Source organism: Coffea eugenioides, chromosome 7, assembly GCF_003713205.1.
Source record: "Coffea eugenioides isolate CCC68of chromosome 7, Ceug_1.0, whole genome shotgun sequence".
NCBI lineage: Eukaryota > Viridiplantae > Streptophyta > Magnoliopsida > Gentianales > Rubiaceae > Coffea > Coffea eugenioides.
This window is the reverse complement of record NC_040041.1, coordinates 11,922,853-11,994,941: the sequence shown is the minus strand read 5'-3', so window position 1 is coordinate 11,994,941 and position 72,089 is coordinate 11,922,853. Positions and strand designations below refer to the sequence as shown.

General features: G+C 36.0%; 5 protein-coding genes across 5 annotated transcripts; 3 read left to right on the top strand and 2 right to left on the bottom strand.

Moving 5' to 3' along the window:
• Nucleotides 1–17,960: 17,960 nt before the first annotated feature.
• On the bottom strand, nucleotides 17,961–33,219 carry LOC113776911 (protein TONSOKU-like). The gene is made up of 19 exons (XM_027321960.1): nucleotides 32,935–33,219; nucleotides 31,331–32,128; nucleotides 30,668–30,844; nucleotides 30,389–30,480; nucleotides 29,644–29,742; nucleotides 28,917–29,386; nucleotides 28,789–28,835; nucleotides 28,495–28,713; nucleotides 27,986–28,133; nucleotides 26,045–26,161; nucleotides 23,523–23,623; nucleotides 23,277–23,400; nucleotides 23,027–23,139; nucleotides 20,999–21,110; nucleotides 20,513–20,617; nucleotides 20,372–20,438; nucleotides 20,142–20,262; nucleotides 19,881–20,054; nucleotides 17,961–18,804 (listed from the first exon to the last, which is right to left on the bottom strand). Exons 1-19 carry the CDS (start codon nucleotides 33,217–33,219, stop codon nucleotides 18,148–18,150), a joined length of 4,026 nt encoding a protein of 1,341 aa, XP_027177761.1. The 3' UTR covers nucleotides 17,961–18,147.
• Nucleotides 33,220–41,487: 8,268 nt separating this feature from the next.
• Nucleotides 41,488–44,098, bottom strand: LOC113776910. The gene is made up of 6 exons (XM_027321959.1): nucleotides 43,444–44,098; nucleotides 43,272–43,393; nucleotides 42,127–43,177; nucleotides 41,987–42,055; nucleotides 41,661–41,902; nucleotides 41,488–41,538 (listed from the first exon to the last, which is right to left on the bottom strand). The coding sequence occupies exons 1-6, from the start codon at nucleotides 44,096–44,098 to the stop codon at nucleotides 41,488–41,490; spliced, it is 2,190 nt and encodes a 729-aa protein (XP_027177760.1).
• Nucleotides 44,099–58,197: 14,099 nt separating this feature from the next.
• On the top strand, nucleotides 58,198–59,091 carry LOC113776909 (probable E3 ubiquitin-protein ligase ZFP1). Its single transcript, XM_027321958.1, has one exon. The coding sequence runs from the start codon at nucleotides 58,198–58,200 to the stop codon at nucleotides 59,089–59,091; it is 894 nt and encodes a 297-aa protein (XP_027177759.1).
• Nucleotides 59,092–60,922: 1,831 nt separating this feature from the next.
• Nucleotides 60,923–63,367, top strand: LOC113778296 (G-type lectin S-receptor-like serine/threonine-protein kinase LECRK3). The gene has a single exon (XM_027323649.1). The coding sequence runs from the start codon at nucleotides 60,935–60,937 to the stop codon at nucleotides 63,275–63,277; it is 2,343 nt and encodes a 780-aa protein (XP_027179450.1). The 5' UTR covers nucleotides 60,923–60,934; the 3' UTR covers nucleotides 63,278–63,367.
• Nucleotides 63,368–69,814: 6,447 nt separating this feature from the next.
• Nucleotides 69,815–71,093, top strand: LOC113776908. Its single transcript, XM_027321957.1, has 2 exons — nucleotides 69,815–70,082; nucleotides 70,639–71,093. Exons 1-2 carry the CDS (start codon nucleotides 69,815–69,817, stop codon nucleotides 71,091–71,093), a joined length of 723 nt encoding a protein of 240 aa, XP_027177758.1.
• Nucleotides 71,094–72,089: the final 996 nt, after the last annotated feature.

Below are 72,089 nucleotides of genomic sequence, written 5' to 3'. Positions count from 1 at the left end.
ACAGTAAACTCAGGATAACCCAGTTTTTCTGCAACCCTATCAAGTGTACATATAGACCATCTGTCAGGATTGCAACAATCAACAATTTGTACACTACCCCCGCGGTATTCTTTGTTCGGAAACTCAGTGAATTCACCTCCATAGTGGACCCTAATGGAAAATCGATTCATACAATCTGCCAACCATTTAGGAGACAGTTAACAACAAAAAAATTGTTTTGGGACCGACAGCCCATCTATGTAAAGCGACAACACAGCACAATACAAGGGACCACATGTACTTACAACAATTTAATACATAAAATTGACCACCAGCAACCCTAATCAATATAATAATGCTTCTTAACTGCACAAATCATGCTTATTTCAACTGTATTTAAACTATTCACATAGTATCTGACATTATTCCATAAATTTTACAGTTTAGGGTTTAGAAAAACATACCGTAATTTGGGATCCATTGAATGTCTTCTTCGTCCATCACTCTGGTATGCCTGTTTCTTCTTCGCTTTAGTCACTAACGCTCCTTTCCATCAACATCAGTCCACTGCTGGGTAGTGGGTAGTGATAATTAAGTTTTTTTGTTTGGGTTGAGAGGAATCGGAGATGGAACGGTGAGTTAGTACCAAAATGGAGATTTTTTTTGGGCAGTATTCGTCCTTTACATTTTGGTTTTGGTCAACAGATAAGTGGTTTGGCATTTTTACCCTTGAAAAGTTGGCCACGTGGTGTGCACGTGAGATATTCCGGGCAAAAATCAGTCGGAAAAGTGAAAAGGAACTCAAATTGATCCTTTTTTATTTGATAAGGACTAAAATTGATCATTTTCGATCTGAGGGACGAAATTTTCACATTTGCAATATGTGAGGGACTATTTGTGCAGTTTACCCTTGATTTTACCGTTAAGCTTTTCTTTCTTCATCCTTTGAAATGATATATAAATTTTACTTGTGTGAATTGAGCACTTGGGTAGAACGTTAGGCCTAAATAATTAAAGATAGACAGCGATCTTGATATGCGTAGTTAGTCTAATTATTAGTCAATAGATGATATTAATGACCCAAGTTTTGTTTCATGATTGGGATTTAATTGGATTAAAGTGGCAGAAAATAGAACTTTAGGTTCTAAATTGTCAAAAATGAAAAAAATTAAATTGCAAATTAGCAACACTCTAAGAATTTATAAGCTGTGCAAAAGTTTTTCACCCTAGGGTGAAAAACTTTTTTCAAGTCAAAGCAATGTTCGTAAAAACAAATCCCTTTGTGGTATTATATTTTAAAACATTAAAATCTCACTAGGGGGAGAGGGGATGTAACTACTATAAAGTTAGGAGACTTTGTGACACTAACTTACGTTATGCAAATTAAATAATTCTCTGTTTTTGGAGATTTTTTTATGCACTTGTCTTGTGACCAAAACTTCAAATTCCTTCCACAAGTTGTGACAACTATTTGTGGCTTTGCGAGGATATAAATTTAAATAGTAAATATTACTAATTAGACATGAAATGCAAATTGTGAAGATAAATAAAAGAGAGGGAGAGGGAAAGAGAGATCATGACAGAGACTAGAAAAGAGAACTATGCAAAGGAGACAAGATTTCCTGTTATGGGGGTCTAAAACAACAGTGCCAAAACCTTAGTTGGCCATTAATATGGACTGGGACCAAGCACTCACCTAACCTTAAGATGACATAACCCTACCTCTCCTGCTTTCTTTCTTATCTTTCAATCCTTTCCTTTTCTTTCTTTTCTTGGCATTTGACAAAGAGATTTCAAGAGAAGAAAGAGAACTACAAATAGTACCTACTCTACTTTATTTTCCTGTCACCTTTTCTTTTGTTTTCTAATTCCCTACAGCCTCTACTTCCCAACTCCCCCTTGAGACCCATTCAAAAAAGCTTTTCTTTACTACCTTTTCAAATTCATCAACTTTCTGCTTCTGATATTACCACTAGCCACGAGACCAGTTGAATTAGAAGTATCCATCCTCCTGATTTCCTCAAAGCTATCTAGTCATACTCATCACATTCATCTCTCTCCACAACACAGTACAAAGAAACACAGACCCCAGAAACTGCTTAATTTTATTCTATTACTACACAGCATATTCAATATTCAGGCTTCAATTAATTTGTCCTTGTTTTCTGCTTTCTTGCTGATCATCCTCCTTTTTTCTCGTCAAAACCCTTCAATATAACTCACCAGAGCTGACTAAGTTGCACTGTATTTCTTCTTCCCTTTCTCTGAATACTGTCCTTCTGTCTGCGTTTGCATAATTTTCTGCAAACAGTCCCGCAAAATGAGCCACTGTAGAAGACCTTTAATTCAACTGCTTTGGCTGGTAGTGCTGATTTTCTTCTCCATTATTGGACATAGTCAGGGCTCCAGAAGCACTAATGCCTTCAAATTAAACCCAAAATCTCAGAATTCAGGCCACTTTTTCAACTCCTTGCCCAAAAGGTTCCCTATTCCAGCCTCAGGTCCTTCAAGAAAACACAACGAGATTGGCTTACAAAGTTGGAGATATCCCTGAGAATCAAGAAGAAGAGGAAGAAGAGAAGAAATTATAGTATATTTTTGTTTATTTGATCTCCTTTTATTTTAGAACAAAGAAGATGATGGTCAGCTGGTGGGTAATGCACAAATCATGGGATATTATTAGCTTTGACAACTTCAAGGTTTGTCTTAGGTTTTGTGAACGGGGTTGATTTTATTTTGCCAGATTCTCCTCCATAATCATGGAGGAAAAAAATATTCAAGGCCATTAATTTGGCTTACTTCCTAGACTTTTGGTTTGCATCAAATCTAGGAACTTAACTATTTATCTTTCTTGATGTTTATCCTTTTCTCTTTTTTCCTTTTGGATCCCTTTGTTCTTCATATGGTTTTGGAGAACTTCATGATGTAAATAAAACTATATACACTCCATAGTTGATATGATATATCCAAAAACTCACCTTAGTTCCAAAAATCTTTTATTTTTACGAGTTTATTTGGTTCTATTTTGCAATTCTTTTCTTATTAAGCAATGAATGTCATATTATGCTTGATCAAATAGATTAGATGATAGCTCAAATTTCCCTTGCTATTAATTTTGGATGAAATGATGAACATATATATCCAATGATTTCGTTATAGATATGGTGAATTATGGTGTTTTAGTATTGCATAGTATATCAATCAATGGTCTGTACCTCGCCATTTATTGGGGTTGATATGAACATATATCGTATATGATGTGATGCAGTTGTGCACGTAAAGTCCTAATTTTGTACTCATTGTAAGGTAGAAATTGACGTACACAACTGTTCATTTCATAGGGATGAAGATATGTACTTTCCTACAGTGTTTTTTTTTAAGTTTTTATTTATTTATTATTATTATTATTTTTTTTCGCAATTGTCTTCATAAGTTTTCCAGTATTTGAAATGCAATACAGTAATACACACAAATGAAGAAGAAGAAGAAAAAGTTGTTATATGATCATATCATGGCATCGACCAAGTCATAACAGTTGTTAGTCACAAGATGCTTGCTTAGTTTTGTGGTAAAATTTGTCCATTTGGTGGAATAACTAACAAACTTGTGGTGATGTTTTCTGATGTACAAATTTACTTTCTTTTGTGCTATTAATTATCTTTAAAAAAAAAAACCAAAACTGTTGATGAAACATGTTTAAGTTGACTAGACACTCATTCTTTTTGTTTCTGGAGATGTCATAGTTCTTTTTGAAATGAATCAACCAAACAAAAATAAAATACCTATATCATATTTTTCACAATTTTTTTTTTTGTTAATGATGGAACCAATTTTTATTTTTGGTCAAACTTAGTTGTATTTTGTGCTTTTCAAATTACAAAATGATTTTGGATCTTTTTTATTTTAATATATTTGTTCTATTGCAACAACAAATTGACTCTTAGCTACCCATAATTAACTGTCACTTTCATAGCAACCATAAAGTTTTCAAAGCACTTAAACCAGCCTATTATCCAGAAAAAAGATGATGTTTATCAGTGATTTCTTTAGTAAGAAAAATCATCTCTTCTTAATTCACATCCATTCAAAAGAAAATTAAAAAAAGTCACATTTATCTTTTACTAAAAGTCTAAAGCCCTATTCGCTAACAAAGCCCAAGAAAAGCACATCAATGAATTTCTACTGTATATCTTGTGTAATGATATCAGAGAAATTGGGTACCGTAATTATACTTCATGATTTTTCCTACACCAAGAATATCATGATGAGGTAAAAAAAACTGCTAGGAGCAATTATAATTCGCTGCCACCTATTACGTGCGGAAAAAGTACTTTTGCTGGCATCCAATGTTTAGCAAATAGAGATCAAAGTTTTGAAAAAGTTATATGAAATTGGTGCTCTCCATTAAAACAAAAACGATATAATGTGATTTAATTATTTCTAGGGCTAATTGCACGTTGCACCCTTCAATTACCTCCGAATTCTCACTTTGATTTCTAAACTTTAAAGTGGAATACTTTAGTTCCTTAAGTATAAAATCTGTTTCACTTTAGTTCTTAAAGTATAAAATTTATCCTACTTTAATCTACAAAATAAAAATATTCCTACTTTAATCTATCAAGTATAAAATTTTATCGCATTCAAGTCTAAAATTTGTCCCACTTCTATCAAATCATTGATAGAAGCGGGTCAAATTTTACATTTTCAGGATTAAAATGTCCTATTTTGATGTTTGATGACCAAGTGGAATAGGGGAATAGTTGAAGGGTGCAAAGTAGAATTAACTCTATACTCTATGTTTACATTCACATTTATTAGTAAAATTTTACTATCCCAATTCTTCAAGAAAAATGTTATTTGCACTCTATTTTTTGTTGTTTGCACTTCCACCATTTGTTTTATCATATAGTTTTATAAATGAAAACTATACGATAATGGGGGAGCAATTACCAAAAATGGGAATACAAATAACATTTCCCTTCTTCAAATTTCTATTTTCAAGATCACATTTAAGAATTGTACCAGGCTGAGAGTTTTTTGTAGTTTGAGATAATTTATTCTAACAATTCGATGAAATACTTCTAGAATAAAGTAATTATAAATTAAATAATTACAATATAAACCTCCAATTGATGTGCTGTATATGCTCCTCTCAGCATCACTTTAGTCTTCACTGAAAAATAAAATCAAGAGATACTGCACCAAATCTTGCGAAAATAAAACAAAACATACCAGCTCATCAATATCCATTCGTGTAACTTGAAGCCTAAAAAGAGGAGACGAGCTTGAAATACATGGAATTAAAAATTTGGGAATATAAGACAGCCTGCATGGGATTTATGGAGCAAACTTCCGAGTTTTTGTAACTTTTTCACGAAGGCTTTTCGCTTTCATCTTTTTAAAGAATTCGGCTATGGTGGCCAGCAAAGCAAGCATAAAGTTGCACTATCCAAAACTAATTTGTTGAACATCATAAATACATTGTAGTACCAAACAAATTTAATAGGGGTTGCAAATTGAAAATTAAAAAGGTACTATGAAATTTCTTTTTCTTTTTTTGGTTTGTGTTTTTGGATCTATTCAAATATGGTAGAGTAATATAAACTCTTTGAAAAGCATACCATGCTATTAATCTATGTTGGGTATTTGGCTTTTTTTTTTATTATTTCTTTAGTCAGTGAAGGATGAGATTTAAGAACTGGGGAGGAAAATGGAGATTTGAATCCAAAACAATTTTAATTTGGCTCACCTATTTGTGTTAAAGGTAATGAAATGATTTCATTATCTCTATATATATACCCTCAAAATATTAGGGATGACAGGATTGTAATCCTAAACTTTTAACCTCTACTTTTTACTTCTTAAGCATAAACATAAACTTTGTCTACTTAATTTAACGCTGTTGAATGACGAACGTCCATCCTTGAATAACATTAATGCATATTTTTAGGACAAGGTTACATTATGGTTGCACTAGTGTTCAACAATACACTACCAACCACATCTTAAGAGTTAATTAAGTATAGAATTATCAAATATAAAATTTTAGGGCCCTAAGTACTTGAAGAATTTATACACTTACTTTTAGGAAAAAGTAAAAAAAATATACTTTGAATAGTTATATGTATTGATGCAATTTTATGTTGCTCGGCTTCTTTTCCTATTTGAGCTTTACCTCATTGCATTGTCTCATAGTGTTTGATGTAATTAAGTTAGTTTATAAACAAAAATAACTTTTATTAAGAAAATACTCTATTAATTCAAACATCTTTTAATATTATTACAATATATTTGCATTCCACTGCAACATGTTTCATTTTCGTTAATTTGAATTTGGCAGACTAAATTTCTCGAATTCACCTGCTAGCCAATCTTATAATGTTTCACACTATTATGATATTTCAATAAAAATGAATGGGGAATAAAATAATGTTTCTTCAATAAAACCAATTTTAAATGAGTAATAGAGGTATTGTAAAAAATACATAAACCAAAGAAGAAAAAAATGATGTGAAATTGTGAACCAAATCTTTTTGTAGGTAACTGAGTGGAGTCTCCCTTTAATTATTTTGGACTCTCTACGTTGAACTTCAATGGATTTGCAGAGTTAAATGGTCGATTCAATGAAAACAACTTTGTACTCCCCATCTAGAGAAAAGTCTAAGTGTGTTTAATGTTACCTTTGCATGTTTCTTTTATTTGAATTCATTTTGGAATTTGAAAGGGCTCCTATTTGAGATATTACTAATTGTATTCAAAACCAATTGTCATTGACTAATGCTTCTGTTAAGTTCATGAGTAAAGGATTATGTCCCGCATTAGTTCGAGAGATGTCGAAAGAGCGATTAATATGTAAGTAAGGGTTCAAGACCTAATAACTTAAGTTTTTGGATCAGAGTTGGGTTCCTGACTTATATATTGGACTCTTTAGTGGACTCTGTTGAGATGTTTCTTCCTAATAAATTGGTATCAGAGATTCAGGTTGCAAGATTAGACTACTCATGGGCAAGTGAATCTTTCTCAGAGTTGAACCGGTGAAAATTCTCTTATTGATAGTGGACCAAAGTGCTAAGGAGTTTGGTTGGTGTTGGACTAAATGCGCCATGGGTTTGGCAAGGGTCCGGTTGGTGTTAGACCAAAGAGCCAAAGGTTGACAGGAGTCCAGAATACAGTTTGGATCTTAAAGAATAGTGGGTCCATGATTGGGAAAAGATGTGACCTTAAGTGGTAAAGTGGACTTGCGTTGAGTATTAAAGTGGGTTCGAAAAAGGACTTGTAAATTTGGATTTAATATGGGAACTACTCATGGAATGAGAGATTTGTTAGATTCATGAATAAAGAGTTATGTCCCACATTGGTCCGAGAGATGGAGAAAGAGCGATTAATATGTAAATAAGGATCCAAAATCTAATAGCTTAAGTTTTTGGGTCATAATTGGGTTCCTGACTTACATATTGGACTCTTTAATGGACTCTCTTGAGATGTTTCTCCCTAACAGCCTCCTTAAGTAAGATACCTTTATTTTTTCGTTTTAGACGATTTTAATACATTTATTTGCTCAATCGGTTCCCTAATCCAAGGCTCAAAGTAGCATAAACAACTTAATAGTGGCATCATTACAAGGGTGGGCTCCAAAACTTGCTGTTAGCCAATGAAATCATTCTTTTTGGTGGCTAGATCATTCTATTCATTATTCTAATAATTTTTCTTTTTGAATTTTCTCGAAAAAATAGTAATAATTGACTTCTACCACTAACAGATGTTTAGTGTTAAAAGCTGGATTATTTTTGTCTCTTTCTTGATTTTTGCAAATGATCGAATATTCAAAGCATCATGAATAGAAAAGGGCTTTTCGTTTTACTTAGGTCTTATAAAAGAGGGCCACATTGGAATAACAAATTATAGATAATGTGGTTTAACAAATTAAGCATCATGAGGTGGAATGTCGGTAAGGCCTTAGGACATTCTCACTCACTTAATTGCCTTTTAGTATTAGATCATTACTTGACTGTTAAAGTTAATAATTGTAAAAAATCATTTCTATCTTATGTATGTCTCTTAATGACCAATAAGCCCATCCCTGATTCAACCTGGGAGAAAAGGAGCTCTTGATGAAATTTGACAAGTAATCACTTCAGAAAGAAAAATAAATGCTATTAATATACTTAACTAAGTTTTTTTTTTTTTTTAAATAAGAAATCCCGTAGCATAGCTAAAACTTTTAACATAAATGTATAGATTGCTGAAGGAGATAGTGCTGGACACAAGATAGAAGGTTAATTTCACTTTGCACCCTTCAACTATAAATAGATTTCTACTTTGGTGTCCGAACTCTAAACTGGAACACTTTAATCCCTAAGTTATATCGTAGTTCCCACTTTGGTTGCTAAATATTAAATTGGAACACTTTAGTCTCTAAATTATATCTCAATGCCAGCTTTGGATCCTTAAAATCCTTTATTCCCTCTAATTTTAGAATTTTTTTTGTTATCATTTAATCTGATTTTCCTTCTATATATACCATTGCAACATGCAATCGTGCTGCTCAAATGGCTAGGGATTAAAGTGTCCTAATTTAGAGTTCAGGAATGAAAGTGAGAATCACAATATAATTGAAGAGTGTAAAGTGGAATTACCCCGTTTTGAATGGAATTTTTTTTTTTTAAATATGCATATCTTCCGATTATTAAATCAATCTTACGAGCAACATATTAAGATAGATATTTATATTTTTAACAAAAATTCTCTAATATTGTTAGGTGAAATAATGCAATATATAGAAGCAGCAGTGTATTGCTCTAATCTATGGCAAGAAAGTGAAAAAAAAAAAAAAAAAATCCTCAGAGCCCAGCCATTGCAAAAGATACTCGAAAAGAGACAATAGAGAATCATGTTACGTTATGCATGTGACTATCTGCTTCATTTACCTATTCAATCATCCAGCTAATCTTGATATGATGTCTCGAGTGCCCCCGGGACAATGGTAGCTATTTAAACCTTTCTTCTTAGGGGCATCATATCAAAAACGGTAGTGTTATTGTGTACAAGATTTATTGAAAAATAAAGAAGTAATAATTTCCTTCTTGTTCCATTAAGAGGGCGTTATTATTCTTTTATTTATTTTTATTTAGTTATTTTAGAAGATAGGTGGATGCTTGAAATAGTTCTTCACTAAAGGTAGCTCAAAAAAAAAAAAAAAAAACTTCACTAGCTTATGCGAAATAAAGTTACTATCTTTACAATGTTATTAAATGGGATGAAAGGGAGTAATTAATTTTCAAATTGTACCATATATTATAAGTACCTTCTATCATCTTTAGGTGATTTAAAGATACATAAACTATTTACTTCAAGTAATTTATGTAGCATAAATGTTAGAATTTATTTGTTAAAGGTTATAAAACCCTACCGTCACCTTACATGGCTTTTATTGCCCCCATCCAACAAAAACATTTGGAATGAAATTCATTGGTCAAAATATTTTCATCAATGTATATAATTTTTTAGAGGTGTAACTTGATTTTTGAAATGGGGAAATTTTGCACATATGAATAGATAAATTTTGGAGTTAACTACATTTACCTCTCCTGAGGTTTGAGTAAACTATCAAACAAACTCTGGTGTTTGACCAAATTATGATCATCCATCTATGAATGAGAGCGTCGAAAACCAATTAATTGAAGTAGAGAAATGACAAAGCTCCCTCTACAAAGAAACTATATTTACCTCTTTGAGGTTTGTTCAAATTATAATTGACCATAATGCAATTTAAACCCATTTGGTTGTCAACTATTTATAAGAAAATCCCTCCATGCGACCCAAGAAAATGTAAAACCCAAATAAAAGGAAAAATCAAATTCTAACTACTAAGAAAAAAAAATCTGAGTCTACTCAATTTGGCCACTAACACAGACTCCCAACCAAATTTTTCCATACAACAATCACCAATTGCATTTACATAAATAATGTGGTGTGGGAGAATAAAATTTAACTAGACTGCATGATCTTCTATTCATAATTCAATATTAAATTTTTACTCTTATTTCTATATAAGTGTCTTTCTTGGATTTTTACTTCTAATTTCTAAATGTGTGTCTTTGTACAAAAACTAAACCTTAATTTTTAATAGTTGAAGGTGGTTTTAGAATTAGTATTTTATTAAAACAAGGTTTGGTTCTTTTCAAATTGACATGGAAAAAAGTTTTTAATATCAAGTACATAACAGCAATGGTTTAAGAGACTGCATTGGTGACTGAAACAGCTATTTTAGTGATGCAATATGACTAGAGTTTTGATTAAACTAACTGTAACCTAAAGGGGAAAATTTTAGTAAGTAATGGGCATTTCAAAATTCTCAATCTTTTGTATCAATTAATTCCATTGACCAGTGGAAAATGGCACTTGATATATGTTTAGCTATTTAAAGCATTGAACTGATTTGGACAAAGTATAGGGTTTATTTTGTCATTTGGACAAACCTAAGGAATTGTCAACATAATTTGGACAAACCTCATGGGAGATCAATGTCATAAGCTCAATTTGCAAATAAAGATTTTGGTCTTTTGGCAGTTATTTTACTGATGCAAGCATCATCTAATGATAATTAACATAAGCAGTATTTGATAAATGTTTTGCCATTCAAAAGGTTTGGTTGTAATTTGATCAAAACACGAGATAGATTTTTGTAATTTAGTCAAAGCTTGAGAATATAAATATATTAGTATTTGTTTGGATGGTAGATTATTTATCAAATTTTATTCACTTGCATTATTAACATATTTTTCAACCATCTTTTATATATATCATATCAAAAAAATATTACATTATTTTTTTCAAAAAAATATTCCAAATAATCTACTATCAGTTAACCCTCAATTTTAAAGCCTTGTTGGGCGGTCACTCCCACCCTAAGGTGATATTTGTTTCCCCTTTCTATCTATTTTTCTTATTGGAAATAAAAATTCTTGGGTTTTCCCATGCTTACGTTTCTCGTTTCAAAAACTTCCCAGGTTCAAATTACAATGGTTTATCATTTAAAGTTCATATTGCATAATTGGATTTTTTGACTTTTAAGGAATTAGAAAAAGAATTTGCATCATGTTCACACAATGTTCAAGGCTTTTACCACATATAGATACTAGTATTTTTTTTTTAAGAAATAAATAATTTAGATTGAAAAAAAAAAAAGGTAGACAAGCACGGCCTTTTGTTTTGATTCTGATTCAACTAACGTGATCAAGAAGTAAAAGAAACCCAACTACTCCCTTGTACTTGTCAATGCCCTACAGCCACACCACCCCCCCCCCCCCCCCCCGGCTCCCTCCCAAACACAATAAAAATCCCCCCAATAAACCATTTTGATACATGTGTGTGTATGTAGAAAAAGTTCATATACAATTCTTTGTAGGGAGCAGCTAATTGATGTTGAATTCTGTCATACTTTTGGAAATGTATTTTAACTTTTCTAAACATACAGTAATTAACTTCAATATGAATATTACTAGGGAGTAATTTTACAATACTGATTATTTTATTGACTTAAAAACATAGTATCTCAATTGGCTTTACCAAAATTTCTATACACTAACGGTGTATACACTTTAACGGTTAGATACATGATACATAATTTGAATTTAAATTTGAAATCCAAATTCTGTATACGTATTATGCATTCAACCATGATAATGTATACACTATCAGTGTATATAAGATTAACTCAATTGAAATCTTATTTTTGTAGGTCTTTGCAAGCTTAAAAACATTGAATAGTTATCTTATCATTACTTTTACCACTTGAAGTGATGTGAAGATAAGAACCCATTTGGAATGTTATTGTTAGGGGTTCTTATAGAAAAATATACTATAAAGATTTGATATATATAAGGTAAAACGTTGATCGGAGCATATGTTCGCAAAAAGCATGAAAAATTTTCTATAGAGAATTGCAATCCAAAACTCTTTGGTAACTTGCCAAAATCATATAAAATTGCTTGCCCAAAAAAAAATATGAATTGCTAATGCACTTAACAAAAAATGACCATCCATAGTTTAGTTAAATAATTAAACTAAAAGGTGATTTTTGTATTGCACAGTACTTGTCTAATCTAGTAATCTTATCATCAAACAAATTTTAATCCCACCTTAATCCTGCTTTATGTGGTCGATCTCAACTGAATTGAGTATGGGCCACTTGAAATCAACGCACGAGCCAAATCCGGCCCTATAAATAATTTGAACAAAGGATTTGACAAGAGAGCCTCTGTGGCCCCATTCTGGGTCCATATCTTAGATTTCCGAGCCCAAAGCCTATGCCAAACCACGCGTGATGATTGTGTTTTTATATAGCATAATTAATCATTGTAATAGCAAAGCTAAAAATCCATACTTTAATAGCATATTCGATGATGGCAATGTCATGTAGAGCCAAAAAGATCAGATATAGTCCAACCATTAATAGTTTTATTTTTTTTATCTTAAAATGAAGTTTCCATTTTGTAATTGAAATATATTTTATATGACCAGATTTGGTGCTTCTTCTCAGTTTGATTATTTCACCAAGTTATAGATTCCAATTTTTTATAATCAATTTTTTTTATGTTCTTGTTTGTTTTTCATCTTGATTTTAGATTTTTTTAAAGAAAAAATCGCTCAAAACATCATTCACATTTCGTCAAATAAATTTTTTTCTTCCTTCACTTTTAAAATATTAATTTCATATCCCTTATAAATTCAAGTAAACAAAATTTAGTCCTAACTTACGTTTTTTACCGCTTTTTAGCCTAAGATCACCACGTGACTTAGATGTAGTCATTTTTTATGTACAAAAAAAAAAATCAGAACCCACATTTTTAGTGACAAAATAAATATGAACTAGGTTAAAACCCACTTTAGGAAAAAAAAGAATATGATTTGGGTCATATCCTACTATTTTTAGGGGCAAAAATAAATATGGATCGGGCCATTTAATTAATTACAAATGAAATCTAACCTTTTTGCCTAAAAAAATGACAATGTAGAATCACGTGATTAGATTCAAGATAAAAAGTGATCAAAAGCCTAGGTTAGGATTGAATTTTATCGACTTGATTTTTTGTAAGGGATTTAAAGTTACCAATTTAAAAGTGAAATACGAAAAAAATTCATTTAACAAAATGTGAGGAACGTTTTGAATGATTTTTCCTTTTTTTAAATAACCAAAAAAAGTCTAAAATCTAGAATCTAATCAAGTAGTAGTTTTAACTAATTTTGATTATTATGTATACTCACTTTCCACAGTTAGATTTTACAAAACCTAAATCAAATGACGGACAGGCCCTAGTACGTATGCTATTCACATTTGAAATCTTGATTTTGCCAACCTGATAGATATTTAGATCTACTTGTTTAAAGAATTTTTAATTTACAATATGATTAGGGAAATGCTATGCACTAGGCTATATTGTTTGCAAACCTTGAATTTTAGATTACAAAAATTTCCTTGTATTCTTGAAACATCAATACGAGTCTCATTTACTAGCAGACAGCAATTTTCATCAAATTTATATGCTTATTATGGGAAAATTTTATAGTCCCTTCAGGATGCCATTGCTTCAATATGTGCCTCTCAATGATGATAGTGGTTTGAATTTAAAAGTTTTGAAATTATTATAACCTAATGGTCAAAAATGCTTATTTTATCATCTAATGGTAAATTTAACTTGAGAATACCAAACCAAAACAGACTTTAGAATCTCTCCTTATTATATAGAGTAATATTACATTGATACCAAGAGCCAGAAAGTGAATGTAATCTTTATTCCGTAAGCCATGATTTTAACTGTAGCTGCTTTCACTGTTACAGAAATTATACGATGATGTTAAATGATGAGTATTATGCCATGTACATAATCATAGACCATTTTACATTTCAATCATGAAATCTGCGTATTGGATTAGACGGTGCAATCAACCCTATTCATGGATCAAGCATACCTGGAATTTGCTCATGAGTTTATATGATTGTGGTCTTTTTTCTTTCCCCTTTTGTTGATAGACATTTAGACAAGTCTAGAATATGACTTTATTCATTGTACTATGATTCTGCTTTTAATAATTTGATTTGTCTGACGGGTGTTCATAAGGCACTCGTTAATGTACATTTCAGGTGTCATATTATTAAAAATATAAAATTAATTAGAAAAAGTAAATAAATACAAGAAAGCGTAGGCAAGATTAAATAGAGAAAATATATAAATACAAGAAAAAGTAATTATTATTAGTATGTATATATATATGATAGGTTACATAAATACTAGACGTGTTAACGGGTGCCCTAAGGGCACCCATTAGAAAAATCCTTAATTATTTCCCATCTTTTAAGGTGCCAGTTTCTTGTGTAAAACGATTGCAACATTTTCTATTGATGGTAATTACAAAATTAGGAGATTAAATTGATAAAATTTTACATTAAAAAAAAAAACAGTAGAAATGCTCTCTTCTTTTGTGGATTTTAGTCACACCTCTTTCCCCTACTTAAGCCATAGGTTATTAATCTCTGTACATCAACACGCTATCCTCTTCCCTTATAACGAAAATTGTTCAAGAAGCACATGCAAATTTTACTAGTACTAAAAACTAACGTCATGTGTAACCAAAATGTCACCAAACTTTACTTTTTGTATTCGATAATTCACACAAACGAGAAAGAGAAAAATATTGAGATTGGCTCTATGCAAATGTTACAATTTTGTTTTTAGTTATTCTGCTCTGACTAATTTTTTTTTTGGAAAAAAATCTACTATTGTTTTTATTTCAAAAATATAGTTATAAGATAAAAAAAATAGTTTAAAACGTTTAAAACTCTTCTTTTTTCGACCTAAGATTTTCCTTACCTCAGTCAAAAAAATTTTGAATGACACACATACACTAATACACAATCTTAGCTTTTGTGGAAAATTTGGGCATTTGGACCCATAGCTTCATATATTGGAATTTGGAACCTAAAATTTAATAAATCTGCATTGATAAACTTGGGCTCCTTAGCCAACGATTGTCGCCCTTCAACATAACCTTAACTGATCAGGTCCTTGTGTTTTAATTTTGGCATGACACTTAATTTGTTCCCCTTCCTCTTCGTGTTTAATTACCCAAACCAAGGATGAGTCAAATGTTATATTTTTACCTACAAAAAGGTGAAATAGAAATATGTTAGCCTCTTAACTATTTTTAATGTCTAATTTATCAAATCTTCTTTACTATTCATTTTTGGGTGCATAAATATCATTTTACTATCTTCTTGATGACAAAATTAGAGGGGAACTAACTTAATTTGATTTAATGTTTAAGAAATATGAACTTCCATAGTTTGAGCCGAATTTAATTTTCTCAATTTCATCATCATTGACATCTCGCAATTTCTTCGCCTGCAAGTAACACATGGATGGCCATCACCCCTCCCCCCCTCCCACCCCACCTCCCAAAAAAAAAAAGAGGAAGAAGGCCATACATGCCAAAATAATAATAATAATAATAACAACAACAATAATAATAGGACTTCTTTTTGAACTAATTTAAATTCAAACTAGGTGATCAAATCACCCTCGGTGTAATATATGTTGTAAAAAATGGTTGACAGAGCTATTTTGAAGAGTTGAATTAAAATACAATTTACACATTTCAATATTAAGTTTTATGGGGTTAAGTGATACAACTCAATATTCTGGAGGGTCAAAAACCTAAATTTTTGTCAAAAATTTTCATTTCAAATTATGCAAATATGAAACTTTTGATGCATGGTAGCAAAGCATTGAGTTGCAAATTTTACACATTTTCCTTATCCACATGACACTTGAACCTCCATTTATTCACAACATAATAATAACTTAGACTGCACAACATAATCCATGTTTTCTGGTACCAAAAAAAAAAAGTTAATATAAGTACGATTCTTTAACAGCTAAAACCTTGATAAAGTTAAGTACAAATATTTCATAGTTATGTGGGGACGAAGGTTTCATCACTATCATCCATAAGAAGACTATTTTATCTTCAAAGATATCACCAATTAAATTTGACTAATAAATGTAGTTAGTATAAATTATAAAAATTCTTGGACCTTGACTAAGATATTCTGATGATTAACAAGCAGAAATGAGTGGCTCAAGAATTTCCTTTTTCCCAAAGTGGTATCAGAGCATCATTGGTTGAGAATTAAATTATGTCTCATTGGTCAATTAGATTGCTTTTTTGGCCTTAGAAACCATTTTTGATCCTCATCTTTGACAAGGGAAAGGAGGAGTGGATTCACGGGGAGTGTTGGAAAAAGCAAGAAGAAGTTTTTTTTTTTTTTTCTCTTTCCTTCTTAGCAATTTCACGAAATCCACTTTAAAGTCAATTTCTTAGATTTCATTTTCTTATTTTTGGAGCCTGAATAAAACTAACACTATCGAATTATATTTTGAATAGAAATATCAATATTCACGTAAATAACCTCGAGCTATATATGCATAGAAATCTGCAATTGTAAATAGAATAAAATGTAAATGAAAAGAATAATGGTACCTTCAACTTGTTAATTCAGTGTCTTGCAAAACAATTATTATTAACAAAACTTACGGTTTTTAGTATATCAGTTACAAAATTATTCTAGTATACGTAGAGTTTAAAAAAAAAAAAGAAAAGAAAGTATACCTAGGGTTTGAAAAAGACTGCATCCCTAAATTATTAATTTCAAGACATTTCATGCAAAATGGCCAATGACAGGATAGTTACCTTGTAGGTTAATCACCATCAAATGCTATGCATATCAACAAAGAAAAGAACCCAATGGCAGCTAATGGGCAAGCAACTAGTTCCCTAGGCTTCAATAAAGTTATATTCAGAATCTCTTGTGAGTTTAAATATCAATAAATTAATCTTCAATAGTTTTATGCATATACCCAAAAATCTAGTAGTTTCTGTTAGAAACCACGAGATACTAAAGACCAACCTTTCCCACTTTAGGTTTAGCAATTCACAAGATAATTGACAAGACAAAAGAAAATTTTTTTTCAAAGAATTAGAGGCCTTGAGTTCAGATCTCGCTTTTCTCATCCCATTTCTTAAATTCCAGCCATCATCTATTCGATTTTTTTTTTTTTTGAAAAAAAAAGGATGATTGACAAGACAAAACAATTCAATCCATTGTTCAAGTGGACCAAACTAATGAGGAAATAAAAATTTTCTAATTTTTAGTTAATTGGAGGCCAAAAGCCTATTAAGAAAATCAAATGGCTTGTTTGGATAGCAAAATTTTTCAAATAATATTTCACTTGTATCATAAACATAATTTTTAATCCATTTTTTTACATTTCCAACCACCTTTTTATCTTACACACATCATATCATAAAAAGTGCTATAGTAATTATTCCAAATAATATTTCAATTAATACTCTATCCAAATCTGTTCGAAAAAATTGACGTACAACAAAGCCATTCGCGTGAGTAAACATCCTGCAACATTTGGTGGTGTCTCTCACGCTCCAAATTGTTAGTCCTCCTCATTTTCTTTTGACTTAATAGTAAAAGTTATGGGGCCCACATTTGAGAAGGGTAAGATTTAAATTTGGATGAAAATTATTTTTCCATTATAGATGTGTGATAATTCATTTGGGATATACCACAAAAAAAAAATCGTAACAATGTCAATGGAATGGAAGGAGTAACTAATTTACTGCAGGATGCACCCATATAATTTACTGGTAAGAATCATGCACCAGAGCTGGGAGGGTCAAGAAGCACCACGAGACCCATCTTTAGACTAAAACTCCTTATAGCCAAGGTCCAAATAGCATGAAACGACATTTTAAAGCAGTGTACGAGCAACGTATGGATAAGAAGTTGTTTTACCAAATATAGCCCAAATAGGAGAATGTTACCAAAAAAAAAAAAAAGGTAACGAGAACAAACATGGGCCTCCCACAGATCCTTTTAACACAAGTACAGCTCATTGTTATCATAATTACACAGATAAATGAATTCAAAATTTGGTAATAATCACAAGTAGAAAAAGATTCTATGTACGTGGCTTTCTGATAGCCATTGTTGAGGCACCAAATAGTTGAATATGGTCAATGCCATGTTGATTGCGTCCACTTCAAATCTTCAGTGAAGCCGACTGATATAATCAGCAATTTCAGCAGTTATATAGCTCAAACCTTTTGACAGCAGGGCCTGATGCCACAGCATTTGTTTTCTTCCACTGACAGATGAATCACATTATCCTGAATATGACTCTGAGCTAAACCAGCTCTTGAACTTGACCATGCAGTAAACAAACTCTCCACAACATGCTGGGAGAAACCATTTTTACTGAGGTCTAAAATTTGCAACTGTTTTGCCATGGTAATAGCAGCCAGAACCCCCTGAATGTATTCAGATTCTGAATTCAGTAGGCTCTCCTGGGATGAGCTAATATGCTCGTTGCTCAATCCAGAAGCAGTAACATTCACCCCAAATGTATCATCATCACTATCTGCAACTTCGATCTGATTGAAATCTGTGTTAGCAGCACAGAACTCTTGTGTAGAAGTCTCAAACTCTTTATGTGCAGATGCTTTGTGTAAAGAGTTTGGAAGAATGAGCTTAGTCTGCGTGGAGTTTGGGCTTCCTTTCACTGATGGCAAACTATATCCTAATTCAGCTGGAAGGATGTTTTCGGCCAAGTTGAGCTCTTCGAGATAGCAATTGCTCGACAGTGCCTCAAGTATCCTAAGGATGCCAATTAGCCCAAGTTGGCATTTGGAGAGTACCAAAGTTTTTAAACAACATCGAGGATCTGCAAGTACAGAGGCCAGTGCAGTGCCACCCTGATATCATGGTTTCATTTAGATTCTAAAGAGAAAAATGATGCCAGAATCCTGTTAAAGAGCTCTTTTGACAAACCTTTTTATAACCTTACTAGTGCTAGATTATTACATCTAGAGGCCCATGACATTTAGAATACGATGATGGGCACCTCACTTTACCTTATATATATAAAGAAAAACAGTGCATATGGACACTCAAAATCAATATAAGCCTTGATTCATGCACATCAGATACCAGTAATTGTGATTGTAAAGTTAATATCAATAGTTTATAACCGATTCAACTTGCTGGAACTTGGTCACATTATCTGTATGAATCCATGAATGCACGTCAAAAATGTCAATAGCAGGTTACTGTGATTCTCAAGTATTAACTTCACCACCGTGGTAGTTGACAGACTAAGATAGATCAAGCACTGAATGCAAGGATGTTTTACAGAAAACAAATGGATTATGCCACTATGTGACTAAATATCTAATCACGAATCAACCTTGGGCAATCTTACCCAATAACACCACTTATGAGTTGGTTGTCTGAATATATATAGACAAACATGCGCGCGCGCGCACACACACACCCCACATGTGTGTGTGTAGGTCCTCTCCTCCTCATTCGGGTATCAGAGCCAGAGGGGGAAGTGGGGTGACAATTATGTATTCCAGCTTATTATAATGCTGCTAGTATAGATCTATAAGCTTAGATCTTTGATGTCGAACATGTTACTTGTGAAGTCCCAACAGTCGGCCCGGGCAGTGTAAGGCCACAGAACGCAGTGTAAGACCTCCAGGACTGTTGAGGCTCTTGGAGAAATCTAAAGCAGTATATTGTTCTATATTTTAGCTCTAACCCGTTAGATCTATGCTATCTTTATTATATGTGTGTGTGAGTGTATCCAGAGCATAAAACACAATTAAGAACAACATAAGCACAAACCCTTTCTTCTGCTCCCTTTTGCATAATAGCTCAAGAATACCATATATAAACAGATAGACGGGTACATATATATGCAGCACCGAAAATACATCCCAAGAATATAAGCAAAACCGTCTTTTGCTCCTTAGGGGGGAAAAAATACCTCTTGCATGATAGGATTTCCTCCAAGATTCAGCTCAAGAATACCATTGATTAAACAAATTCCGGTATTTCGCATACTGAAATACTCTGATGTTATTCCACAAGATGATAGATCCAGCTTCACCAGTTCCTGAGTCTCATTTGAGAGTGTCTTAGTCAACTGTAATGCCCCATCCTGCAAAAAGAATCTTAAGTAACTTTAAAATTGAGGATATTAAGTCAAAGAGAATCTGCTAGAAAACAGACACAACAATCAACTTACCATTCCAATACTGCAGCCTGCAAGCATCAAAGCTGACAATCTTAAGTTCACGGCAGATTGGCAAAGGCTACCTACTACAGGTTTGCTCAACTTAATACCAGATAAATTGAGCTCTTGAAATCTAGAAACATCAAGTTGTAAAATGTTACATTATTATCGATTCAAGATATCATTTAGAACAAATTATGCACATAAAAGAAAATTGATTTAGATGCAGAAACAGGGCAAACCTTTTCAAATCAGCAATTTTAAGCATAAGGTTCGTAATGGCATTCCCAGATACTGGGTTATTATATCCTGGTTAAAAGAGAGAGAGTCTTAAATAGTGTACATAGAAATCCTGAAAATAGATTTGCATTTATAAGAAGTACCTAAAGAGAGATTTGTTAATACAGATCCAGAATCCAGTGAGTCAGCAATCTTTTGAACTGTTCTAGACGTGATAGAACAGTGTTCGACATTCAAACTATAAAGAGCTGGAACAATGAAATGGTTTTATTAGAAGGAAAACAAGAACAAAGAGGAAGATCAATTAAATGAAAAAGAATAATGAAAAAAAGGAAAATTACTGCAATAGAAATACAGACACGCCATAAATTGTGAGAAAGAGCTTTATTTTCTTAGTTTACACTATTTGGCAGCAATCAAAGTAGTACACTATAAGTTACCAATTTCTTTAGTATGTTAGGCACTAAACTAAAAGCACCAACAAAAAAATAAAAAAGATGCCACAATTATGTTTCTAGCAGATCATGAAACTAAGCCAGGTTTGAAACTATTCTTAATAAAATGGATAATGATTATAGAAGAGCAAAGGGAAAATAAAAAAGATCGGGTGGAAGGGGAAAGAAGTTCACCTTGGCAGTTCTTCAAAATGCAAGAAAGGTAAGAAGCACATGCATCAGTCAAGCGGTTGCCAGAAATGTTTAATACTTCCAATCGTGAGTATAGCACCGGGCATTCACAAATCTGTAAATCAAGAGAACAAAAATTCTTACAGGAGCAAATCGTGGTGTTCCCTGCTGCAGCTAAAAAAATTTGCAATTCGAGCAACTTTCCATTCAGGATGTATAGATATCCATAAACAGATTATAGTTCAAGTAGTTCTCCAGCATAGCCAACTCTTATCGTGTACAAATAAAGCATCACTTAAATAGATGAAGGTATCAATTATTTTACTTAAATCGAATAGCCTGTGCAACTTCTCACATTGATATCATTGAAAATAGAATGAGTATTCCACCAAGAGAGATTCTTTATGGGATGTTACAATTTTCTAAGAGATTTTTGTACTTTGGGACACAGCAGCTTTTTGCATGGTCTAGCCACCTATATAGCCAAATTTGGAGGCAGGATACTCCGGATATACAACTTGAACATGCTTTAATAAAAAATGTGTCAACTAGTCAAAAAAGAGAAGGGAAAAAAAAACCCTTTGCAAAGTTAAAAGGTGATTTACAGTTCGATGTGTAGCTTAAACATCGAGCAGTTCAAAAAATCCAGAAATTATTGTCCAGAGAGTGAAAGTGCAAGAATCACGTAATGCAGGGCATCTCAGCGACAGTTTTAAAGAACTTGCGAACAATTCACTTTGATAAAAGCTAAAAATTTGAGAGCATATCAGTAAACTTAACTGATCATGATCTTATACATTCTTTTTGGAAATACATCATAAGTGTCTGTTATATAAGTATCATTGGATGAATCTATTGATCTTTTTGTATAATGAGCAAAGAAATGGTAGGTTCTGCCTGTGCAGATTCGACACCAATTCTCAGGTACAACGTCACAATCCAAAGAGTTTGATTGATGACATAAGACTAGGCTATTGTTGAATGAAATGAAATTTTCATTGGAAAGCTGAACTCGTAATGATGAGATAAAGGCAGGAAAGTTTCAAAAGGAAGTGGTTAGATATTAGTTAGTTCATGTGGCTAAACAAATTTTCCTGCAAATTCTGGTCGCTTGCATCTGAAGAAAATGAAAGAAATGCTTTTATGTCTGCCACAGAGGGACAGAGAGGAAAGAATTCACTACACTTTCCTATAAATAGAACAACCTAGAAAGATACAGTAATTGACTTCTTGAACTACCTTCCACAGAGAGAGAGAGAGAGAGAGAGAGAGAGAGAGAGAGAATGCAGAAGCTGCATAACGTGATAAAATTCTTAGCTTGTTTAAGGATGCCCAAAGAGCACCAGTTATGTGAGTCGCAAAGTGTTAGTTTTTTCACAAAAGTGCAGTTAAATTAAGAAAGTGTCGACATCCAAGCAGGCAATGGTTTGAAAAATCCTAGCATTGTTGTATATACATATGTACTAATAGCTATTTTTACTTCATATTTAAATCAAGATCAGATAAAGCTTTCTGCATAAACACGATTAGGAATATATGGTCTTCAAAAAACGAAAATTTCTATTCTACAGACAAGCAAATCTAGTACAGGGTTTCACCAACTACAAAATTCAATAAACCTACAACAAGATAAGGGTAAGATGACCGCGAGTCACACTTTTCTGCTTTAACATACCTGTATATCATTCCAAAAAAATACAAAACCACCTTAATATTGTAGGATTTATGTAGCTTCCTGACATGATTATCCCCTATTTGTAAAAATAAAGATCTTTATCATGTTAAACTGCTTCAATTAAAAAGTTGTAATATTGATCTAGAAGAAAAAGTATGAAATAAGAATAACTATTGTATTCCTATACTCCATACATGACCATTGAACTTATCTCTTCAAACATTAAACCATAACAGTTTCTAAAATTTTAGGAGTTGACATCTATGTTCAAATCTATCACTTAATTTTCCAGGCTTAAGAGTTTCCTGTCACCAATAAAAGAATGAAAAATACAGAGTGTAGGAGATGGAACACACTTGGAATAAAGCTGTGGGACCAAGTCGGTTGCTGTGCAAATCTAATACTAAAGCACCATAATTCTGTCCTGATGATGCAAATACTTGCTTGAGTCTCTCCATTGTTCCATTTCCTGGAAAACAGCAACAATGTACTTACCAATCAAAGAGAAAAGAATTTATCATGGGTACTTCCTGAGAGAAACAATAAGGAATGCTACTGGTTTGAAGTCTGAAAAACCAAGTGAAATGACAAGCAAATAAAAGTTACCTAAGAGATTGTGAGAAAGGTTTATGATGGCAACTGTTTTGTGTGCATGCAAGGCATCAAGCAGTGGTGCGACAGATATATCTTGCAGTTCACAGTCAGAGACAACAATTTCATCTTCTGATACCTGGGAACACATGGGTGATTATAGCAGCTTGTGAAAGGACTAATGCCTATAAATTCTCCCGCAGTCATTAAAACTTATCGAAAGCAAGCAGCAAAAAACCAACACAAGTTATTTTAGCCCACCTCTAAGTTGTATAGCTTCTTAAGAACCTTCAAATTGGGTTGTTCTGATAGTTCCTCGCAGCAGTCAATGTATAACTTCATTACTCGCTTTTGTACCCACACTACTTGAAAGACAATGATACCATGCATAAATAAAGGGGTTTGCAACAAACAAAACAAAGGACTTAAGCGTAGCTTCATACAGAAAAATAAACTCATACTGGACAATTTTATATAGTTGCCACGAATGTGCTACATGACTACAATACCAGTCATTATTGTTAATAATCTCAAATAGTAAGCCAAGGTAATAGACATGCTCATATTATGGAAAAATAGTTATCAGCAAGACAGCCAAAACAGAGCCAACATTTATGGCTAAGCAATATAAGAGATCAATTTGCTCTTCATTCTTTAACTTGCTAATACAAAGTTAAAAAATATGGCACACAGACTCACAGAGAGTAGCCACTGGCACGAGATATTACGAGCTTTTGGGTATACAAAATGAAGGCTGACTTCATGTTTGTATGGGCTGGGATTAAAAAAAAAAGGAATCTTCCCCAAGTTTTAACTCACTAAAGTTCTGGCTTCAATTCTGGAAAAATTCTTCATGACAAGATTCTAGAGGTCTAGAAAAAAGAAAAAAGGAAACAAGATGCTTCAATTTCTAATTTACTATAGAAATACTGTTTTAAAAAGTGACTTAAATTCTAATGAAGAAACTCATCTTTTGTGATCGTTTGGGTCAAACTCAGTATATTTAAAAGACTAGAGACCCAAACGGCTGGAAGAACACATCTTATTTTACTTTATGCAAACGTTATCAAAGTTACCACCACAAATTGATGCATGATTTTTTATCGAACTTGCATGTGAATTTTGATGTTGAGAAATCCAACTGACACAAATTAATGAAGCATATTCAAACTTAAAATAGGTAAACCACACTATCTGACTTCCAAGAATTCAAAAAATGTCGACGTCAGATTCCTAAGCTTCTACAATTTGTTCATTGAATCTTTATATTGCACACACATCCATTTTATGCGTATAGTCTAGTGCCTATGTAACCTTATTGGAGAAATCAGTGGATATTGCATCTTTTGGATACCTGTCACTTGAACTCACATTGTGGCAAAGCTATGAAACATGGCTATGGACATGAGATGTGGCAGAACAGTACAAGGACACAACAAAATGCTTCTAAAAGAGAGTAGGACACAGGCTCAAAAACCAGTAGATCAATAATGAGAAAAAGGTAAAACATAAGACTTCGCCCAAAAAAAAAAAGAAAAATTTGAAATATCCTAAAATGTAATCTTAGGGAGAGGACAGGTGAGATCGTATGAGGGACTTTCTGTGTATACTAATCCAGTTTATGACCTTACCCAGACAAATGACAGCACAACATTTCTGAGTCCTAAAAATGTAGTGCAAAGAAACAAATATAGCATCAAATCCAATACATGAGTTTCTGGAACAAGGTTAAACAATTAATCTCAAGGATGAAAACCTAAATTTGGATGATAATGAACACAGAGGCCAACTTGGGGTGGATACAAGCTTAAGAGATACAATTACGCAGGAAGACACACACTACTGATCACTTCTAAGTGAACACCAATACAAAAAGGCAAATGGATAGTCTCATAAAGAAGATGCATCTCTATGGTCCATGGAGGGTAAGTAGGTTCATGAGTTGCCGCAAGCACTGTGGTTGGCCATGGATAGCCTTGTCTAGACTATACATTAGTTCAAAATCATAGTAAAACACTAACATTCTTGACGTGGTTAGAATCCTTTTTGGGTTATACAATTATTTCTGTAATTATTTTGACTATACATTTGCATAAAACTACGATTTGGAAGGTTGCAAGATCTCTTTGGGTGCCGATTGTGAACTGTATAGCATTGACTCCAAGGGCAAAATGTACTTCAAGGGTTAGATTTAGCCAGCCAAAACACATTCACTTTCAGTATGCAATTTGATCCAAGAAAATTTCCGTAGTCTACTACTTTTGGAACAATACTACCAAGTTGTGGTCCAGTATGGTGATACCATGGTAACTTAAGGACAACAAAATAGCTCCAACAGCCAAACCTTCTGCTGAAGTAGTCCTATCAAATACTCATTGTAATCAGCATATCCATTTCTTACCTAAGACAGTTAACATGCAAAAACAAAATGCAAAACCACAATCATACACTAAAGACTTTCAACAGAACTTATAGCTAATACAAGTTGAAGTCAAGTATAAAGATTACAGTACAGTACAAGTTGGAACAGCTAGACAAGAATGGAAATATGTACGTGTCCTTTATGCAATCTTGCAATATACTCCAGAAGTTATCTCCTGTCATTTCATCCATCCATGGTCATCTATTGCAGAAGACATGCATCTCCCGGTAGAAGGTTAAAACAGTTTATCATTTGTTTCAAAGAATTCAAAAGCAGTAAACTGATGGAAATGAAAATTAAGCACCCCCAGATTATGAAAACTGCTTCACATAAATAGAAGGTTCAAGTGCTATAGACATACCCCCAACTGAAACTTCAATCTGGCCATTTCCAAGTTCGCAATTCTTCAATATGTAAGCTTCCAAAGTTTCTAAAGATCTACCATCATATTTTATGTCTTGAACCACTGGCACCAAACCTGATGTGATAGCATATCTGTGTAAGCTACTATCCATGCTTGAGATAACATCACTTTATAATAAAAAAAACTTGCAACTAAGCAATCATGTTTGGTGATACCTGCAGGAATTATACTGCTTCATTATCAGAGGTACAACTAGGTGACAATTAGAGTTTTAGCACTCATTTCCTTTTCCATTTAATCTTTTACTGATTTTCCCAGGTTTTAACTAGAGTATTTTCATTACATTATATGAGTCTTTCACACCATCCATTTTGTTGTGTCATGTAAAAAAAAATGTTCTCCTTCCATTCCCCTGCACAGGCAGACAATGGGTTTGGTAATAGACACTAGACACTGATCCAAATCCAGACACAAGTTCTAGCTTCAACCACACAAAAGCGTGTACTAGCACAACAAAAATCAACAAATGCAGGGTTGGTCCAAAAGCAAGAATGAGACAACATGGCCATACACGCCACCAGAATAAAATTGCAATTGCATAATGGTATAGCATACAAAACAGCAAAATCTAAAGAAAAGAAAAATGTAAGCTAAAGTTAGTAACAATTGCTGCAAGTCTGTAATACAGAGGAGAAGCACAAACCAAACTGTGGTAACCTAGTGGCTTTGAAAATTAGAAATAACTGTTTAACCTACTAACCTAAAGTTAATTGCGTGTATAACACTTCAACTCCTTTCACAATGTAGGTTTCTAAAGAGGAAAATATGAACTACATGGAAACATGAAGAAATATTTAAATTCTTACTCTGTAATCAATTTCAGCAATTAAGAATAGCAAGATCATAATTTCATTGATCAGTCAAATAATTCAGATTAACAATAATTTTATCAATTTCAAATTAGTATCCTATTAAGAAGATGAAGCACATTAGGGAATAACAAGATGATAATTTTGTTAATCTGTTGGGTAATCAGACTCCATCATTTCACTTTGATACATAACAAAGTTTTTGCCAAATTACAAGTTACTTAGCTGCTAAGGAGGTGAAGCAGATCATTTGGACCAAAACATCCATAGGATAAAATTAATCTCCCAAATTAACATACATATTTTTAGTATAATGCAGAGACTGCATCTATTATGCACAACTATTTTCCTTCGCTCTCTAGCCCATTGAAATGCAAGCACTAATTGATTCATTTTGGGTTATGCACTCAATTGTTTTGAACAAATTACACACTTATAATTACTCCATGTTGAGGTCCATGTGTCAATTTGACGGCTGTAAGTGTGACATAAGCATAGGTGTCAGCAGTGGCATTGAGAGGAAAGAAACAAAATAAACCTAAGCACCAAAATAAATATACTGATGGGGCATAATATTTCTTCATGGCATGGACCATTCATACTGTGGCAGGCATAATAGTGTCACAATGGAATAGGGGATGAAACAAATATACATACTGACAAGTATGACATTGGTGATCTCAAATGTCAGTACACTATTGATTAACAGCTGGGTTCTTATGTTGAGGCATAGATACAAAATCTCATGCTAGGCGTCAAATTAGTGAAGACCTATCTACACCATGAAAAATATTGAGCGGTAAATTTATATATCCAAGAACTTCAACATCACAAACCTTTCCATTCTTATCCACTTTCTTAATTTTAAAAAAAATTCTAGTAAAACAAACATATGAAGGAAAATGAAATTAACTGTCCCTCATGTTGCTCGTCAGTTACTCTTGGATACAAACACTTAAGCTTTTTAAATGGACTTTTAGCTTTTCATAGACACGGTCCATCTCTTCCTAGTTGGAAAGCAAAATAGCAAATTGCAAATTAACTTCAGAAAGAAAAAAACTATTTCTACCCTTTGCTCTCCTCTCAGAGGGTAGTTGTAGGTAGTACAAGCATGCCACTTCAGCCTTCATCTGCTCTATGCTGAGTTTGTCTCGATTCACGAATGAGTCTAATTTCATTTGTACCAAGTAATCATCAACTTTGATTGGTATATGTTGCTGCAATCAACACAGTAAGTACAAAATGCTATAATTTATGGACAGACTTATAGTATTGCAGCCAAAATATATGATGATAGCAAATACACCTGAAACCCAAAATTAAGTGTTGCCAAAATCGATTGACATTAAAGATACAAAGGCATCAGTTATCTAGATTATGCAAATAAGAGGGCATTCAATTTGGTACAGGAGTCTTGGATTGTCAAGGGAGTAAAAGCAGACATTAGCCAGTATCGAATTTCATGCATCATATAGCATCAATACTGGCTTACAATCGCACTATCACTTAATTTAGGCAGTTTTCATACTGTTACTTAATATAGAGAGTAATGAGAAAAAATTATGTAAATGTACTTACACAGCTTTCATCAGGAGAGGAACAAATATTTGGCACATTGTGTTTGAAAGGCAGCTTTCCAGTGGCACTTGCAAATTCAGTTGTGCTTGAATGTCTGAAATCCTTGCCATCTTGAGCAACTAAGATTGAAGTTCTGGATTTGTACGAACAACTACTTTCTTCAAGGTTAACAGGAGTACAAGCATTCATGGCACATTTTGAGGCAAGCGGTGAAATATCCTACCAAAACAAAAAGAATCAAGCATAGTTTGCAGGGATAGTGTTACATGAGAGTTTGATCAAAGAGTTGCTTACAGGGAACTCATTAGCAGCAGGACAATTCGAATTCTTTGTATTCTCCACTGCAAATTGACAAAAGCAAGTGAGTGCTGTCATCTTAGCTGTCGCAATCATAAAGCTGAATGCAATGATTATTGACTTACATCCATCTGAAGTAGCAACTTTTTCTGCGTGGCCACTATAAATTGTTCTTCTGGAGGTATATTCCTCATTGTTTTCATATTCATCATCAGAAATAACAGCACGGGTACGTTTACGACCAACTGCCTGGCTGCCAACAGACATCGATGTGCTCCTGGGTGAGGTTTCAGGAGGCTTGATAGAAGTATGCACTGCTGCTTCACAACGGGTTCTCAACTTTGCTGCCTTTTTACCAGGATGGAGAAATGAGATCAATGGAGCATCTTCATTTAAGTCCTCCTCACATGAATGAGACTTTGACCTAGTGAAATTTGATGAACTTCTTTCCGGTGAAATGCTAACTTCAGACCTTTTTGCTGAGTGATCATCAATCTCAGTATCAGTTTCAGAACAACAGTGGCCTGCCGTATCTTTTGCCTCAATTCCCTTACTTCCTGAATGCCTTAGTTTGTCAATTGACAATTTCAGACTCCTAAAAAAAGAATCTTATGTCATCAAGCAGGTGTACCTTATAGATAATCAAAGTGGAAACATACTTGTGTGAGTGCTAGGATTAAAAAAAATGCAGGAGTAGCATGTACTTCATAGCGGTTAAAGGTCACGTAAAAAAAATACACTTCAACCTACAGGTGCTAAGAAGATTTTCACTCCTAAGTTTTATTCTTAAAGAACCTTTTAATGTCACAGACGAATTCACATAGGTCTCCAAATCAGAAAAGAATTTAGTACCTAGCCTTTTCAGCATTATCAAATCTGATCATGTGACAGTAGTGAATATTTTCAAGAGCAGACAGCTGAACAGAAGGAATTTTAGCTCCAAGAGCAATCCTGCATTGTAGAAAAACACCATGTGGCATGAGTCAAGACATGATGGATGCTCCAAAAGAAAATAGTCACAGATAGATTATGACAAAATGCAGCATCTTTTAAAGCAAATTTCACCTGTTGTAGCAAAAAGTTTGTGGTGCTGTAAAATAATAAAGGACTAATAACTACTTTTCTTTCCCTCTAGTGATTTTATTGATCTCTTCTTTGTTTTTTCTTGCATCAACTGACAGAAATTTACATGGAAGACTAACCCAAGTTTTTCAGTAATCACTAGTCAAAATTACAAATGTGCAACAACTTTTTTTTAAATTATCTGCATACAAGGACTTCTTTTATGAATTTGGCTAGGAGACATGCATCTAGACCTCTGCAGGGCCATGTGAACACAACCAAAAATAACTTGCAATTGTCTGTGTGCTTGAATGTGCCTATGATCTTCAAAACAAGAAAGCTAAGGACATAATCTGTTGGTGCGTGTCAGTGCATAGGCTATAAACCTTCTGTGTGAAAAAAGAACCTAATTGGCAAGTTCATAAGAAAAATCCCAAGCACCAGCTTGTTATAATAAGTACCAGGTCAAACAAGGACCTATCTGGAAAGAAGCCATTTTAAAGGCAAAGAGAACAGTCAAGTCGAAGTTACATGCCTATAACCTTCTTCAAAAGCCTCTAAGGCCCCCATCCAATCACCATCAGAATCGAGAACGTTTCCTATCTCAATCTTGGATAATGCTTGTCCCTAAAAGCACAACATTCACATAAACATAATATACTCACACAGATCGAGGGAAAAGCTAATATTCAGGTGTCAAAATATATTTTATAAACTGCTGTCTTACATAAACCAGTCTCATGCATAAACTTCCTATATCAAAAATGTACAAAAGAAGCAGGACATAGTAGTGTAGAGAGAGATATTGAGTTACCTCGAAGTTGCCAATTAGCTTGTATGATTCCCAGCTCTTTGTGTACCATTTAAGAGCTTTCTTGAACTCCCTAAGCTTCTGGTACGACTCTCCAATCGCAAGAAATGAATCTGCCAGGTGCTCTTTATCACAAACCTCATTTGAAATCCTTTTCTTCATCTTTGCATACTTAAGATGCTATAAGAAATACAAAGCAGAATAACTCATTGTTGCAGTAGCTTAGCAGACATGGGTTGGGGGAAAAAAACATGCCTTCCAAAATTCTTGAATGTCAAATTATGAGTACATAAACAACACTTCCATATTTAAGACTAATTTCCCTCAGGACCAAGAACATCTAAGTCATGCAAGATATTCTCTTTAATATGCATGAGCATCTTAAATCACAATGTTCCATCAGGGAATGTGAACATTTCATCATGTTGAAAGCTTAAAGTACTGCAGAACTTTCATTTCTGGCAGTCAAACTCTGGTTGGTCTATGGAATAATTGGTGTTTCCTATGATAAACTACTTCCAACAGGTCTAAACCAACTGCATGATTCTTCATATTCATGATTCCAGATATGGGTACTATCAAATTCTGATACAATTGGCTCTTTCAAGTATGATGCTGATCACACCAAATGTGAAAACAGATAAGGAAATAGTTTCTAATAGGTACCTTCCTCCATGCAAGTGTCATGCTTGATTTCTCAATAAGATGACCAAGAGATACAATCTGTTGCAGTAAATTCTTCCTCTCACATCCTGTGCCTCTAGCACTTTGCAACTTCCTTTCCAGCCTTTTGAGGTTCTGAGATTCATGCTTTAATTCTTCCGTTACTTCAATTGTTGCTTCTACAGTTTTAATATTCTGTTCAATTTGACTCACTAAAGCATCCTCATCTTCCATTGACTTTGCCCGTTGAAGGGCCTTTTGGTAACAAATTATGGCCTCATTGTATTTTTGGACTTTGTAGTGCAACTCCCCAAGATTAATAAAACCCTTTGCCTCACCTTGGCAATGCCCAATTTTCTTACAAATTGTGATATCCTTTTCTATGTGCTCTCGTGCTTTGTCCCATTCCCTAAGGTCCATATAAACATTGCCAAGGTTATGGTGCAGCCTACTACGTGCATCATCATCCTCATCAACCTCTTCTTCATCGCAGATTGTTAATCCTCTATTGAGAATTCTCTTGGCTTCTTCCAAGTTATCAAGATCGATTTCAAGCATTCCAAGGTTATTATGAGCATCAATGTACTCCCTAACAATAGAAGATTTGCTATCTGTTGGACTCTTCTTGATATCTTCAGCAAGTTTCATGGCTAATTGAAAGTACATTTTGGCATTCCTAATCGAGGAATGGTCATCCTCAGACTTCAAAAACATTTCATGGTATGTCCGACCGAGTTGTGTACTTGCTCTTTGTTGCTCAATGAGGTTATTTGTGTCCTCTGCCAGCCTTAAGTGCTTTTCCTGTAAGACGAAAACCAATAAGAAACAAGAACCATAAACAAAGAAAAAGTGAATATTTTGATTGAAATTTGAAAACAGATTGCAAATTCAGCAAGAACAGAGACCTACTGATGAAACTGTACTTCCTCCAAATGCAAATACAAATTATATACATACTTTGATTCATAAAAAGGCTCATAAAAAGGCTTAACAACTTCTTAGATAAGCACAAATTAGAACACCACAAATCAATAGTCATACAACTATATGAATTTATTGCCATTGTCTGTCAGGTGTCTCAAATCAGCTTGCATGCACTTTAAACTAATCCACCATACGTTGGTGCCATGGGCCAGCTTAAGCATACCTCAAACTAATCCAGTTTCCTAACCAAAGAAGCCTGTTGCAAAGTAAGAGCAATGATCACATAACCTTCCTGAGATGGAGATTCAAGCCCGACTGAACGCAATTACAATATCGAAAGCTAACTAGGCAACCAAATGCATCATTTTCATAAAGTTTCCTTATTTCTCTAACCAAAAGGTAACAAAGTTCATATTCCAAGCCAACGTACAACTCATAATGCATAATGTACAACACTTCCACACAGTAGCGAAAACCCATGAGCAATTACCATTTCCCCAAAAAAAAATGGCTCAATTTCTTACTGGTAACCTACTTCCTATTCACTTTCACTAGAAATTGACAAAATTAAGATTCCAGGCCAACGGTACGACTCATAATGCACCAAGTAGAACACATAACCCTATGAGCAAGGACAATTTCCCAAAGTAAAGGGGGAAAAAAAGGGTCAAATTATCAATTGCCTGAATCTTTAGGGCTTCGTGGAAATGTTGGAGGCGGAGGTGGAGTTCGCCGAGGGTATTACAAGTAGGAAGGAGTTGGTTGGGCGGCAAATGCTTCACTGAAACCTCATAATCCTTCTGCAGCCAATCCAGCGCCTCCACGTACTCCCCTCGATTCTTATGGATGTTTCCAATGAAATTCGCCCACCGCGCCTCCTCCGCCCTATTCCCAACCGCCTTCGCTTCGCCGTAGGCCTTCATCGCATCGCGCAGCTGCTGCTCCTCGTCTTTCTTCTTCTTCGCCATTTTCTATTCAGTATTTTGATCTTTTGACGAAGATTTCGCTTTTGGAAGTTTCGATTCAGTACGAGGTTTCGAAATATTAAAATATGCAAAAAAAAAAGAGGGGAAATGGAGAAAATATAGCTTCCCGCCATTCATTATTAGTACGCGGGAAGAATAATACAAATTTTTTTTAAAAAAAAAGGGAAACGGAGAATAAATTAAATTAATTAATTAAAAATAAGACATTAAAATTTCCAATAAAAAAAATGGCACGCTTTAGGTCGGTAAGGCCCTTTTTTGACCGTCAAACTAAAATTCATCAGCACAAGAAATTCATATTTCAGAAGACAACGGATAATTTAGTACTTCCAAATCTCAAAAATCCAAGGCTCCGTTTGGAATAGCTGTTTTTGGCGTTGTTTTTCAAAAACAGCACTGTAGCATTTTTTGAAAAACTTCAAAAAATGTTTGGATGGAAGTTTTTGAAAAACTCTTTGTTTTTGAAAAATACAAGCGTTTGGATTGACCAGTTTTTCAAAAACACTACTTATTGGATAAATGCCCAATAGCATCAGTAACAAAGCAAATGTGACACTTTTATAAACGAGTTAGAGTTTGCAATTTGTGGTCGAAGTGGCATATACTACCAATTTCCTCTGTCCAACATCAACTACTACTACTTAACTTGTTTTTGGTTTTTTTGCCCAATAGCTTCATCCACATATTTGATGAATTAATAAGCATTTAGGTGTATATAGGGGGTTAGAGATATGCACGAGTTAGCATATATAAGATAAAGGTTCTAATCCGTGGTCGACATTACACAATAGCATTTGTTACACATTCATAATCAAGTGGAAATCACACGTTTCATAGAATAAGACTATTAAGCTTTTATTTAGGGTCTATCGGTCCAATGAGCCTAGTTATGCGCATTCAAATACATGTGAGCCGCCATCGCCCGCCGATCTTCGTTCCAATTATCTATGCCCTGCTGTGACATATCGATGGGTTGACCCGGATGCGGCTGCTCCCCTGCTATCTGTGCATCAGCTAGGGCTCCAAGGGCTGCTTCTTCATTGAAGTACTCATCCGCTGGGGAGTATGCGCGCATAAAATTGTGCAAAGTACAACACGCAAGCACAATATTATTCTGAGTTGCTATTAGGTAGTTCTGCATTGGACCCTTGAGTATTGGAAATCGCTTCTTAAGAACCCCAAATGTACGCTCAATAATATTTCTAACCGATGCATGCCGCCTGTTGAACAAGCGTTTAGCAGCCCGCTCATGATGCGTGCCCTGTGCTCCCCTAAACGGTGCCATAAAACCCGGCATATTTCTATAAGCAGCATCTACCGCATAATATTTCCCTGTCAATGATGTCATGTTGATAAATTTGAAGGTATTGAAGAGAACAAAGAGAAACGGGGGCATTGTTCAAATACTGAATGATGGACCACCTTGAAAGTATTTAAAACTACTATTATACAATTTCTTAATTTGAGTTGGTACAATAGGAAGAAGAGCACATACCTTGCGGTGGCATAGGAAAACCCGAATCAGGATCTAGCAAGGTATCTTGAAGAATTCGGGCATCATGAGCACTACCCTCCCAACCGACCCGAACATATACAAATCGCATGTCATGATCGCAGGCAGCAAGGACATTCTGGGATAAGTCGCCATGCCGATTTCTATACCTCTCTCGTATTTCTTCTGTGCACCAAGCGGAGACGTGCGTCCCGTCTAGTGCCCCTACACAATCCTATAAAAGTATACAACAAAACTAATTTTTTTTAGAATATTGTAAATTGAAATTTGAAAGCATAAAGTTCAATCCATATGCTAAAAATACAAACCCGAAACCACGGCATGAGTGATGCATTGTTCAAAATTCTTGGGTGAGTCTCATCGAAGTCAATTGGCCTAACGAGATCCCGACCGAGGCGAACTAATGCCCGTAACACACGACGAACATGGCGATCAATCGTCTCCGTTGAATGCTGGAACCGCTCGGCTAGAACACGGTGCCACTCATCATGGCTCAGGCACATTAGAGTTAAAGCAACAGATTCATGAACCCCAACCTGATGTGAAGGATATGCATGCCAATAACCACGTTGAACCAACAAATCACACAAGAACAGAAATTGGGGAACATCCAAGCGCATGTTTTCAATAATTCTGTCCTCATGTCCGTTTATTAGCTCAAGCACATAGTCCCTCCCCGAGAGCGCACTATCTCGGACTCTTCTTCTTCTGGGGACACGGTTAAAGCGTGGGTCAAAGAACATAACACCCAGGAGCACAACTGCCGCCAGGACGTGATCGATATCAATATTGTCCGTCTCGTCGTCCAGGTGTCCACCCTGAATATGCCCCTGGTTATCCATCCAACTGCTTTGACTATCAAGTTGGCAATTGGCGGTGCGAATCCCTGCAAATAGAAGTGAAGTCAAATGGATTAAAGGTGAAAGTCAACAATGCCTAGGTACAATTTATGAATAAATATTGTAGACTGAACAATGATAATTTACCTGAACCTATTTGACGGAAAACAAGCATAGCAAAAGAAGAAGTTCACAATGAAGCAATGCTAAACTTTGTAATATAAAAACTTAGCAAAGGTTTCTCAAGGTAACAAGTTGCCAACCTGGGGAACAATGAAGCAACCAACACGAATAGAACTCCAAGTACAATTTATACCTAGGCAAGAAGCTACGCAAAGGTTTGTCAAGTTAACAAGTTGCAACTCTGGGAAACAATGACTAATGCCAGAAACGCGATTAAATCTCTGTTCACAATTTATACCCAGGCAGGAAGCTTAGCAAAGGTTTCTCAAGTTAACAAGTTGCCAAATATTAGAAAAAATGAAGCAACCAGCACGATTAAGTCCCCATGTACAATTTATACCTAGGCAACAGAATCATGTGCAAAGGTTTCCAGCAATACAACAAGTTGCCAACCTGGGGAACAATGTAGATTTGACACGATTAAGTCTCCGGGAATAATTTATACCTAAGCAACAAATAGAAATACCAAATGAACTAATCTAACCCATGAACTAGGTCCAACTATTAGGCAAAGATTTGGGCAGCGCTGAGATGGACAAAAATCAGGTCAAACAATGCCAATTCGAAACGTTACCATAATGTGCTCATCTTATCCCTGCTTACGAAACTTTATTAAAGCCACATAAGTTGAAAATTTACAGCCATCTAACCCATGTAATGAAGCAATTAAAAGTTCACTAAATCCGGGGGATTATATCAGAAAAAAATTAGACTCATTCGGGATACACAAATAGAAAAATCTGCCGTCAAAGTACAACAATCTCAAACTATCTCAATCCACAATAAAGGTTCAATAAGAAATGCATGTTCGGGGACACAAAGATAACTGAGCGGGCTGCCACGATCGGAACAGGGATGGTAAGAGCATCTATGCGGGTGGAAGGAACCCTCGATGTCTCACAAATGCAAGGCGGTCAGCGTCTGTGGTGTATGAGAACCAAATGATACGCTCCGCTTTTTTCCGGAGGAGATCGGCCATCTGCAGGTGCACAGTTATGTCTAGACGAAGCGCGCATAGGGGCACCAGTGCAGCTTCTAGCTCCGCATCTTCATCCAAAGCAACCTTTTGATCCTTCAAAGGTGAAGAGACATCTGCACTGATGCTACGGCTCTTTTTGGCGCTGAAATGTGTGTCAATGCTGTCTAGGACGCGGATGTACTGCTGGAATTGGGGGGACGATGGTGAGAAGAAGGAATCTGTCGACATGTCACCCAATCTACGCTTTCCTTTAGTCTTCTTAACTTTTTGTTTCCCTTTCCGACTCACAGGTTGCGAGGGTGCTTCTTTCTCGGAGGAATCCACGTCCACAACCCCCTTTGATGCATAACGTCTAGCAGCATTCTCCATTTGCTGCTCGTCGGCCGAGTTGGGGGGTGATTCAACATAACCAGCGCTGAAATCCCCAGTCGCCCCTCGATTCATGAAAACTTCCTCGAGCATGTGATAAAGTAGGCATGAGTTGTTGTAGAATCTACCATACGCCTGGTTCACCTACAACACGGCAGAACAGAACAAAACGATTAATAGAAGACCGCAACCCCAAATCAATTAATGCAGTTCTGAAAAATCCAAGGGGGGAACGAAAGGAATATTTCTGAATGCCAATAAAGCTAAAAACCAGCAAGTAAAGAGCTTAAAGGGGGGCAGAAAGGAATAATTCTGAATGGCAATAAAGAAAGATCCAAGCGCAAGTAAAGAGAAAATGCAGGAGGGGACAGAATGGTGCGATTCGAACTGGCAATAAAAATAGAAACTAGCAAATAAAGAGAAACTCCAGGGGGGGACAGAATGTAATAATTCTGAATTGAAATAAAGTAAGAAACCAACAAGTATACCTGGACTAGTTGGCACCACCGTTCATCATCCATCATGAAGGTGTAGTTGGTTGAGTCCCACCCCATACCAGTGCCCTGCTTCTTGAATGAAATGTAAAGTCTAGTGAGGCTCTGAAGGGCATAGTACTTGGACCGGATACTTTTTTCGGGAAATGAAATACCGAACCTCTGAAGAAGCATGTTAGTAACCTCGGGGACTACATGACTCCCGATGTTTTGAGACGATATCTCTCCATTCCTATGCATATGCACCAGATGTTCGGCAAACGCAAGTTCATGTTCAGATGTGAAAGAGTTACGTTTTGGATACTTCCCTTTTGACGGTTTCATCTTACTTCTCTTTAGGATGCATGAACCAGAAAAAATGGACGGACAAGGTCAAAAAATGGACAAATCTGTCGTCTTTGACATATAAAAATGGAAAAAGCAGTTCTGGGTGCGGTTGTAAGTACAAGGCTAAATGCAATTGGCTAACCTTGAAGTAGTTAGTTATGCAAAGTTGCAAATCGTTTTCTCCCTGAGCCGACAACGAACAACAATTGCTAAATCCCCTACTCCTTCGCAAGACTGTGAAGTATATGTAAAAAATACAATCCTAAAGGTCATTTAATTGACTTTCCAGCAACAGAATTAGACTAACGAGAAGTTCTTCTTACCCTTCCAAGCACGTCGCGTCACAGGGGGCATGTAGCTCTAAGGGGGGGACAATAAATGGACTAGACAGTAGCTGCAGCCGCAGTACTTACATAAAATGGAAGAAATTAGGTGTTCAAACTCTACCAAAGTACTCAACAAACGAGCACACAGAAATGCAATCACAAATCACAGGTACTAACAAAGCGCGATGGGTTGTATATATCTCAACTTAAGAAACATATCATAAAGAGTTGAATAAAAGGCATTCTTAACAGCAAATATTAAACCAACTTACACCAGAAAAGACCTAAAAAAATGACAGTTGGTTACATAAAAAAAATAAGCAGAGGCAACCCAATTTAACAGCCCACAACTTAAGAACGGATTTTGAGACAATCCATGTGTCCAACCTCAATGTACTACATATCAAGTTAACCTGTGATTGCTTATGCATAATCACAGGTTAAAGGCAAAGCATGTGCTTATAACCGGGTTAAAAATACCAAAAGAAGCATCTCACGCATAATTTACATCCAAGCGGAGACGCAGTTAAAGCGGTTAAACATGTACAAATGCCTTTCCAGAGGCTGTTTGGGGGACAGAGCAACAACTACTACTACAGCCAGCAATTTAAATCTAAGTTGGTACGGCCAGCCTGTTTAGATATTGGTACAATTTAGGGAAATTTCTTGGAGTCCAATTTTAGCTTTCACTAAAGGGTCATTTATATGAAATAATATGAGGCAAACAAGTGAAAAAAACACTTCAGCAGACCCGAATATGCAGGTAAGACGGAAACCAGCAATTGGCCTAACAAATCAAAGAAGCAGCAAAGAAATGTTTTCAACAAGCACATACCCTCCCAAATTCAACAAATGATATCGGAAGATTTCCTCATGAAATTAACAATGTGGAACAAGTTTAAATAAAAATCGTTTGGGCCCAATTTTTTTTTTTAAAGCGACGGAAAGAGCTTAAAAGTTCAAAAATATTCTTCAATTTAAGTGGTAGCCCAAATTGCCAAAATTAACTGTAGCCCTAATGTGTACGGATAATCCTATTTCGTACCAAACCAACCTGCAAGTATCTTGAAGGAGGAGGCTTCACCGAGTTTCTGATGGGAAGCAGCGTACTAACACAAATGATAGCTTCCTACGGATTTAAAACTTCTGCAGCAGGGGTGAGCCAGTGATGATCAGGTCGGGGCAGCAACAGAAGTTCAGGCAACAGCGTCTGAGTTGTGTTGCAGATCTGCTGGGAGTAAGCTCAGTCCAAGCGCACCAGTTTTTGTAGCTCAAGCACCGCCAAGTAATTCCCTCCGCTGTTCTCCCCGAAGCTTTGGCAGCAATCCTGCCCCGATTGCAGAATGTGGCGTTGGATTAGTCTTCAAAATTTGGAAAGGGGAGAGAATGCCAAAGACTTCTTCCTTCTTAGCTCAGATGAACAGGTGAAAGGATAAGAAACTTAACAGTGTTGCAACTTGTATCCGAAAAACTTTTTTTAGGCGTCAGGAGCAAAACGGTGCCGTCTTGCTATAGTAAGAACTGTAGCATTTTTGTTGACTGCTTTTTGTATTTTGACTACAAAAACTATTTTTGGAAAAACTACCGATCCAAACGGAGCCCAAAGTTCTAAACAGAATAGAATTTTGAAATTCTTATATAGAATATCATTTTGGGCAAATCGCCAATTTGGTTCTTAAACTTTTTCACTTAAACCAATTTAGTCCTTCACGGTTTTTTTTTACCAATTTAATCCTCAAACAATTTTATCGAGTCCAATGTAGGACTTTTTGGGCGACGCCACCACATTTTATGTATTTTTCACGGCGGATCAGGGGTATAATTGGAATGACAGGTATTATTGTCTAAACACCTTGACTAGAATGGCAGCTCTGTCACGATTAGCAAAAGAAACCCCTGCAAATCGACTTCTTCAGAGCTCATAGGAATTAGGGGCAGAAACTGAGGGAGAGACTTCGACAAGCAGGTGAAATGCAATCAAGCAGAAATTTCGACAACTCCGCCTCAAGTTTATGTAGCAGCCAACACTCAAATCTGGATAGCCGAGTAAGTGGGCATTCGACAGGGGTGAAGGGAGAGAGGGTAGAATTCTACAATGGGAATGAAGCAGTAATTTGCCATTGCCGTGAAGAATGTAGAATTGTAACTTCATGGACAGTGGCGAACCCAGACAGAAGATTTCATGGATGCATAAATTATGGGGTAATTTTTACAATTAATCATGACATATCACTTGTATATTTTGATGTATTATATAATTTACTACAACTAATAGCTGGAATTAATGGTCATTGTAGACCCCAAAAGCCTGCAATTATTTTCTGTGGTATGATCCACCTATGCAACAGATGACAAAAAATATGATGGCGAGAATTTTGAAGAATTTGAGGAAAGCTGAGGAAGAAAATAATTTCATGAAAATTGAAATGTGTAAGCTTGAAGAAGAGAACAAGGCGCTCAAAAGTGAAATTAGGAAGTTGAAAACAGCAAGAAAGTGGCTAATGCTGGTCGTGGTTTGCATATGTATTATGGTTATTGTTGTACTATTACCCAGTGGCAATGAAAGGAATGTCAACTTAAAAATGCTACATTAGATCTTCCTGTATGAAGTTAGAAGTTGAGTAATTGCTTCATGTAATTTGAATGCTGTAATGTTGGAATGTAGACATGGGTGTATGGAACATGTTTATGCATTAAAATGGAACATTATCTTTTATGATGTTTTTGTCAATTAATCGAGAGATTTTGTCAGTTGTTGCTGGGCACATTTACTGAAACGAAATCGCTATAAAATGATTGAGAGATTTTGTCAGTTGTTGGGCATATTACCTTGAAAGATGTCTTTGTTAAAATTTAATAGAGATTCACCTCAAGTTGTATAAAAATTTTGACAGCATTTCATCCTAAATTTCGATAATCCCTACTCGCACAAATACCCCATATAAACTGCTAAACAACAAGAAGAAAGTCAAAGTAAATGGTATAGGAAGAGTGCGAATAGAAGTTCATAGTCATCAACATAAGTGCGACATTGCCAATATAGCAAGCTGAATTTTACTTCAGCATTGAATTCGTTTTAGACAAAATGCAGCCACATCAAATGTACAAAACAGAATCGTATTGTTAATCCAATTAGTATCCATTGACAAAACAGAAGCTCTTAATGTACAAAACAGAGCATATCCCACAAAATAGAAGTCTGCTGTATTCCCAAGCTCCATTAACTTGACTGGGCGACAATATCATCTTCTTCATCCAACAGCCTATGTGCCTACACAAATAAAGGCACATGTCAAAAGTCATAAACAGTCTCGTTTTAAGTCATGTCAAAATCATTGTCCAGCAAATGTGCAAGACATGCTGTTTGTTTCTGTTTTAATTACTTGAACTTACTTTCTCCTTTTTCCTAATCATTTTTCCCTTTGATGGAGGGAATGGACCAAAAACAGTCATAGCAGCCTTTCTTTTTCTCCATGCTTGAGCTTGCCAGGTTGCACATGTTTGCCGGTTATGTCCTAAGCCATGATAGAAGGAACACTTGGTGAATTTCTTTTGCACTTCAGGTAGTTCTTCTTGACCCGATGGCTGTAAATCAATAACTTCTTGTTCATCAATAACAGCCTGTGCTTTATCACCTGACCATGAAATAAAGTTAAAACAAGTAACAAGTACAAGAATAAAATTATCATGAGCTACATGGAAAATCCTAAATTGCTGACCACTTGGAACATCTGGCATTGAGCTAGATTCCAGAGGTACTTCAGCCGGCTCCTTCCCGAACACTTGATCTATACACATCAAAGCATCATTAGTTAAGTATTACACCATAAATCAGTGGATGAGGGATAGGTCAAATTACCAGATTTTTGTGGACAAGTTCTCTTGTTATGGCCAAGTGCCTTGTATTTGCTACACTTGTTGGAGTTGGACGGTGGTGGCCTTTTATTTGTAGATGCACCAAGCTCATTAGAAGGTACCAGCAGTGGACACTTTCTCACTGTATGCCCCTTTTGATAGCATTTTGTACATGTCATTCTAATAAGGCCAGATCTAGAAAGTTTGGTAACCCCTTTCGAATTAAGCCTAGGCTCTTCTGGTTCCCTTCTTCTTACTTTCTTTGGCCGACCAGGTAACGTCAACTTCAAGGGTGGTAAGACAGGATCTTTATCCGATTGCACCCAAACATTTGGACCACTCAAAGGAGCAATTGCTGGCTCATAAGCCTTTAAGTAACTGTCTCGCGAGTAATAATGATGAACAAGACTTTCTGGCTCTTGACCTATTAAAGAAATACAACAAATCACATGGCAGCATGGCAATCCAGTCAACTCCCATCTCCTACAGCTACAAGTCTGCTGCTTTAAGTCCACCACATGTTTGCCTCCATACATATGTGTAACCTCAAATTTATCTTGATCAGACCATCTCGCGATGTTTGCAGCTGCTTCTGTTTTTGCCTTCTCCAGTTTCTTTTGAATTTTTGGGCAGATCTTATCACTCCTTTTCTTCATCCACTCCCTTTTTGTACGAAGCCTTTCCATTAGATAGATTCTGATAGTCTCAAGCATTCCAAGGATTGGCTTTTCCCTTGCATCCATTATGACCGAATTAAAGCTTTCACATAAATTATTAAGGAGAATGTCACACTTGGCAGCCACTCGAAAGTATGATCTTGACCAGTGATAGGGAGAGGTGTTGTCATTTAACCACTTCCAAGCAGCTACATCATAATCCCTTAAACACTCCATATGATTTTCGAACATCCTCATGTACGATGACCTTGCACATGTCCAAAATCTTTCTTTCAATGCTTCACCCGGATGATTTTTTTTGAAGTTGTTGTGCAAGTGCCTTACACAATGTCCGTGCTCGACATTTGGAATGACTTCCTGAATTACAGATCCTAAACTCTGCAAAATAGACAAATTCAAGTTCAGCACAATCAGTAAGCATTCATGTATATATAATAAACATATATAAACAATGTAAGTTGATCTTATTCACCTTCTGTCTATCACTTATAAAGCTCCAATTTCTTTGATCATTGATAGATAGGTCATATTTCAAGAATTCAATAAACCACTTCCACGACCTCTTATTTTCAGCTTCAACTACTGCATATGCAACTGGATAAACAAGTCATTTGGATCTATCCCAACTACAGTTAATAACACACCCGGATGTGGACCTCTCAAGTGGCAACCATCAACTCCAATTATCTTCCTACAACCAGATTTAAATCCTCTCTTCAGTGCCTCGAAGCAAATGTAAAGTCTCTGAAATCTTTGTTTTCCAAAATCTTTATCTAATGTAGTTTTCATGTACACTGTAGAACCAGGATTTGCCTTCATTAGTTCCTCACAATAATCCCACAATCTGTTGTACTGATCTTTGTAGCTCCCATGGATCAAAATTTTTGCCTTCATGAATGTCTTATAAACTTGAGGTTTAGTAATGTTTACATTCAGCTCTGCATGTACCTTATCCTTGAACTCAGAAACTATTATTCTCTTGTTCATCCTTAGGAAGTCCACATATTTTCTTGCTAAGAAACCTGAGATAGCTCTCTTGTGGTAAAAGGTCCTGCCACATGTGTGTGCTGGACCCATTGTCTTGATTGCAATGGAATCATCACCTTCATTAATTTTAAAAGCAAACAATATCCACTTACAATGTTCAGCTTTGCATTTCACCCTCATTCTATGCTTATCATGCTTCACCCACTTTATATCCTTCCCCATTTTGATTGCATAATTGTCAACTACCATATTGAATAGCTGCTTATCATCAAATTGTTGACCAACATGAAATTTTGGATCATTCATGTCCATTTCTGGTCAGAATCTGACCAGTTTAGGCTTCTTCCTTGTGCTATTTTCATCGAAGGAATCAGTCACACTATTTAGCTCATCTGACACCATCGAATCAGATTCCTCATGAACTGGAATCTGATCTCATTCATCAAGGTGTAGGTGTGAATTAGAAGTTGCCTTGACTCTGATTTTTTTTATTGGGTGCTGCTGCTTGTCTTGCTTCTTTCTTTGCCTTTCTGTTTCTACTTTGACAATTTTCTGTTGGCAATTTATCCATTGCAGCACCTAACTCCTGATATGGAGCCACAACAGAAGTTCGAAAAATGACATCATCATCATTTTCACTGAAATCATAGTCACTATCATGAAACTTTTCACCCTCCATTGAGTCTGAGTTTACAGCATCATTAGCCTCATCCGCATCACCTTGTTCTACTTCAGCAGCCTGACAACTTTCCTGGTTCTTCTTCTCAAACTCCTTCATTTTCTCCACATGAACATGAATTTTCTCTATGTCAGCAACATCAATATTCTCAAATGTTATGTCTACAAAGAAGTCATCATCTTCTTCTATTTCTGTAGCATTACAACTGTTTGATGCAACTGCACTCTCACATTTACCATCTATCAATCTAATGTGAAACTCAGAAATAACATAAACTTCTGCTTCTCCATTTTGCTTGCCTATACAAGCCATGTCAGTTGCTACGTCATCAGAATCTATTTTTCTCAACACAAGTGCACCACCTTCAGTTGGAATTCTATGCATCATTGTTACATTTGCAGGATATCCAAGATAATAGCAAAAGTCAGATACAATTGCTCTATTCACACTCATGGCAATGATACCTTCAAAACTTTCCATGCTGCCCCCCAAATATTGCTTTACGGGTTCTTTAACATATACACCCCCATGATAGATTTTCAAAGTAAAAAATTCAACCTCTTGTCCTGCATTTTTTTAAACTACAAAAAAGACTTAATTAATAACAACATCCGGGTGTGTTATAACCACAAAAGTCAGATCTGGGATCACATCAGAACATTCAAGTATGCTGTTGTTTTCCTACTACTTTGTCTCGCTTTTTAGAACATGAAAACAACAGCACACAACATTTTAGAACTACAGGGACCACATCACCATTAAAAAAATTTAGCTTTAAATATAGCATATTTCACCATCCCCAGATCTGCCTATGACCCACGCAGAAGACATTTTTAAAAAAACACGTCAACCCCACAATGTACCATATTTCACTAATTAATCGCCCACATGCTTAACACTGTCATTAAACAGAGAAGAAAATGTTCAACTACTTCAGCCCCACATACAACAACAGAGTACAAACACATTAGCTTTAACATTCTGATGAAAAGGTTAAACTAACATACACCTGCTCAAACATCAATGAAAAGGTTAAACTAACATGCAGCTGCTCAAACATCAAACAAGCATAGCAGAAAATGGAGAAGCTAAGTAAGATCTGGTTAAAGTTTACTGGATAGTGTTGCTGCAACTGTTTCCTTTTCACCATCCTTGTCGCCATCGACACCTTCCATCATCAAAGACACGGATATGCTCATCTTCTGTTGGCAATCACATTTTCTTACATTTTGATCAGAATGCCTAATTCCTATGAGCTCTGAAGAAGTCGATTTGCAGGGGTTTCTTTTGCTAATCGTGACAGAGCTGCCATTCTAGTCAAGGTGTTTAGACAATTATACATATCATTCCAATTATACCCCTGGTCCGCCGTGAAAAATACATAAAATGTGGTGGCGCCGCCCAAAAAGTCCTACATTGGACTCGATAAAATTATTTGAGGATTAAATTGGTGAAAAAAAATCATGAAGGACTAAATTGGTTTAAGTGAAAAAGTTTAAAGACCAAAATGGCGATTTTCCCTATCATTTTTGAAGAAATCTCTCCGAGAAGGTTGCAGCCGTAGCAATTCTATTCATCTGTTCTTCATCAACATCGTCACCACCCACCTTCTTATCAAAAGAGGGCTTAAGAAAACATGAAAATTTATCAAAAGAGGGCTCAAGAAAACATGGAAAATTATTACAGAAATTATGGTTTCTTCCACCGGCCTAATCAGAGTAACCCTCAGCTTATGGTTCTCCAATTTTTTCTGAATCTGGTCCGCTAGGTTATGAGTTTCACGATTTTGCATTTCCTGGACCTACATGATACTACTATGATTGTCTTGCTGAAGTGATGTACAATCATGAGAATCTCCAATGGCTTGGGAATCATGTTCAAGAAGAATTTGATTAAAGACCAAACATCCTTTCCTATTTTAGCTTTGCTGCAGAAGATGAAAATGTGATGCTTGGTTTGGGTGGAGAGCGAAACTACTCACTGAGAGACCGAGTTCAAGAAGCAGATCAATTATTTAATATCTGTGAGGCCCAAAAATTATTTTTAAATTTTCTCCTATTTTTAAAAAATTAATTTATATATTTTTTATTTTACTTTACTTGTTTATTTGCTAGTCTTAATTTGATAGTGATTTTAAAGGTTAAGTTAAAATTTCTATCATTCCCTTTTTTTGTAGTTTAGTGCATATTAAGTTTCATAGTGCATTATATTAGTGTGACCAACTAATTTGATGTGTATACTAAATTTGAAAGATTAGAAGGAGTTTTGTGCAAAAGAAATATTGTACTATAAGGTGTTAAGAGATAATTAGAGATGGATTAGATATTTTAGTGAATGGAAAACAATTAGATAAGGATTACATCTTGATTTGACACTTGTCACTTAACCATGAAATCTTGACCAAGACTAAGTTTTTTTCTTATTCTAAACCAAGCCTTAATTACCATTTCTTCTTCTTGGTTTCTTGTTAGATGAAATTTGGGAGGTAAGGAGAGAGAAAATACTCCATTTTCTAGTCTTGATTTCTTGCTTGATCCATGAGAAATTCAAAGATTAACCCTAAATTACTCCAATAGATCTTGAGTGAATCTTTGAGGGAAGTTCTTGGAGGAAACTTGGACTTGTTGCTTGGTTGAAATTACTAGGAGAAGTATTGACTTGAAATCCTATCTTTTCTTCAAGTTTCTAGTAGATTTGTAGTTAGAAAGATTGGATCTTTAATGGGTTGTTGATGGGTTTCTTTGAAACCTTGATTTAGGTAGATAACTTGAGGAAAATTTTTGTTTTGAAAGTTTCTTGCTGGCCGAAACTTTTGAGTGCTGTTAGCCCTTATTTTTTCAAAACTTTTGGGGAAAATCTTGCACCACAAACTTTGTTAGGCATTAAACTTTGATTGTGAGTCGGATTTGAACCAAAAATCATGAGTTTAAATGGGAAGGTTGAGTCAAGTGTTGCTGAAAATATTTCCCGCGGGAGATTTTGAGCAGTCTTGGAAAATATGTTATATCTTGGTGAAGAAAAATTCGAATTGAGTCTCGTTTGTTGCATTTGAAACTAAACTCATAGCTTTTTTATTGTGTAAAATTCATGGTTTGATTCACTTTCTATAAATATTAGAAAAATTTCAAAGTGGGGTGAAAATCGAAAACTGTCCTGTTTTTGCACTTAGTTGAACAGTGAATTGAAACTGAGATTTGACTAATTTATGGGTTGAATTTTATGAAAGTGTCTTCTAGAGAGTTGCAGATTTTTGAATCTATTTTCTAACGGTATAAGATTTATGATTTTTGGACTTGCGAAACCTGAGTTATGACTTTTGAAAGAGCATTACGAAAATTGGGATTTTTCTTATGAAATGACAAACAAACTTGGAAGGGTCTTGGAAACAGTTTCCGATTTTTAAACCTAACTTTCTCGAATGTGTTTTTAGTGGTGAACTCTCATGGTTCACTCAAGCACCAAATTTGATCTCAAGATTCATTTTAAAAGTGAAATGAGGAGTTTTTCTTGAACCTTGTTTGCTGAAATTTTGAAAGGTTTTGGCCGAATCTTGGATTGAAATTTGTCTCGTTTCCTCTAGTTTTAATGTGAAATTTTGCTCAACATAACTTGCTAATCAATTGCCCTCGAATGTGCTTTTAAAAGAAGCAACAAGTTTGAATTAAAAAGAGGCGAAAAATGGAGCGTCATGTCAAGAGTTTTGTGGAAAAATTTCACTTGCTTGATGTTCAAAACTTGGAGAATTTGTTGGTGTCTTTGCTAAGAAATATATAGTGGTTTGGTGAAATTTTGACTTCATAAGTTGTAGTAAACTTGAATGCTCATTTATATATATATATATATATATCAAAATTTGGGCAAAAGATTAGGAGTTAAGGAAGTGAAAGTGGCTTTTCCCTCCCACGTGTGTTTTGTTAAACTCTTGAGCAGTTTGGCTAACTTTTGAATCGAAAACTCCTGCCACGTTTTGACGTACAAATGGAGTACTTTTGAATCTTCTCCTGAGTGTTATCTTAGTGGTTAAGTGAAAAGAGTTTCTCTCTTAATTTGATAAAAAATTGAGCATGCTTGAATGAAGGGTTAAGGGAAAATTGTTTTGCTTTGAATGAATGATTATAGGTAATCATTGATTGTGCATGTCTCAGGTATTCAAAAGGAATTCGAGGGAAACCCCGAAGAGAACTTGTGAAAGTTTTCTCTTGTTTTGCTGACTTGACTATTGGTGAGTGTTCCTTGCATGTTGTGCTTCCAATGACTATGTGGAATGTTGTGAATATTTGCTTGAGTGTTAAAAGTTTTTCAATGATTGTTAAATGGATTTTCAATGGGCGAGTGTATACTTTATCGCACTCGATTTAAGTGAATATGAATTTTCAATGATCAAGTGATTAAATGTTACTTGTGCATGAATGTAAGCCTTTGGTTGAATTGGGCTCTTGCCCTTCGTTGCCAGTCGACTCGAGCCAGAAGCAGATTCAGTCGGGCGACTGGTGACCCTGGGACAATGTTTGGTATATTCGAGTATGACCACGAAATCTGGTGGAGAACTAGCCAGTGAATACAATGCAATGATTGAAATGAATGAATGAATGAAATGAACACTGAAAAAGTTTTCACTGTTAAATGTTTTCAAATGTCGGAGGAATAAGAGAAATGGTCGGTGACTGAATGACTGAATGAATGGCTCCAAGTGAGCACGTATCCTTCCAATGATTGAATGATTGTTTATTACTGTGAAAAATGTTAAATGTGATGTTTCTGTGTTTTACCTACTTGACTACTTGTTTTGGGAAGCTCACTGGACTTTTAACTCATTTCATTAGTTTGTTTTCCTTACAAGAGTGAAGGTTGGAACAAGTAAGCATGAACTATGGTGTATAATTTTCATGTACTCGTACTTTTATAGATGGAATGTATTTGGGAGATTTGGAACTGTTGTGACGGCCCCATCTCCCCCTAAGGCGAATCAAAGGGTTTAGCGGACCGCCTGCCCAACTCTCGTCGGGACTCACTTACTTACTACATTTCTCAAGTAAATTACAAGGTACAACTCGAATAATACATCCAATTCTCCAAAAATTACATATCATAAGCGAAGCGGAAACTAGTTCTAAGCGTAGAATGTAGATATACATCCGATTCAATTCCAAATATTTATACAGGCCCAAAAGTACATAAACCAAAACCAAATCTAAACTATACAAGATGTACGCCATCCAGCCACACAGAGATCCAAATACAAGTTCTTCCTTTACTTCGATCCCTATGGGGAGAAGAAGATAATAGGGGGTGAGCTAGAAGCTCAGGGAGTGACCAGTAAAATCAACAGCCAAGTATATTTCACAATAAAGCATTGATATGATGTCATGATGCAGTAATCAAATGTTCATTTATTGCTCACGAGAGCCAGTGAAGTTCTTGTACTTAAATATCCAATGCTCGTTTAGATCAGGTAACCGTGAAACAAAAGTATGGAGCCATCGTGCTCCAAAGAATGTGTAAACAGTAGTGGAGACATTGGTTCTAAGCACAAGACTTTTCAGGAACTCATTGGAGCCAAATTATGTCATGGCACACACCCGAACCCAAATGATATGCAATGGAGTAATAAATGCAAGAATTAGTTCAAAAGTAACTTTGGAAATAGTCGAGGGATCACTCACCAACCACGACTCACAAACCTCATCCATAATTTATTATTGTCTTACTCAAGTTCAAGCCCTATATCACAAATGGAAATAAGGACTAAAACGATCAAAGCGGAAAAACAGTAAAGGAATGCATCGAGCGTGCGCGGAAATGAAAATGGTACAAAACGGGTTATACGATTTTGCCCATAACTGGAGCTGTAGTTATCAGATCAAAATGTACTAGGTAGTGTCTCGAATCTTAGACAAAGAGTTACAACTTTCATGAAGACACCTCAACCTAGTTTTCAGTGTATCCAAGTCAAATTTGCCAAATATAGAACTAGAACTCCAAAGGCTAGTTTATCTTTCTCGTGAAAATTTGGCAGCATGCCCCTTGTGTTTACCTAATTTTTCAGCCATTTATGGCCTCATTATTTTTCCTCAACTAATCCCAAAGTCATACATATCATAGATTCAAGTAAATAGCCGTTCCATAAGCTCATAACAACATAAGAACAAATATCAAAGTGATAACAAGTGCGGAAATGTAACCTAGCAAAAGACAGATTTGACGTGTGGTTGCGGAAAGAACACATCCGAGGCTACGCTTATCGGATTGTGGTGCAACTTATACTGTTTCGAAGATAAGATACAGGGCTACAATTTTCATGAAGATCACTTAGTCCAGTTTGCAATGCAACCTAGTCAAATTCCCAATTTACAGAACCAAAATCCAACTAGTCGGCTAATTAACCGCACTATCTTTAAATGACTATATCTCAGGTTACCAAGGTCTGATTAAGGTGTTCTTGGAGGCGTTTAAAAGCTAAGACAGAATACTAAAACTTTCATGTTTTGGTAAATAGCTAAATCAGTATGGACCATAGTGAATAAATACGATTAACTGGATGAATTGTCCAAAACGGATCACTGGAATGCATCCTAGAGCAGCGAGAGTATTTTGGCCTTTTCACAGTCTACATAGCTCCGATTGGGCTGAAATTTTGTAGGCACCTATAAAATACTATTATCTACAACTTTCATGTTTTAGGCTAAGCCTAATTCGGCCTCTAACTATGAGTACTAAAACCGGGCAGAATGTAAACATAAAATTCCAGAAATCTGGAGTTTTTGGGTTTTCATGACAATCTATGTGTTTCTTGCTTCCAACACTACCAAAGCCCCTTATAGAATCTTATATACAACATATACTAACTATACAACAAGTTTATGCAGAAATTTATTAAACCCTAACTTGCATATATCATCCAAAATCATCACAACAACTTGCATATCTTGTAATCAAGCCAAAACATGAACTAGATAACATCTTAAACCAAAATTTTAAAGAACAAGAACCATGATCAGATCTTATACCTCAAAGACAAAGCTTGGAAGAGTAATACTGTACCTCCTTTGGAAATTTTTAGTTTCCCTAGCTTCCCAACTCACAACTCACTCTTTAATCGGTTTAGAATTTTGATTCCTCACTTGGATAGTGCAAACCAAGAAGAAAATTGTTTTCTCTTGCTCTCCCTTTCTCTCTCTCTTGTCTCGGCCAAGCTCAAGGAAAAATGAAGAAGAAAGGCTGCTCTATGGTGATTAAAAGGCAAGAAGATTAGGATTAGTCTAAGCCACAAGTTTTGCCAACACTTGGATCAACCACAACCACAAAATTTTCTCTTTCTTCTCCTTGCATTTTGGCCACAAATTTCGGTCAAAGGCAGCTGGAAATGGGGGGATATTTTGCTCACATATGAATGAGCTCATGTAGTAAGAAAGTAGTGGTCAAGTGGTGCGTTCAATCGCTAGTGCGCGGTACCCGCCGGTTCGCGCCGTTTTTCTTAAAAACACACGTATTAGGGTTTTTACTTCCTATTCACTAACCTTGTATCATTGCTTCTAATCACATATTATTTCTTACTTAAAAGTCATTTTAATCACCAAATTTGATCCTTGCTCCGTACCGAAAATTCATCCGGCGAAAATCGCGAAAACCCTAATTTTGCTCCAATCTTGAAACCAAAAGTGAAACCCTACTTTCTAGGTTCATTGGCACTTATTGTGGGGTGATTGAGTAGTAGGGCCATTATAAAGTGGTATTTGTCAAAGAAAAGGGAATTTTTAAGAAAAATATAAGGAATTTGCACGGCTTCTGGCCGGATTCTCCACAAAACACTATTCACCAGAAATTTTTCCCTTTTCTTTTGCCTCGGGGCGTCACAACTGTAATCCTATGTTTCATTTTTGGGTTGTAAATTAATTTGAAATTCTTGGTTGAATGGAACTTTTATGTCAATCTAGATGCGTGATAGACTATTCCAAGATTGTTAGTGAGTGAGTCCTGGCGAGAGTTGGACAGGCGGTCCGTCAAACCCTTGGGTACGCCTTAGGGGGAGGTGGGGTCGTTACAATATCAGATCGCGAATTAGCTCTGATCAGGGACCAAACCATTTTAGCTTTGCAGCAGAAGATGATGAAACTCCTATACTTGATTCGGATGGAGAGCGAAACTACTCACTGGAAAATCGGGTTCAACAAGCAAATCAGTTATTGAATATCAGCTCGCGGATTAGATCTGATCAGGGACCAAACATCATTTCCCATTTTAGTTTTGCAGCAGAAGATGAAACGGCGACACTTGGTTTGGATAGAGAGTGAGACTACAGAAATCGGTTTCAAGAAGTAGAAGTTATTGAATATCAGCTCGCAGATTAGGTTTGCACCAGAACCAGAAGGCATTGGAATATTTGATGTGGGGTCTTCAGATGGATTTCTTGCTAGCTTCCGCACTTCAATTCCTATTGATGACTTGATTGTTGTGTTACAGATAGTCCAAGAAGATAGGATGAATAACAATAACAGTAGTCTGTTAGAAGCAACCATCTTAGAGCATCTCAAAACCAAAAATTATCCCACACTTGCTAATCATGTGGTCCAAGAACCTAAAATTTGCGTGGTGTGCCAATGCGAGTATGAGAATGGAGAGACAATTGGAACTCTAGAATGCCGGCACGAGTACCATGCTGATTGCATCAAAAGATGGTTAATGAAGAAGAATGTTTGCCTTGTTTGCAAACGTGAAGGGATTCAACAAAAATGCTGATAGTTTGCCTTTCTAATTTCTACCTATGTCAAGTGAAGCAAGCCTCCAATTTCAGGATTCCTTTGTTTATTGTCTATGTTTTTTGGATTTGTAGGTTAAAGTTAGGAACTTTATTTGTTTAACTACTGCAATAGGTCTGAATCTCAGCAGTACAAGAAATTCGTTATGACAAATCTTATTCTATAACATGGCTTAAAGTTTGCAATAAAGTTTTCCAACAACATATTCCTAACATCAAATCAATGTTTTAACTGTCAATTTGCTACTGGAAACAAGGTGTTAAAGTAGGATATGCTGTCTATCTATCTAATGGTTTTAACTATTTTATTTGATAGCTTAATGTAGGGGATTCTCCTTTTCTTTTTAGATTGGCTTGGATGTAGTGAATATGGTAATGAGGTAACGATGAAAACATCCTAGTATTGTGTGCAATAACAACATCTGATAGACAAAAAGAGCATCACCATACAATACTTGGAAAACATCGTAGACAAAGTTGATAAGATTTTGCAGTTACTAATTTTTTTCTCATTTTCTTGGTGGGGAGAAAAAAAGGAATTTGGATCAATACTGATGTAATTTTGCAGGCTATAGAGCTCTGCTATGATCTTCTAGTTAGACTCATGACTTTGGAAGATCCCTAATTAAGTATAATAAATCCGCCCTTAAGTCAATTTTAACTCTGCAAAATTTCAATACATCCTCCATTAACTAATTTCTTGATTCAATCATTCTTATCTTGGACCTCAAAACCGGAAAAAAAAAAAAAAACAAAGAAAGCGTTAAGAACTCAGTATTGAATTGGGGCCAGTCCAAGGCCCAACTTACTAGGGAGTTCAAAAAGAACCTTAAAGACTTTAATTTAGAAGAGCAAGCCTTTTTGTTGGGCAGACTTTGGGCTTTGAAAAGTCTGACTGGCTTACAAGGCCCACTTGACTGATATTTTGATTCATCAATATATGTTTTTTTTTTTATAAAAAAAAAGCAAGCAAAAAGGAAAAGAAAATTGTTAATTCCATCATGCAACAGAAATTTCGATAAAACTGCATCAATTTTACTTCTTATTTTTTAATATTTGGTGTGAAAAACTAAATAAACCTTGAGAGTGCTCTATACTAATTAGTTTTTCTTTTAACCAAAAAAATTACTATTTTGAATTTAATTAGGCATATTAATGAAATAGGAGCGCAAAGAGTCAAAAGGCAGTAAGAAAACTTAGAAAATTGATGTATTTATGACTATTTGATGCCAATCCTAACAAAAAAAAAAAATTCAGGCAGATTTAAAGCATATATGTTGCCTCATTCTTTCAATCACAATTTAGTTTCTCTTTTCCGTAAAATTATTCTATGCCAAACACATCTTTAAAGCACTTGTAACATACCAAAAAAAAAAAAAATTGATTATCAAATAGATTTTCCCACATGTTCGAACAAAATAAATACTTAAATAAATGTATTATAGTTTGAGGAAATAATAGGAGAATTGCAACCAAGAAACAAAGCAGCTCAGATCAGCCAAATCCAAGATCCACTAAACTAATCTGACAAAATACAACCAAAATCAAAAGCAAATTTCTTAGTAATTTTCCAAAAACAGATATTCCAAACTAGTCATCTCTGCCATTTTCTTGAACTTGTACTATGAATCCCACTCGGAACCAATTTCTTCATCATCACGAAGAATCAAAAAACCCCTTTTCATTCTTGACCATTTCTCCTCTCTTCATCAGAAACCAGAGTCATCACCATTATTGCTGCTAGATCCTCCATGGTTTCCTTGGTAGCAGTGACGGAGCCAGGATTTTTTTTTTGGGGGGGCCAAAATTGAAATTCCATTCAAAGATGATTAATTCATATATATATATATATATATATATATATATATATATAACTCTCATAATATAAACTAAAATTGAAAAAATTTAGGGGGGGCCAATTTTATTTTACACACATATTTACATATTATGAATTAAAATTCTCTAAACTTAGGGGGGCCATGGCCCCCCTCTGCCCCCCCTTGGCTCCGTCATTGCTTGGTAGTATGCCCACAGTATATGGATCTTCCGAAGCATATTCAGTTTCTCAGCATCCTCTTCCCTTGCTGCTTCATAACCCGCAAGTCTTTTTGTCGGATTCTTCCACATTTCTTGAATGGATTTAGCTTCTTGACGTTGCTGAAGGCATGAATAACAAGAAAGACCCAAGATGGCAGATGCTCCCAACAACGTCAGAATATCAGTAGATTTGGAAGACATGATATCTTTCTTTTTCTTTGAGAGTAAAATTCGTTTTTTTTTTTTTTTTTTTTTTTGAGCTTAGAACTGATTTGGAAGAGAGAAAGCAAGGACATAAAAAGGAGAGCGCCTTTGAGAATACAGGAAAATTAATGGCATTTTTTTTTTTCAGAATTTAACTGTTGTTCAAATGCAGCGTAACACTTTCTGGTACGAGGCAGCAGGGTGCTCAGTTGCCAGTACTGTGAATGCAGCTGGCAGGTTCTCGGTTGACAGGCTTTGTTGGTCCGTGGTGGTACATCTTGTAAATTGACTAAACTGCCACTCTAGGAGAAGTACAAGAATTTGTTTTGTAATTCGAATTCCTTGACTCCTTATGGCTAGTTAGGTCCATAAAATGAAAAAACTTTTTTTATCAGGTGTTTAACGAGATAACGCATCTAAATTCCATACTGTATGTATACACACTCTAAGGTTGCGTTTGCATTATAATTTTTTAGAGTTTTGGTAAAAAATGTATCGTGACAATTTGATATATATAAAGTAAAAAAATGAATAAAAAATATATTTATGAAAAATGTAGAGATTTTTGGGTAGAAAATCTTTTCCAAACAAGTATAAACTTTACTTACATTTATACACTTTTTTAATTAATTTTTAAAACATTTAAAAATTTAATCATTTGAAATACATTTTAACAAGTGCTTAATTAGTATCTGTTAGACAGACCTAAAAGAAAAATAGAAATCCTTGATTAATGTGTGTTTTTTTTTTAACCAAATTAAAGCTTAATTTAAAACAAAGGATGAAGTCTCAAAATTTTGGTTCCACTATTATACTTGCAATTCGGGGCTAATGTAGCCCTTAAAAAATCTCAAACTAACATGATGATAATCAATTCTGTGCTACGGAGACTGTGCTAGCAATTAGGTCTGGTTTCATCCATTAATTACATGTATCGACCCTCAATTTGTTCTGTTAAGTATTTCAAAGGCTTGTTAGGAAAAGTACTATATGAGATCAATGTATCAAATGCCAAATGATATGTAATTAGCAGTAAATCTGTAAAATTTCAAGAAGAATGTAACCATAATCTTAAAATGGGAAAGATCCATAGTAAGGAAGAAATTAAGCAGACAAATCTAAACTAATCAAAAACCAAAAGTCACCATATATTGCATAAATTCTTGTTGCAATTACAAGTACTTTTTCTTCCTCTGGAAACTAAACGTCACAAAAAAGAAAAGACAGCAGATCTAGCATTCCATATGCTATGGATATCTTCATAACTCCTTCAGCCCCCCTAGCTTCTCCCCCCAAAAACCCCATCAACAAAAAAAAAAAAAAAAAAAAAAAAAAAACCCATCTCAGAAGTTAGCAAAGATGCCACCATCACCACCATATCCATCATCATCAGCGGCAGCAGAAGAAGCCCGAGGCAAAGCCTTCAGTTGCAGGGTCCAGAGAGTTTCAACCATGGTTTGGATTTTGAGAAAGCCTTGGTTCTGGTTCAAGAGAGCCAAAATTTCCTTATCCGTCTTTTTGACTTCTTCAAGAACATCAAGTTTGGCTGTGAATCTGTTGCAACTTTCTTCCAGCCTTTTGTATGCATCCCTTCTTCGGATATTGGCATAAGCATCAAGAAGGGCAGCTCCTACTGCTAATACATTTGATGCTCTGATGATAATTGAGTTCAGCATTTTGGCTTTTCCTCTTGGTTTTGATGAACAATTTTGGGGGAGAAAGCAGGAGAAAGGTATATTATTATTATATATAGCACCACAAAACACCTGAGAGCGAGAGGGAGGGCAAGATTTCTTGATGTTATAGTAGGACTAATTCTTTTCAAAGGTGGCTAAAAGGGTCTTTTAGGAACTGTATCGTACAATATGGCCACCTTCACAAGAGACAAAAATGAACCTGGCAAATTGCAATCGTGTAGGAAAGACCGGATTAATCAAAATTTAGAGCCGGTTTGGATGGTTAGTTTTCAAAATTTTTGTAAAAAAATATTTTGTGATGATTTGTTATGTATGAGATAAAAAGTGATTGAGAAATATGTGTTCATGGAAAATATAAAATTTTTTTTAGAGAAAATGGAAATCCAAACAAGACCTTAGTATTTGATTATCTTTTTTTATTTCCATTTGGTTTGAATAAGTGAATGCCTAGGCACTTAATTGACCATAACTATATCCATTTTCCTCATATTTTTTCTTTTTGTAAAAATTCTTGTTTTAACTTTTGACATGGCTTATGAGTTGCAACAGTTCGTATTTCATAGTCACAGCAATTTATTTCAAAACAAGAACTATGTCCTTTTACTAGTTCAAGATTATTCACATTGAATTATTTGTCACTTAATTCGAAAACACAAAAATTACTGTGATAGTAAAATTTTAACACTGGCATTGATCAACGCCAGCCTTTGATAAACTCTTAAAGTAACAGAAGTACAAAACAACATTTGGGACTTTGAGAGAAAAATGCGTGCTATGAGTTAAAGGCGTTGGCTGTGAGCTCAATTCATAAGCGCGCTTTCTTCTTTAACGGCAATCAGAAAAAAAAGGAAAGTTTCCAAAACCCGTGTTCCTGATCCTAAGCGAATTGATTTTGACTTTTCCGTTAAAATTCAAATCAAATCCATGTCCTAACCACATCTGGATTCTGCAATTCCTATATAAGAATCAGAGTTCATAACGTTAGCTTCACATTATTCATACTGGAGTATCATTCTTGAAAAAACCCCCTCCAAGAAAAATGCAGCAACAGCAGTTCTATTCACCTGCTCTTCATCAGCATTATCATCACTACCAAACTTATCCGCCAAGGATTCAAGAAAACATGGGAATTTACGACGGACACTATGTTTTCTTCCCCCCTCCTGATCAGACTCCATTTTACCCTGTTCCGTCAGCTTATGGCTTCCCAGTTTATCCACAATCCATTCAGCCAGGTTACTATTCTCGAGATTTTTTTCTTCCTAGCCCTCTGCAATACTACTACGGTCATCCTCCTGCTGAAGCGATGTACTATGATCAGAATAACAATTACTATGTTAATCAAGAGCAAAACCTCCAATGTCCCCGGAGCCATCTTCAAGAATCTGATCAGGGACCGGACCTCCTCTCCCGTTTTAGCTTTGCACCAGAAGATGAGACTGTCATACTTGATTTGGATGCGGAGGAGAACTACCCACTTGAGAACCAGCTTCAAGAATCTGGTCATGGACGAAATATTCACTTACGATTGAGCGCGAGCTTTGCACCAGAAGATGATACTACTCCCCTACGTGCGTTGGATGTAGAGTTCGTCAATGAGGAAGGAAATCTTGCCAGCGTCACGACTTTGATTCCTGCTGATGACCCAATTGTTGAGTTCCTACAACAATTGGTTCCAGAAGACAGGATTAGTAAAAATAGTGGTTTACTGGAAGCAACCATCTCAGAGCATCTGAAAATCAGAAGTTATCAAACACTTGCTGATCAACAACCTGAAATTTGCGTAGTTTGCCAGTGCGAGTGCGAGAATGGGGAGACAATTGGAACTCTAGAATGCAAGCATGAGTACCATGCCGACTGCATCAAAAGGTGGTTAATGAAGAAGAATGTTTGCCCTCTTTGCAAACGTGAAGGAATTCAACAGAAAAGCTAATTGAGAAGTTAATAGCTGTTCTGTTTCTCAGAATCTGGAAGGCTCTCCTCCGCTTTCTGGATTCTTTTTGTATTATTCTTTATTTTGTTTGGATTTGTTACATAAGTTAGGAAAGCTATGACCTTTGTTTGTATAACTACTGTTATTGATCTATATTTGAGTTGTACAGAAATTCTTGAATTTTGTTCTTGAATTTGAAAACTAGTCCTACTATGTGATACGTTTTAGCTTTTAAAATAGAGATTAAGGTTCTATAATTGCAAATTTAAGCAACTTCTTGGATTAGTCATTAGTCATCATGACTTGAGAAATTATGGAGTGCTGATGTGCTATGAACCTCAAAAAATTTTTTGTGTATGTTTTAGGTATTTAGAATTAAGGACCATTTTCGTTCTAGTTTTTGCCCTCACCCCTAAATTTTTTTTTTGGGGGGGGGGGGGGGGGGGGGGGTGGTTAAACACCCCTCCCCACCACCCCACAAAAAACTTAAGTGATGCTCCTACAATGGTAGTATAATAATAGTATCCCTTGTCTCAAATATTAATGACTTGTCAAATTTAGACTTAAATATAAATATAGAAGTTTATCTTCTTTTTTTTCTTTTTACCTAGAGGATAAGAAAATATATATTATCATACTATATACTGTCCTTAGAGAAGTATAGTGCCTATCAAATAAAAAACTCTATCAACGAGAGACACGAATTTCTTTGTCTCTGGTTAGCATCTCTCTCTTTATCTTATTTGTTAACTATACAATGCAGCAAAATCTTTAATATTTTTCATAAATCACTTCAACTTAATAATATTTAGAAATACATTTTAGGGCTTATTTGAGATAAATATCATCTTTTTAATTTTTTAGTTATTGGTTCATTGAAAATTCTTATTTTTAATTGTTTGTCCATTGACGATTCTTATTTGTATGTAGTGGAATTCACAATTTTTTCCATTCTCATCCTACGATCGATTGAATTTGAATATATGTAATTTATTTTTTAGTAGAAGAAATTTCCTGTAAACAAGAATTGAAAGTTGAGGCTTCATTGTTGAGTGAAATAAAGTATTACAGATGTTCAGTTGAGTAGTACTTTTGAGTATTTGACCAGGTCAATTTAAAGAGTATGATTAAAACTTTCCTCAATTTTTTCAACATTCAAGAATTCCAATACTTTTTCAACTTAATTTTGAAAAGACAGGTGTGAATTATAAGTTTGATCACAGTCTTTACCCTGTCCAGAAGGTTATCCGTAGAATGGAAGTCCAGAAAGTTTACTCTGTACAAATGGAAGATCTGAGTCGTTGCACAGACGTCAGGGGTCAACCACGCCAAATTTCTATCAGTTCACACACACATTAACAAGTGTGATGCAACCAGTGTATACACAGAAGAGCAAGAAAAAAGCTGCTTCTCTTCTATTCAATCTCGCAATTTCCATACATGGCTCCGTTGACGAGCAATTTGTAAGAATTTTCGTAAGATCCAGTAAAATCTGAAAGACGATTAGTCCATCAAAACTAGGATTTCTGTGGACATTATTGAAGGAAGATCCCCCAGTCTTTACTCTGCATGGTAAGTGCTCTATAGAATTTCAGTACAAATGGTAGTTGAAATTGTCAATGGTAGTTGAAATTGTCAATTGTCAACAGAAACATTTATTGCTGCTGTAGAACTGCCAATACAAATTTTTCCCTCGGAAGACCTGAGTTGTTGCAAAGACTTGAGGAGTCAACCATGCCAAATCTCGACGCAAGTCTTATATTTATACTAAGAAAGCAAGTAGGATACACAGAAAAGCAAGAGAGAACCGGCTTCTCTTCTATTGCATCTCCAATTTCCATACATGGCTGCTTTTTTGTTCTTCGTCCTATCATCAGCATTCTATTCAGGAATAGCAGCTCAAAACAGCCCTCTTAACATTAGCTTAGGTTCTTCTCTAACGCCCACAGGCAACTCATCATCATGGTTGTCGCCATCTGGAATATTTGCTTTTGGATTCTATCAGCAACGCAATGGCTATGCTGTGGGGATTTTTCTTGCTGGAATTCCTGAAAAGACTGCAGTTTGGACTGCCAACAGGGATAACCCCATTTTTTCGAGCAATGTTTCGCTGATTTTGTCTACAGATGGCAGGCTCATTTTGCAACAGCCAGAAGGTCAAGACATAACTGTTGCTGATCCTTTGGAACCGATTTCTTCAGCTTCCATGTTAGATTCTGGAAATTTTGTGTTATACAATTCTGATAAGGAAATCATATGGCAAAGTTTCGAGCATCCGACTAATAGTTTATTGCCTCGTCAGCAATTGATACCCGGTCAGGAGCTGATCTCCAGTGCTTCAGAAACTGATGATTCAAAAGGAATTTTTCGTCTTGTAATGCAAACAGATGGAAACCTTGTACAGTACCCAGTGGGAGCAGCAAACGGACCGGAAAATGCCTATTGGGTATCTGAAACATATGGAGACGGTCCAAATGTAACTCTAAATCTCGAGGATGATGGACATCTCTACTTCATCAATTCAAGTGTTAATATAGTGAAGAATCTTTCTGATGGAGGACATCCTAAGAACGAGATGATCTATTTGATGAAGATTGATGTGGATGGTATTTTCCGATTGTATTCACATTCGATAGATCAGGGGGGCAATTGGTCTATCATATGGGAATCTTCAACTGATAAGTGTGATCCTAAAGGCCTTTGTGGGTTCAATAGCTTCTGCACTAAAATTGATAACTTGGTCGATTGCAAATGTCTTCCTGGATTTCAGTTTGTCAATCAAGGAAATTGGAGGTTGGGCTGTGAGAGAAGTTTTGTTACAGATAGTTGTAATTCCACGGATTCAAATGTCAACTATACCATTGAATTCTTGGAAAATACTGTATGGGCAGATTACACCTTTTCCATTGTGAACACAAGCACGAAAGATGATTGTGCAAAGGTTTGTCTGGAAGATTGCAACTGCGAAGCAGCATTCTTCAAAGATGGACAATGCAAGAAGCAGAAGCTCCCATTGACATATGGAAAAAGAGAAACTGACTCGAATATTGCTCTTGTCAAGGTCCACAAACGTGCAACTATAGATGAAGGTGTAATTCCAAGTAATCCTCTAAAATGCAGAAAGGAAGAAGTTCGTGTCTATGTCCTAATAATTGGGATTTCCCTTGCTGTTCTTGCAGTTCTGATATCTGTATTTGCTGGACTTTATGTTCAGAAAAATCGGGCAGGGGCCCATAAACAAATACTGGGAAAGGGAAATGTCGAATTTGTTGAGAATGTGGCTCCAAGGGCCTTTACCTTTGCTGAGCTGGAGCAGGCAACAAATGAATTCAGAGAAGAGTTGGGCAAAGGAGCATTTGGGACTGTGTACAAAGGGATTTTGCCAAATTCCAAGAAGATTGTGGCCGTGAAGAAACTTGAGAAAGGATTAGCAGAAGGGGAAAGGGAGTTTCAGAACGAAATCTCAGTGATTGGGAAAACGCATCATCGTAATCTCGTCCAGCTACTTGGATACTGCCTTGATGGAGCTAAGAGGCTTCTAGTTTATGAGTACATGCGCAATGGATCGTTGGAAAAAATCCTGCACAAACCAGAGAATCATCCAAGCTGGGACGAAAGAATGAAAATTGCCTGTGACATTGCTAGAGGTATTCTTTACTTACATGAAGAATGTGAGACACAAATCATCCACTGTGACATCAAACCTCAGAATGTACTCATGGATGAAAGCAGATGTGCCAATATTTCTGATTTTGGATTGGCAAAGCTGTTGAAAAATGATCAAACCAGAACTTATACAGGAGTAAGAGGAACAAGAGGCTATGTTGCACCAGAATGGTTCAGGAACTTGCCTGTGACAGTTAAAGCAGATGTTTACAGCTTCGGAATTATGCTGTTAGAAATCATATGCTGCCGAAAAAGCGTAGACTGTACCAGTCCTGAGAATGAAGCAATTCTTGAAGAATGGGCTAATCAGTGTTTTGAGGCTGGAGAGCTATATAAATTGGTTGGTGATGAGGAGGTTGATGACGTGAGAGAACTGGAAAGAATGATCAAGATAGCTCTTTGGTGCATCCAAGAAGAGCCGGCACTTCGTCCATCCATGAAGAAAGTTCTATTGATGCTCGAAGGAACTGGTGACATTCCAATTCCTCCCAGCCTTCCATCTTTTTCAAGTGCCTTATAATTGTAATTTGTTGTTTTGGTATTTTTCTAGTTTCACATCTCATCTATTTTATGAAATATGAACTTCATTGTTGGATAAATATTTATGTGTTTTCTTAGCTTATTCTGCTGATGTGTTAGTGCATAGTATTTGACACTATATTACTTGCTTGATTCATGTCATAGTCACCGAAGTATCCACCGAAGATTCAAGTGGAAACCACTGTGAAAGATCCACATTGAACCACAGCAATTATGTTGTAGACAACTAAGTCCACGAAGCCCAAATTGACTGGGCATGCTAAATTTGATGGAGCTTAATTTCTTCATTGCTGAAAGGCAAAGTATTCGACAACTATTGAAAATTTTGTATTGTCTAGGTCAATTTCCTAAAGTCTTTTTTTAATCATATATTTTGAAATTGAAAAAAATCATCTAGAGATATATGAAATTGTCAATTTGGTATTGAAGGCACTATATAATATACTGTAATACATCCTTACAATGACATTACACGTCATTTTGCATAGGAATGTAATCAAGTCGAGTCAAAATTGAGTATAAAAACTAACAAATAAAAAATTAAATAATACTGAAAATAAAAACTAAAATTAAATAACAAGTAATATTTGATTAGGCTTGATTAGACATGCAAACAAACATTTTAAATCTAAAACTCGATTCGATTTACTACTTGAACAAGATCAAATTGAGCCAAGTCATCAAGCTTGAGTCGAAATTTTCACAAGTCAAGCATCGAGCTACTCACTTGCACCGATAATTCTACTGCTCAAACCAAAGTGAAAATAATATGAAAAAAGGGCATGAAGCATTCATCAGTATAATATAGTTAGAATAATATATTGACCCAAGTCAAACCTTATTATAGGATTTCAATAAACTTGAGCTAATTAATAAAATGGTCTACCCAACGGGTTAATTAATACAAAAAGGGGAAAAAGAAAAAAAAATTAAGGAAACACAAAGAGTCAATTAAAGAAAAAAAAATCTGCTGTTGATAAATGAACTCTAATTTGTTGACTATTAGTTATCAAATCTTGCTCTAGAATTTGGTTTGATTTTGTAGTCCAAAGAATACCGTACCATTACATATCTGGAATAGTAATAATTAATAAAATAAAAGACCTGTATTTATATATTTTGGTCACCTCAGCCATTTTAATTTTTAAACGATGGTAATTTTGATATTTTTAAGGTTTCGTTACTAATGATCATTTCCTTCACTTAATCAAATATGCTGAATTGCCAAATACTTCTTTTTCTTTGGAATATTTTGAGATTGAGTGCATAATCACAGCCTGAGGCCCAATCTAATCTTGGCCTTCTTAACATTGTGTTGTTGGATGAGTTAAAAGGGTTGGCTGTGAGCGCAATTCATATGCTTGCTTTCTTCTTTGATGGCAATCAGAAAAAAAGGAAAGTTTCCAAAACCTGCGTTCCTAAACGAATTGATTTTGACTTTTCCGCTAAAATTCAAATCAAATCCATGTCCTAACCAGATCTAGATTCTGCAACTCCTATATAAGAATTAGAGTTCATAACGTGAGCTTCACATTGTTCATACTAGGGGTATCATTTTTGAAAAAATCTCTCCAACAAAAATGCAGCAACAGCATTTCTATTCATCTGCTCTTCATCAGCATTATCATCACTACCAAACTTATCCGCAAAGGATTCAAGAAAACATGGGAATTTACACTGAACACTGTGCTTTCCTCCCCCTGCCTGATCAGACTCCTTTTTACCCTGTTCCGTCAGCTTATGGCTTCCCAGTTTATCCTCAATTCATTCAACTAGGCTATGATTCTCGAGATTTTTTTCTTCCTAGTCCTCTGCAATACTACTACGGTCATCCTGCTGAACCGATATACTATGATCAGAATAATAATTACTATCTTAATCAAGAACAGAACCTCCAATGGCCCCAGACCATCTTCAAGAATCTGATCAGGGACTGTCGGGAAAAAAAATGAGGCTTTGAGAAACATTGCTGCCTTCTCTTTATTCGAACCTACATATATACATGCGAATCCTCCTAATTAGCCGCAAGAGAATCCTGCTATGATTGAGGAACTTACCTAGAATTATACCAGGATCCAATCTCTTAGAGATATACCAGAATCCCAGCCAACTAAGTACTTATCTAACTAATACATATCTAATATTATCTAGACAACTAATATACAGCAATACCCCCCCTCAAGGTGGAGCATGAAGATTCGAAATGCCCAACTTGGCAAGTAATTGAACGAACTGATGCTTGCCCAGGGCTTTGGTAAGAATATCAGCCAATTGATGAGTAGTCGGAACATAGGCCGGATGAATGGTACCGCGACAAATCTCATCACGAACGAAATGACAGTCAACCTCAATATGCTTAGTGCGTTCATGAAAAACGGGATTCTGAGCGATGTGTAATGCAGATTGACTATCACTATAGATACGCACAGGAGTAGGATGGTGAACACCAAGAGTAAAGAGCAACCCGCGCAACCATTTCAATTCACATGTGGTGACGGGTAAAGCGCGGTACTCAGCCTCTGCAGAGGAACGAGATACCGTTGGTTGCTTCTTAGTTTTCCACGAAATCGGAGAATCACCAAGGAACACAAAGTATGCAGTCAATCAGCATCACAATAGGCTGTTAGGCGTAAATCAGAGGAGGATTTGAGCAATATACCCTGACCCGGATTGGACTTTAGATAGCGAACCACTCGAAGAGCTGCGTCCCAATGCGCCTCCTTCGGCTGCTGCATGAATTGAGCCAAGATATGAACACAATAGGATAATTCGGGATGTGTGATAGTCAAATATATAAGACGGCCAACTAGCCTGCGATACTGTGCAAGAAATTTCATATCGACACCCTCATTAAATCCCAGACGATGATTTTGCTCTATAGGAGTGCCAGCTGGCTTGGATCCCAAAAGTCCCATCTCAGAAATAATATCCAACGCATACTTACGTTGACTGAGAACAATGCCAGTAGAATTTCGAGCAACTTCAAGACCTAAAAAATATTTGAGCGTACCAAGATCCTTCATATGAAACAGTGGCTTAAGTAACGTTTGAAACGTTGTATAGCCGCCGAATCGTTACCCCCAATCATCATGTCATCAACATAAACTAGAATGGATAAGTGCACATCATCTTGCTGGTAAGTGAACAAAGAATAGTCGGAGGAAGACTGAACAAAATCGTAGCGAGTAAGGGCCGCTGCCAACTTGGCAAACCAACACCGTGGGGCTTGGCGTAAACCATAGAGAGACTTGCGCAGACGACACATTTGATTGTGACCTGACGCCGCAAATCCTGGAGGGAAGCGCATGTACACTTCTTCGTCAAGCTCACCATGAAGGAAAGCATTGTGTACATCCATTTGATGTAATTCCCAGTGCTTTGCTGCTGCCACTGCGAGGAAGGTGCGAACTGTTACCATCTTGGCCGTCGGCGGGAAGGTTTCTGTGTAGTCAATACCTTCGACTTGATGATTGCCAAAAACCACCAAGCGAGCTTTATAACGTTCAATGGACCCGTCTGCATGATACTTGATGCGGTAGACCCATTTGCTGCCTAACGCTTTCTTCCCCTTAGGCAACTCTTCAATGGTCCATGTACCATTTGCTTCCAACGTCTTTATCTCTTCTTTCATTGCATCACGCCAACATTGAGAATGAACGGCCTCTGAATAACTGGAAGGCTCACGTCCTGCAGTTATAGCTGCCAAGAAACGGCGATGCGGCAAGGAGAATTGATCACAAGTGACATAGTGAGAGATAGGATATGGTGTACCTGCGGACGCCGCCGTTGAGGATGAGTGAGCAGGTGACGGGCTGAGGCGAGCTGTATGTGTGACATAATCTTGAAGCCGAACAGAAGGATATCGTTGCTGTTGTCCGCGGCCAAGCACAACCTCTGACTCAGTAGTATCACCTCGGTTCCCATTGTCGTGCCCATCAATGTCCTCAAGCACCCTCTCAGGATGCGGGGTAGATGAGCCCCTGTGTCCCTCGCGGTCGGTAGAAGGTAAGAGCCAGTGTGCTTCCTCTTCCAAATTACCAGAAGGATGTGGAGCTGAAGTTGCATTGTAGACATCTTGATCCACAGTCTCCGTAAAGAAAGGAAACTCAGACTCAACGAATATCACATCCCGTGACTCAAACAGGACGCCAGTATCTAAATCATATAACCTCCACCCCTTCTTTGCATAAGGGTATCCAACGAATACACATTTACAACTTTGACTGGTGAATTTATCTCTGTCGCGATTAAGACTATGTGCATAGCAGAGACAACCGAAAACCCGCAAATTATTAAGAGATGGTGCTTTACCAAACAATACTTCAAAAGGTGTTTTTCCACCCAGAAGTGGTGTGGGAGTTCGATTAATCAAATAGCCTGCAGTCAAAATACATTCACCCCAAAATCTGATAGGCAAACAAGATTGAAAACGAAGCGCCCTTCCCATATTAAGGATGTGTCTATGTTTACGTTCAACACGCCCATTTTGCTGAGGAGTGTCCACGATAGACATTTGATGAATGATTCCAAGATCTTTCAAGTAACTGGTTAAACATATAAATTCTTTGCCATTGTCACTACGAACAATTTTGACCTTTCTATTAAATTGACGTTCAGTGAAGGCCAAAATTTTTTTAAGGATCTTAGGTACCTCGTGCTTTTCCTTTATCAAGAAGATCCAAACAGCACGTGAGTGATCATCCACAATAGTTAGAAAATATTTAGAACCGCAAAGAGACACTTCACGATATGGACCCCATAAATCACAATGTATCAACTCAAAAATTTCAGTTGCCTTATTTTCACTAGAAACAAAAGAGTTCGAGTATGTTTTGCCCGCAAACAGACATCACAATAACCTAAATCTGACCCAAACTTAATACCACCGATCATAGAAGAAAGGGATTCCACAATGCGCTTGGAGGGGTGTCCTAGTCTTTGGTGCCAAACCTCCGCACTTACGGTGCCGTCCACCTTATTTGCTCGAGCAGAAAGTACTTCCCTCACAACATACAGCCCTTCTCGCTCTTCACCCGCTCCAATCAGCATCCTCGAAGTACGGTCCTGTACAACACATAGACAATCAGTAAACTTTAATATAAGAGTCTTGTCTCGAGCCAACTTTGACACCGAGATCATATTGCAGTCTAAGTCAGGTATAAATAAGATATTCTTGAGACACAAGGATCCCAAAATAACGGTTCCTTCCTTTGTAGCCATAACCTGTTCGCCATTAGGCAACTTCACAGGACAAGGAGAAATATTCCATACTTCGCTAAAAGACTCAACGACTCCAGTCATATGATGTGAAACGCCGGTATCAAAAAGCCATTGTAAATTCGCCTTACCAGACAAACGATGGCTCGACGTTGATTTGTGTGTGCTCAAGAGCGACTTCAATGTCAACCAATCTTCTGCACTAAGATTTTCCAGCCCCACCTTATCTGCATCTCCAGGAACATGCATCGACGACGCGGTAGTGTTTGCGGTCTGCACAGCAGTTGCATTTGCCGTGCCACCCCTACCGCGACCTGGTCGTCCGCCTTTTCCTCTACCACGGCCAGTCGTATCTGCTCCTCGCCCAGCAGGAAATCCGTGTAACCTATAGCAAGTGTCAATGGTGTGTCCTGATTTTTGGCAATAAGAACATAGAGGTCTGTCCTCTAGTCGAGTTCCTCCTGAATTGCGCGATCCGTCTGCAACTGGTGCCTTGACTGTAAAACTGACCGGATCCGTCTTCTCAGAAGCGGGATTTTGCGTCATAGAGCAAACCTGCTCCTGTTCCGTCACCTGCGAGTACACTCGATACATGTTAGGTAGGGGATCAGTTGCCATTATGGTGGATCTAATGGTGCTGTAAAGAGTGTCATCGAGTCCCATGAGAAACTGATGAACTTTCTCCTTTTCATTGCGCCTTTCCAGCCGTGCATTGAGATTGCACGTACAACCATGACAAGTGCACACTGGCATCGGATCGTGATCATTCAGATCATCCCAGATCTTTTTGAGTCTACCGTAATAGCCCATAACGGTATCACCGTTTTGTTTGCACTTTGAAACTTCAGTTTTTAATTGATGAACCCTCGCTCCATTGCATACAGAGAATCGTTGCTGGATATCATCCCACAACTCTTTGGCCGTTTCTCTGTAGGAGATCGTGGAGCGCAGGCTTGGCTCTATCGTATTAAAAATCCATGAGATAATCATGGAGTTCACAGTTCACCAATTTTCTACCTCATTTGAGTCATCGGTTGGTTGTTTAATTGAACCATCGATAAACCCATTTTTCTTCTTCACTCGAAGCGAAATACGAATTGCTTTCGCCCACTCTTCATAGTTGGTGCCTTTCAATTGGGTATGAATAATTAGGTTTCCTGGATTATCATTTGACGTAAGGGCAAATGGCGAGATGGATTTCTTCCCATCATCTGATCCGGAATCCCTTGAAGACGCCATGGATCTTTGACGTCAAAACAATGAGCCCAAATTGAACTTCAGCAATGATTGAACTTCGGCAATGATTGAACTTCGGGAGTTGGATACTGCACGTGCTATTCTAAGGCAAACCCAGGTCATGGGTGTCATGAAACAAGAGCAGCCAGAAAGATACTTAAGGCTTGAGCATCTACTGGTTCGAACTTATTTTGACCCTCATAAGGCTTATCAAGAGTCAACGAAGGAGAAAAGGCGTGCCCAAGCTCTTTCTGCGGAAATATCTGTGGTTCCACCTTCAAGATTAATATCGGCAACAAAAGTTTCAAGGCTGTCAACGGTATCAAGGATGAGTCATATCCGCATTGGCCTAGTGAAATCAGATAGAGACCAGTGAAGAAGTGCCCAAATTTGCAAGCCTTCGGAGCTGATCAGCGGGACAATGGGGATGAATTACCCAGTAACAAAACTAACAATAGCTCTGATACCATGTCGGGAAAAAAAATGAGGCTTTGAGAAACATTGCTGCCTTCTCTTTATTCGAACCTACATATATACATGTGAATCCTCCTAATTAGCCGCAAGAGAATCCTGCTATGATTGAGGAACTTACCTAGAATTATACCAGGATCCAATCTCCTAGAGATATACCAGAATCCCAGCCAACTAAGTACTTATCTAACTAATATATATCTAATATTATCTAGACAACTAATATACAGCAATAGGGACCAAACATCCTTTCCCATTTCAGCTTTGCACCAGAAGATGAGACTGTCATACTTGATTTGGATGCAGAGGAGAACTACCCACTTGGGAAGCTTCAATAATCTGATCAAGGCCGAGATAACCTCTCCCGGTTGACCTTTACCTTAGACAGTGAGACTACCATACTTGATTTGGATGCAGGGGAGAACTATCCACTAGAGAACCAGCTTCAAGAATCTGAAATGCACTTGCGATTGAGCTCGAGCTTTGCACCAGATGATACTCCTCCACTACGTGCATTGGATTTGGCGTTCATCAATGAGGAAGGATATCTTGCCAGCATCAGGACTTTGATTCCTGCTGATGACCTAATCATTGAGTTCCTACTACAATTGGTCCCAGAAGACAGGATTAATAAAAATAGTGGTTTGCCAGAAGCAACCATCTCAGAGCACCTGAAAATCACAAATTATCAAACACTTGCGGATCAAGAACCTGAAATTTGTGTAGTTTGCCAGTGCGAGTACGAGAATGGGGAGATAATTGGAACTCTAGAATGCAGGCATGAGTACCATGCCGACTGCATCAAAAGGTGGTTAATGAAGAAGAATGTTTGCCCTTTTTGCACACGTGAAGGAATTCAACAGAAAAGCTAATTGAGAATTTAAGAGCAGTTCTATTTCTCAGAGTCTGGAAGGCTCTCCTTTGATTTCTAGATTCTTTTTGTATTATTCTTTATTTTGTTTGGATTTGTGACATAAGTTAGGAAAGCCATGAACTTTCTTTGTTTAACTACTGTTATTGATCTATATTTGAGTTGCACAGAAATTCTTGAATTTTGTTCTTGAATTTGCAAACTAATCCTTCTATGTGATACGTTTTAACTTTTAAAATAGAGTTTAAGGTTTTGCAATTGCAAATTTTTAAGGAATTTTTTTGGATTTGTCCTCTGAAGAAGTTGCTTCTCAAATATCATCTTAAAATAGAGTTTAAGGTTCTATAATTGTAAATTTAAGAAACTTCTTAGATGAGTCATCATGACTTGAGAAATTACAGAGTGTTGATGTGCTATGAACCTTAAGGAGCAATTGACTCGAATATTGCTCTTGGCAAGGTCAAGTAATCTTCTAAAATGCAAAAGGGAAGAATTTCAGGTCTATGTCCCCTATGGGATTTCCCTTGCTGTTCTAGGAGTTCTAATATCTGTAATTGTTGGAGTTTATGTTCGTAGAAATTAGGTATGGGCTTATAAGTGTTGGATCTTTAATCCAATATTGGACTTATATATGAATAATTATGTGTTGCAGACTGTCAAATATGATTAAGTCCAATTAGAGTGATCAATAATGATTTGGGCTTTCATGTATCTAATAGGATGTACACCTTTAATGTGTAAAGACTTAAGAGTAATTCCTATTTTTTTATGATGGTCTGAAATAGGAGTCTAAAAGATAACAGAAAAGTTATCTATAAATAGGGTAATGATCCCCAAATTACACGTATTCTTATTGTCGTATTTTCTAATACCACAAAATAACTCTTTTTTGATATCCATCGTTAGGAAAGATACCAGAGAAAAATTAAAGGTTTCTTTCAAGAGAATAGCAAATACGTGTTGACTTGGAAGACCACTCCAAAATCTCTAGAAATTC

Coding starts and splice junctions, on each gene's coding strand:
- LOC113776909 (XM_027321958.1), top strand. CDS start 58,198: ATGCAGCAACAGCAGTTCTATTCACCTGCTCTTCATCAGCATTATCAT.
- LOC113778296 (XM_027323649.1), top strand. CDS start 60,935: ATGGCTGCTTTTTTGTTCTTCGTCCTATCATCAGCATTCTATTCAGGA.
- LOC113776910 (XM_027321959.1), bottom strand. CDS start 44,098: ATGGACATGAATGATCCAAAATTTCATGTTGGTCAACAATTTGATGAT. Junction 43,178..43,271: donor TTATAAGTGATAGACAGAAG/GTGAATAAGATC, acceptor TCTATTTTGCAG/AGTTTAGGATCTGTAATTCA. Junction 41,903..41,986: donor AATGCCAGATGTTCCAAGTG/GTCAGCAATTTA, acceptor TTTCATGGTCAG/GTGATAAAGCACAGGCTGTT.
- LOC113776908 (XM_027321957.1), top strand. CDS start 69,815: ATGATTGAACTTCGGGAGTTGGATACTGCACGTGCTATTCTAAGGCAA. Junction 70,083..70,638: donor GTCAACGGTATCAAGGATGA/GTCATATCCGCA, acceptor ATTTGGATGCAG/GGGAGAACTATCCACTAGAG.
- LOC113776911 (XM_027321960.1), bottom strand. CDS start 33,219: ATGGCGAAGAAGAAGAAAGACGAGGAGCAGCAGCTGCGCGATGCGATG. Junction 28,714..28,788: donor CTGCTGCTAATGAGTTCCCT/GTAAGCAACTCT, acceptor TTGTTTTGGTAG/GATATTTCACCGCTTGCCTC. Junction 23,624..26,044: donor GATTGAAGTTTCAGTTGGGG/GTATGTCTATAG, acceptor TCTTTCAAGTAG/TGTGGGTACAAAAGCGAGTA.